The following is a 72,089-nucleotide window of genomic DNA, read 5'->3' as shown; positions in this document are numbered from 1 at the left end:
CTAGGATAGAGTTTCTCACGTACAATGAGAGTCTTTTTAAGGTCAACTACTTATTTCTGAAATCATTGATGGAGTAAGATAGTCAATTAAGAAAAAGTGTCCAAGATGGAAGATCTCATAATATGACCCCAAAAAGAATGTTATTAGATAAAGTCAAATGGATCTCTGATCCCTGATCTTTGATCTTGGATCCAATCTTGATCCATCCTAAGGATATTTCATATCTAGGAGACTCATAGTTATAAATAATCCAAAGGAATAATGATGAGGCTAAGCAGATGGGTAAGACCTGAGAATTGGGCCTAAGAGGATGTTATGTTATCATTTGATAAAGTCTCCTGTGTAACTGATGAAATGGATGATGTTAAATCTGTTTACAAATGATTACTTTCTAAATATTGAAAGATTTATTTGATGGAACTTCCTAGGAAGCATTACGAGCCGTGGGCTCCATGTTTATGTGATGTATCATGGGGCTCTTATATATGAAAAATGAGATTCAATGCACTAATATGGTAATGCTGCCACTATCAAGCCACCATATGGTGTCATGCGAGTGGTGTGCCCACATGGGGACATCTTCCAAGGTAGTGACCCTCCTTGGGAAGGGCATATAAGGGTGTGCTCTTGATACATGACAAGGTGAGGAGTAGCCTTTGTGTGAACACTATGCTCCCAATACACCACCAGATGAGGAGTAGCCTTTGGGTGAACACTATGCTCCCTATTTAATGGTATGAAAAAGAAGGCAGCCCAAAGGTGGATAGTCTCATGTGTAATCTAGTCTCACGACCAGATGAGGAGTAGGCTTTGGGTGAACACTATGCTCCCTATTTAATGGTATGAAAAAGAAGGCAGCCCAAAGGTGGATAGTCTCATGTGTAATCTAGTGATTACAAGTGCATGCTTAGAGGGAGAGATATAATGATTCCTCATTTCCTGTTATAAATATGAAACTAGACAGGGTTTCATCAAGAGGCCTAAAGTATCTCGCGCCATGATTTTGAGGTCTAAAGTAACCGATAATGATGAGGGGACCTAAAGAACTTGGTATAGAGCATGTTGCATATTGTCTTTTGCATATGAAAGTGGTGAATAGGATAATGATGATGATGGATAACAATAATGAGTTTAACTTTAATAATCATTTATAAAGAGAGGTGTATATATATTTGTATTCAAGAGGTGGGTGTGAGTGAAAGCAAAAAGGCATTTCAATATGGCTGAGTAAGTACTTGACTAGATCCATCATTTGAGTGGTTAGGGGTGGGGACGGGTACAATGATTGGATGGGGCTATGCCAACCAATGGATTTGGGAATAATTAGGAAAATAAAAACATGGGAAAAATGTATTTTGATTAGAAATTGTTAGGCTCTCAATGGAGAAATTGCCTGCATTTCTCAGCAAAGGGACTTTTCTGATCCTTGCTCTAGGATAGCCATTTGGTGAGATAATGCAGGGGAGGCCCCGAGTGAGTCGCTCTACCCAACTATAGAATATATACTATCCAAATTTTGAATAGAATAATGGGATAGGTAGTAATGTAAGGGAGTCCCTAAGTAAGTCACTCTACCTGACTATAGAATAGATTTTCTTATGGTCCAAATTTAGAATAGAATGATGGTTTAGGGATCTTATAGCTAGTATTAGAGCACGTGTGGTTTAGAATTTATTCTCGAGCTCTTTTTCAAATTGCTAGAGCTCATGTATTTGGAGGTCTAGGGTTATCCCTTTAGGACCATATGATTTCTTTTACCTTTTAAAGCATTTTTAGCTTAGGAGAGAAAAGTTATTATAGAGGGCTTTGGTGGGGATCTCCTCTTTCTGACATAGGAAGTGTAGAAACATGTGGTGGTATGGAGAGAGGATCCATATACACCCATCTGAGCATATAAGGAAAACATAGTGCTTTGGTGGGGATCTCCTCTTTCTAACATATGAAGAGTAGAACATGTGGTGGTATGGAGAGCGGATCCATATACACCCATCTGAGCATATAAGGAAAAATATCATTCTTACTATGGTCTAGAGGAGACTAGGGGTCATAGACACAGTGATCCTCTATAGGCCTTAGATAATACCATTTGGCTACCTACACACCAAATTGTTTATAGGATCATCTCTTATTTTGTGCCCCGTTAGAGTATTATAGTATCCCATTAGAGCATTATTTTATGCCCTATTAGACCATTATAGTACCCACATGAGTATATATGAGCCTAATTCTTCTCATGGTATCAAAGTACTAGTTTACATAATGAGCTCAAAAGGCAAGCAAATAAAATGGTACACTTGTAGTAAGGGTAACTCCATCCCTTTCCCTTTGATTTAAAAGCAAACCTCTGTCGTTAGAACATTATAGTACCTCGAGTATATCTGAGCTTGATTCTTCTCATGGTATCAAAGCACTAGTTTACATGACAATATCAAAAGGTAAGCAAAGAAAGTGACACATTGGTAAGGGTAACTCCATCTCTTTGCCTTTGATTCAAAAGAAAATCTTTGCAGGTAGCTTATAGTCAAGGATAATGGCAATTAGTATGCAAAACAAGAGAGGATAATGGAAATTAGTATGCAAAACAAGAGAGGGGCCCTATCATATCTTGGGGAGTCCTTTTTGGGGAAGTAAAAGTGTAGTGCTACCTTGTTTATCATTATTTTTACCATCTTTATTTTGAACCCGTTTTGGTCCTGGATTCTACCAAGCATAGATACTTTATAGAAATGTCAATAGTAGTTTTTTTATCATACATATTCTACACTGACTATTATGCATAGTGGATTGATTTCATAGAGATTTTAGTATCTATACATGTATGGAAGATGTATGTTAATATGATCGCTTCATATAAAGTGGCTGCATAATAGGTTACAATACTACTAGTAATTATGTATGTATCTGCCATATAGATTATAGGAGATTGCAGAATTGTTATGAGAGAAAAAGTTACTGAAAGTTTTGTTTGGCCTAAAAAATATCATATTTGGTGTAGGTGAAAGTTATTGCAAGTAATTACGTATGTATCTGCCAGATAGATGATAGGAGATTACAGGATTATTACGAGTGCAAAAGTTACTACAAGTTCTGTTTGGCCTACAAAATACCATATTTGGTGTAGGTGAAAGTTATTGCATGTAACAATGTCTGATAGTCTATCCCAAATAGTGAGCGAGAAGTTAGATAAAAACAACTTCCAAGCATAGAAGTTCAGGATGATAAACTTCCTCATGGAAAAAGGATACTGGGGAGTTCATTACAACAAGTGATAAGAAGCCACTAGGGTACACACATTTAAAGCATGGCATGAGAGAGCTGGCAAGGTAATGTATTAGTTATCTTGTATTAGTACTAATCTAAAAATTAATTAGGTTAATCCATGGTGGTCCACATCGAGTATTATCATCATGTACCCTTTTAGCAAACTCCACCACAATTGGAGGGTAGTGCTATACATACAAGGGATACATCAACACCTAAAGATGCGTAGGATACTTTGATTAAGCTACATAGCATAAGCCAAGGCTAGGAAGATGTTAAAGCAAGCATAATGTACAAAATAATAAGTTGTATGTTAATTACTCATTGAAGGTGAAAGGGGTAGATACTCTTACCTCTATTGGAGCAGATTCCCATGGTGACTGGTTTAGGTAATTAAGGGATTTGAAAATACCCGATTATATACAAACAAGTCGATATACAATGCACCCTATTACGCATGTTGGTACTCCTTTATCTATGGAGAATAGATAAATGAAGTACTTTGTTAATGTGCTTCATGTGCCAAATGTGACAAGTAACATGGCTTCTATTGGTCAACAGATGATTAAGCAAGGTCTTCATGTGAGGTTTAATCCTCACGGATGTTATGTGAAAGATTTCAACAACTTGTGCCACTCAATTGTAACAGGAAACAAAGTTGGTAGAATATTTACATTAGATGCAAGAATGCCCTAAAGAGTGAAGGTTGTAATGCTTACACGGTTAACAAACATTGATATTTGGTATAAACACATTAGGCATGTCAATATTAACTGAAGTATATACTGGCCCAAAGTATTATTACAACTTTGCCAAAATTCAAAGTGGATGGAATACACAAAATATATGTAAAGCTTGCCAATTAGATAAGTAGGATAAGCATGCATTTCTAAATGATAAGCATTTAGTCAAGGACCTTTGGATGTGATATATTCTGATGTTTGGGGACCAACAAAGTTGAAATCAATCATAGGATTTTCATAATTACGTATCTTTCGTTGGATGATTGACCACACTAGGAAAGGGTGGGTGTATTCTATATATAAGAGAAAAGTAAAGTGTTTATTCACTTTTGGAGCTTCAAAGCTATGGTAGAGAAATAAAAATGTATGCACATAAAATCTCTAAGGTAAGATGGTGGGGGATAATATTTCTCCAATGAACCCAATGAGACTATCTGAGTGAGCATGGCAAAAAGATGCAACTTGCAGTACACACTCCACAACAAAATGAGGTTACAGAAAGGAAAAAGCAAAAGTTACCCACACATTAATGAATGAGAAAGAGATGCCTCATTATTTTTGTGCTGAAGAAATAGAAACTACATATATCATAAACAAGATGCAGCAGTGCATGGCATGATACCTAAATAAAAGTTACTAAGATGAGAAAAATAACTTATTCATGCCTAGATTGTTTTGTCAAGTTTTGATATACAAGGATAATCAAAACTTCTAGAGAGAGAAATTTTTAGAAAGAGAATTCTAGAGAGAGAAAGAGAAGTTAGCCAATATACGTGGATAACGTTAAGATCAAGAATAACCCAATATGCATGGATAAGGTTAAAATCAAGAATAACCCAAAACCCTAGAATTGGCTCTAGATTTCTCAAGAAACATTTTTTTTAGAAGAATCCCAATTAATCCTTAAATCTAGGAGATTGCGAGTATCACAGGAGTGAGATTTTTTTAGAATATTTTATCATGGGAGTGAATCCAATTAATTATGTGTGATGCATGGTTCATGTGTGAAGCATGGTAGTGAATGATTTCCATTTGTTCGAATTATTTTTGTGAGTGATTCCAAAGTAATTGTGATCTAACATTGTGGATTATGTTGAGTATAGATCTTGAGTTCAAGACAATCAAGGTGGACACTGGACGAGATTATCTAGACAAGCACATGTGCACTAAATATTTGATTTTGTATAGTTTGGCCCATTATACATATGTTAATTATACATATGTTGGGCAAGGTTTATTTTTTATGAGATGCTTTAAAAGCATTGGACTAAGGTTAAATTTTGTAAAAGCCCAATTTTGGAAAAAGCTATGCTATTTATGACTCCAAGAGCTAAATTTATTAATATGATTTAAATACTGCATGTGGGAGTGGAGCCACACACGTCGCGGGGGGGGGGGGGGGAAATTGCACCCAATCTTATGTTCTTTGATTTTCATGCTCTTGATTTATGCTATGATGTTGTGGTTTATTTCCTTTATTATTTAATTTATGGAATAATCTAATCTCCACGTACCATGGTCCTATAAACAGCGAGTACCTTGATCAAGTGCAAAACTATATATTAGAAGAAAAGTCATAAGTACATTAAGTAGAGAAATTTAAATGATTCTTGGTGGGGATGAAAAGTCCAGAACAAGAAAAGTAAAGATTGGATGGGAGGCCAAGTCCTTAAGTTTTATGAAGGATTTGACATCCCAATTTAAATGAATAAAAACCGAAATTCGACATCCCAAGTTTTATGAAGGATTTAACATCCCAATTTAAACGATTCTTTGGGGGATGAATGAGAACCAGGATCCAAGTCCTTAAGTTTTATGAAGGATTCGACATCCCAATGATATCAAGGAAAATGAAGCCGAGAAATTTTAGTTAGGATATTATTTTTAAGGAACCTTCAAGGAAGGGAAAGTCCTTAATAATGACCAAAGCTAGTTTACACTACTTTGAATGTAAATATGGTGTATGTTGTTTGAAATTCTACTTATTTGTTTGGGATAATGTATTCATGTGATGCATATGTATTACTTATGGAAGCATGTGAAGGTACCATGCATGTTTATGGGTTTGTGGATTATTGTGTGGGTGTCATCCAATAGGGTGCATCACATGAAAGTGTTGCCATATATATAGGCAGTGATGTGTGTGAACACACTTAGGACCGTCGAGGCACTTTTTCCCTCTTTAGGAGGTTTTTTCCCCCGGCTTGTATATATGCCCATCATTCTAGGGTTAGCTTATCTTTTGTCCATTGACACAATCTAATACATTGTGTGTTGTGTGCATTCTTGCTTCTTCTTCTCCAAGCTTTGTGTGCTTTCTTGCAACCCTAATTCCAACAATTGGTATCAAAGCAAGCATCGACTCCCAGGGCTACGCTGCTAACACCCTCCGACTCACGTTCTTCGATTGAGGTGAGTTTTCACAACGCTTGCAGATCCCTATACTCTGCAAACATGCCCGTAGGGCTTTTGCGTTCTCAAAAATTGCATCTGAAGTCATTTCGGGCTCCGTTTTTGCATTGCAAGTTTTGCACAGGTGTTTTCGTCATTTTGTGCAAAAATTTTGACAGTGCAGTTTTCTGCAAAACAGGCATACATATTCTATTGTGGACCGTGCTACATAACACGAGTTGTTTTTTGTTCAGTCTTTGCTTCATTACAGGTAGCTTTTGCATCAGTTTCAGTCAGTGGCCACCATGGCTGATAACAACAATGATGTATTTCGCATGTTGTCCTGCTGATGATAAATTGGATGGAGACAGCAACTACCCACTTTGGGCATACATGATGCAGCATGTTTTGGTTGCAAAAGGAGTGTGGAACATTGTGCAGGGTATGGATGTACGTCCAGGTTCTGTGGATGTAGGATCTGTTGAGGATGTTCCACGTTCTAGCAGCTCTACTGTTGCTGCTGTTTTACCCACTGCTAAACAAGCTCGTTGGGATGGTAAAGATGCAAAGGCTCATGCCTTGATTGCACTTTCTGTCAAACGTAACATCACTCCACATATTCGTTCAGCTAAAATAGCAAAATAGGCTTGGGATATTCTAGCGGGTTTGTATGCAGGTCGTATAACGAGGCAAAAATCTCTTACCTGCGTAAAGAGCTAGAATCGAAGATTATGTAGGAAGATGATGACATGAATGTTTTTCTTGCTGAGATTAAAGATCTCAAGGAACAGTTGATTTTTGCAGGTGAGATTATTCTTGATCATTCTCTTGTGCAGACTGTTCTTGATGCTTTACCAGAGTCATATCAAACTTTTGCTTCCACGTGGAGACTTGTTACTAAGGACATACCTGATATTGTCAAGTATGATACTTTAGTCAACAAATTCTTGCAAGAAGCGCAGTCCAGGCAAAACAAGGCTAGGCAGCGTGCAGTTGATCAGGCATTTGTTGCTTCCCAGCAGAGAAGAAGTGGTAAGGTAGCCCCTTCCACTGTTTCTTCTCCTATTAGTAGGTCTACAACTTCTTCTCCTTCCACAGGTAGCAACAATAAGTCTGAGAAGGCTCTTGATAAAGGCAATAAAAAGATCAGGTGCAACTATTGTAAGGCAACTGATCATGTCATTAAGAATTGCCCTAAGCTAAAGGCTAAAGAGGCAAAGAAGGAAGAGTCAAATGTAGCCACAATAGCGGATGCTTCTACAAATGCAGATTCTACAAATGTTGTGCAGGATACAGAATGGGCATTTAGCGTGTATTGCCAGTATGACCCATCTGTACATGATGCATGTTTGGCAGTTTCTGTTGACTCTAATGTATGGTATTTTGAAAGTGGTGCTACAAAGCACATTACCTCGCATCGTGATATGTTCACTTGTCTTGAGCTTGTCTCTAATGGGAATACTGTCACACATGTGCCAATAATACTTCTTACCCAATGAAAAACATTGGTAAAATTATGCTTACGGTTACAAATGGCAGCGCTTTCACACTTTCAGATGCTTTGTATGTGCCAGGGATAAAGAAGAATCTATTGTCTGTCTTTGCACTTGCTAGACTTGGATTTGTAGTCAAATTTGTGGATGACAGATGTACTGTTCATGATTTGACTTCTGGTGATACGATTATTGCATCTGGCACCTTGTTTCGTGGGCTATATAGGCTCAATTCTTATGACAAGTGTGTGGAAGATTCAGCAAATGCAGTTTCTGATGAAAAGGCAGTTTCATATGCAAAACTATGGCATGCTCGTTTTGGTCATCTGAACTTTGCTAGTTTACTGCGTTTGCAGAAATTTGATATGGTTGCTTCATTGCCCCCTCTTGAGGCACCATTGAAACATGTTTGTGAAGGCTGTATTTTGGGCAAAATGCAGCGTTTTGCGTTTCCAAAGGATGGTTCTGTGCGGGCCACTCGCAAATTGCAACTCGTACATAGTGATGTATGTGGGTCTATGCAAACTCTAAACACTTGTACTTTGTGACTTTCATTGATGATTACTCAAGGCATGCATGGGTATATCCACTGAAGGCAAAGTCCGAAGTGTTTTTGTGCTTCAAACAGTTTTTGCTTATGGTTGAAAATGTATCCAATTGTACTGTGGGCACCCTCCGTTCTGATCGATAGGGAGAGTACTTGTCTAAAGAATTTGATGCATTTCTGGCTAGTCGTGGGATAAAACACCAATGTACAGTGCCGTATACCCCTCAGCAAAATGGTGCTACTGCTGAGAGGAAAAACAGGTCACTTATGGTGGAGATGGCACGATGTATGGTCAAGAGCCAAGCTTTGCCACATGCGTTTTGGCTTGAGGCTGTCATGTGTACTGCATATGTACTCAACAGGTGTCCCACTAAGGCCTTGCAGTCTATTACTCCATACAAAGCTTGGCATGGCAGGAAGCCTTCTATTGGTCCCTTGCGTGTCTTTGGGGTTGCTTGGCCTATGCTTTAGTGCCTCTGCAACAATGTAGAAAATTGGATGATAAGGCTGTCAAATGCATTTTTGTTGGTTACAATGCTGAGAGCAAGGGTTATAGATTGTATCATCCGCAGTCAAAGCGTATCTTGATTAGTCGAGATGTTGTTTTTGTGGAAGATGCTGTGCAGCCTTTGTTACCAAAGAGACAGGTGTGAGCTCACGGGATGTATTTGATACGTTGTTGCCTCTGTTTACAGGTGGGAATTCAAATGTAAGTCATAATGAGGCAAATATTCAGCCTATGCAGATTTCAAACGACATCATAGATCAGCCTATTTCTGATGCAGATTTACAGGATGTAATTTATGAGGATAGGGCTGAAAATGAGCAAGCTAGAGGTATGCCTAAATGGCTGGTGCAAACCTTGCGTGATAGTAAAATTGATGCAGCTATTTCTAGTCGTACTCGTTCAGGTTTTCAGCATGCCTCTTATGCATCAGATTGTTATGCTTTGGCTGTGTCTAGTATGTGTGAAGAGGAAGAACCTCTTTCATTTGATGATGCACAAAAATCGAAAAATTGGTTGGCTGCAATGCAAAGTGAATATGATGTTATAATGAAGAATGGTACATGGTCTTTGTGTGATTTGCCTATTGGTAAGAAGGCCATTGGATGTAAGTGGGTTTTTAAGTTGAAACGAAAGCCAAATGGGAGTGTTGATCGCTATAAGGCTAGACTTGTTGCAAAGGGTTATGCTCAAGAAAAGGGCATAAGGAGAAAAAGAGAAAATGTATAGTAGGACTTAGACCTATCAAATAAGGGGCTAGATTATTTAGCAAGATTGACCTTAAGTCCGACTATGGCTCAGGAGGATGTGTATAAGACTACTGTATTCAAGACCTAGTCTCATCATTATGTGTTTTTGATAATTCCCTTTGGACTTACCAATGCTCCAACAACTTTTAGATATATGAACATTAAGATTTTGTGGTCGTATTCTTTGATGATATACTAGACTTCAATACAAACATTGAAGATTGTAAGAAACATTATAGCATTCTCTCTTTTGAAAGAAAACCAACTCTACCTCAATCCTAAGAAGAGTAGTTTTTCTTTCAAGGTAAAATTGAGTACTTGAGCCAAAGGTATTTAAATGATTCCAAAGAAGATTGAGACAACATTCACTTGGCCTAGATCCCATGATATAGATGATTTATGATCCTCATGTAGGTATTATAGGAAAGATGTCAAGAACTTCCATTGGTCTGATAGACATGATAGATCCTTTCCAGCTTTGAAACAATCATGCCCATGTGTTACAACTTCTTGACTTTCCATTGGACTGATAGTAGACATGATATGTCCTTTCAAGCTTTGAAAGAATCATGCCCATGTGTTACAACTTCTTGACTTTATTAGACTACTTGTAGATCGATGCCAATGGCTATGGGATTGGGGCTATTCTCATATAAAATGGTTATCTCTTAGCGTGTGAGAGCCGCAAGTTAAAACTAGCATAGTGCAGCTATAGTACATATGACAAGGAGAGTTGACTATTATAGTACATGCTCTTAGGATTTGGAAACATTATCTTATGGGTTTCGAATTGCTAAACAAGACTGGTGAATAGAGTATTAGACACTTTCTCTCTTAACCCTTTATTTTAGATAGACAGATCAAATAAGCATCTTTTATTCATAGTGTTTTATCCAATGATACAATATTGACATGGCAAGGGAAACATATTGGTGACCCTTTAGGTAGAACGCCAAGCATCAATCAATCTCAGTCGTAGATCTCAACCATAGATAGTTTAGGTAGAATACCAAGCATCAATCAATCTCAGTCATAGATAGTTTACCCTTACAAGCCATGAAGCATTCCTATGAGTAGAATCTAAAATTTTCAGGCTTTAGAACTCAATTAAAGATAGCAATTGGATTCCTAATGGTGAATACTCATATAATGAAGGATATGTTTTCTTCTCATAACTATTATGCATCACACGACCATTTAGACATATTGTTTTAGAGAAGATGCAACCTACATATGTGATTTATATAGGGGTATCCTCTACCTTACTGCATGCTCTAGAGAGTATATGAAAAATGATATAGCTAGATTTGTTGTTACCGAGTGCATGACTTGTCGAAAGATCAAGAGCTACAAAGGTAAGGCTCAAGATCTATTGATGCCATTATCCATTCTTAATGAAACATGGGAGCAGATACCAATGGACTTCATTACAAGCTTCCCTACTATTGTAAGTCATAATGAGATGATTTGGACTATAGTGGACCAGCTTAGCAAAGAAGGACTATTTTATCCCATGCAAAAAGACAATGACATCTCAACAAGTCACACACTTGTTTAGTAAAGAATGACTATTTTATTCTATGTGAAAAGACATTGACATCTCAACAAGCCACACACATATTTACTATCAAAAAAATATTTGTGCATTGTGGCTTATCATCGCAAGACACTATGTGATAGTGATTCTAAGTTTTACAATAATTTTTTGACTACACTCTTTGAGAACCTAGACACTAAGTTGGATTTCATGACCGCATTTCATCTAGAGTCTAATGAACAAAGCAAAGTTAATAGTACAATTTTGGATTTACTTAGAGACAATGTTTCATCCCAACCTAGCCTTTGGGGACAAATACATTCACCTTCTTTAGTTTTCTTACAACAATACACCTCTTTTATCTTTGGGTCATGCACCATTTGACATTATTTTTGGGACTTCTGATGAGTTTACTCAAGATTTTGAGGGTATATTTTAGTAAGAATGTCAAGATACATGCAAATCTCAAGAAGCATATGCTTAACAAGAAGATAAGGAACATAAAGCCATATATCTTTTCAAGAAGGTGATTATGTTCTCTTAATAATTGAAAAGAGGCATCTTAAGAGTGCTGAGAAGAAACATTGCACCAAGGTTCTATAGATAATTTAGGGCCACTAAAAAGATTAATAAACTTACATATCGATCAGGGATGCCATCACACTATATTCATAATTCTTTCCATACTAGTTTATTGAAACCATTTAGAGGACCACTTCCTTCACGTCCTACTTATGAAGAGCCAACTCTAATTGTTGTTCAAGAGGAAATACTTGATCTTGACATAAGCATTGATGAATAATCAACACACTACTAGTAGTAGACGCACAAGAAACACATATGGTAAGTATCTTTTGACCTTTAAGAATCATCCTAGGTGGGCGCCTAAGTGATATTTTTGTATCATGTTGGTAGTTGGTATCATGGGATGATTCTATATTAAATACTAACGGCTAGCAGTATTGGTGTATGCACACTTGTGTGCTTTATTGGTATTGTGGATGATTCTGTGTTACATATTGAGTTATTGTTTTTGGTGTTTATCTTTGTGCCTATTTTAGGGCTATTTTCTAGTTAAAAAAGTTGCTTTTAAATTACTACATCATGATTTCTGGCATGCTTATGCGAGCAAATTTGATGCACCGCATCATCAACTTCTCCACACAAACTGGATGTCGTACATCGAGTTTGTGGTAGACTTAATGCATAACATCTAGTTTGCACAGAGAAGTTGATGCAATACATCAATTTTTTGTAAGAAACTATGCTTTTTTAGGCCTAAAATAGTACTCGTCTCACACACAACCACCATGTATGCTTTTTTGGGCTCGCGATCATTATATGACTACCAATTACACTATTGGACAGGTGGAAAAAACCAATGAGGTTTTACTGAATCCAACTGTGCGATGTGGGAGTGCCTCTAGATATAGCTTGTCATGTTGGAATGATTGTGAGGAGTCCAATTGATTGTCTATAACTAACATGATTGGCATTTTTGAGTAATATTAGCCACATGTCGACATTTGTTATTATGTTTGTCACACCCATTTTATATAGTTGGGGCGTGCTATATTTTGTGCTTATAAGAGCAATTATTTGTGGTTGCAATCTTAGTTTCATGACTAATGTACATGCCCAATTTTGTAAGGAAAGCTAGTTATGGCTCCTAAGGCTAATTTTGAAGTAATATAAAAAATGCTTACATGAGAAAGTGGGCCACTTACATCGTGCGGAGGTGGCACGGGGGGGATTGCACCCAATGTTTTATCGTGTGTTCTTTTTCTTCATGATTTTATGGTCTTTCATATGATTTACCATGGTTTGATTTATTTGCATATGGTAGTTTAATTCTAGTTTGCCATGATTCTATCAACTTGTCAGCAATGATACCTCAACGACTCTTCCATGATTTTAAGTCCACTTTTAAGGTCATGTCAAATCAAGATGGGTAAATTCTTATATCTTTAACAATATGAGGTGCATGGGTGATTAATATATGATGTGAATATAAGATTACTAGGAAGTGTTGGTTGACCTTATGATTATTACATGTAAGGTGATAATCTACCACTACCAATCTAGTAAATTGTGAAGATATGTGCTATGAGGTGCATGGGTGATTAATATATGATGTGAATATAAGATTACTAGGACGTGTTGGTTGACCTTATGATTATTACATGTAAGGTGATAATCTACCACTACCAATCTAGTAAATTGTGAAGATATGTGCTATGATGTTGTTTTGCAAGTCCTTTAGAGGCAGATTTATACCAAATATGTACTACAGTGGCATTTTTTGTGAGTCCCCTAGAGCGAGAATTTCAGCCCCAATGAAAGCAGAATTTTAACCCTAGTGGCATTTTTTGTGAGTCCCCTAGAGTGAGAATTTGAACCCTAATGAAAGCAAAGTTTTAGTCATCTGACCTTTTGAACTTATTGAATAACGTTTCTAAATGATCACCAACATCTTACATTAGGATTTTACTCCCCTTGCCCAGCTCCTATCCTACCTTCTCTTAGGTAAACAACTAATGTCAATGACATAAACCCCAAATCCAAGAGAACCAAAGCTCGTTGAAATTTCCAAGCTAATGACCAAATTTATTGGAATAAGTGATCTTGTTCAATAACTTGAAATATTTGAGCAATCTACAAGACTGGGAAGCACATTAACACATGTGTCAATGCATTAAAGATAAATTTGTATCCAAAATTTTGCACAAAACCAAATCCAAACATGCATTGAAACATCCGCTTCAATGTTAAACAATAATGTCGTGAATTGAGTTTAGTGGTGTGTAATATGAGATTTTGTAATTTGCATGTGTTGTTTTGTTTATCAATTGATTTTAGAGCTTTGTAAAATACAAAATCCATTAAATGAGTAATAAAAGTGATTACAAAATTTCTTTTAATATATGTATATGTATGTATATAAAAAATATAACCACACTTTTATGTGAATGTAGAATTGGCAAACTTCCTCCTTAAAAATTACAGGATCCAAATAACATGCCTTCCTTGAAAGAACAGTTTTGTTTTTGTAAATGTAGTACCATATATTTGTGAGTTTGATTTATGTAATTGGAATCTTATAGTATGTTATATTTCAATGCAAAGGTTGATTTATGTACTTGTTTTGGAAATGGGGATGCAAGTGCAAACACACTTTCTTCTAAACATACAATTATATACCTATGGTATACATGTATGTGCAACACACTTTCTTCTAAACATACAACTATACCTATGGTATACATGTGTAGATATACTGATATACTATAGATTTGTGGGTTTTGTTTGTGTAATTGGGCTAGATTCTCATGTATTTCACTGCAAAGCTTGATTTTTATACTTGACTTGCTTACTTGACCCTCTCCAATGCGGCAGGCTTTTCCCCCCTACTTTAAAAACATAACGTGAGATTGTATAAGTAGCAACTAGTAAGATTACAGTTCTGTGACATATTTCAGATCTATGTGAAGATTGCAGTTCTATTGAAGACTTTATGGAGATCTCTCTGAAGTTAACAATTGCAAATTTTAGGCAAAGTTTACTGAGCAGAGTAAAGTTTCAAGAATGTTTGCAATTCTGCTGTGCTGCAGATTTAGACAAGGTTTACTGTGCAAGGTTTACTGTGCAAGGTTTCAAGAATGTTTGCAATTCTGCTCTGCAAAGTAAAATTTTAAGAACCTTGGTGCAAAATTTTAAATTTTACAAAGATTATTGTGTAGAATCAAATCTTGATGACAGTGAGTGATTCTTGATCCAATCGTTTATTAATCTTGGTTATATATTACGAGAATCTAGTTTCTTTGGGAGAAATTGTTATAAAGTTCAAGAAAACAATGTGCAAGATTATGTTAACAGCAATTGAGGACCATTAAGTGCAAGATTATGTTAATAGCAATTGATTAAGGACCATTAAGACAGTTTCTTGATCAAGAAAATGACTAATTATAATAAGAATTAGTACTAACCTTGTGGTTAGTGATTAATCTTAGTAGAACTTGACAAATCAGAGCAATTTGGATAGCTTATTGATCAAGAAAGTGACTTGCAACCATGGTTAGTGCTAATTAATGTGATTAGTACTACTGATACAATTTTGGTACATATTTGTGTAAATAATAATGCTGTGCAAAATGCATTTCAAAGACATTTTGATAACCCAGTTGGGAGTTGAACCCGACAATTTTGGTGTAAGCACAAGTGCACAACTGGTGCTCGGGGTTCCATACCTGCATACAAGAGTCAGCCAGTTTAGAGAGGAAAAAGGCAAAGTAGAAATGAAAGCAAACTTACAAACTAATGTACTTACCTTACAACATGTGCAGTTAGCCAATACAAAGAAACAAGGTTACAATACTAGCAAAAGCTAATGTGTTAAGTCAGTGCAGGACAATACTTGAAGTGCAGCATAGCAATAGCAATGTGTTATCAACAGCAAGGTGATACACAGCCATAGAGGTTCCAGACTCTTGGTTGATGCAAACAGAGTAATGATGCAAATGTAGTAATTTACAAGAGTAGTTTTACAAGCAGACTTGCTTACCTTCACAATATGAAGCCCTAACCAAGCCTCATCATTATAAAGCAGATCAGTACTGGGCATGCATACATGTTTTGTATCAGTTGAGAATCAGTTGAATTAAGGAGATTGAGTCATAATGCAACCATTTTTCTCTGGGTATTTTTATATGCTGCTAAAACTTCTGTGCTACGGCTTCATGATCTTTTGCCTCCGTTCTGTCGGTTTGCAAAGGGCAACAAGCCTGAGCCTGGCTATAGCGAAGGGCAGAAGGCAGCGAAGGTAGCACAATAAGCTTCAGGCAGCAGCACATTGCACGAGAGAGAGAGAGGGGAGAGTACTCTGAGTTGTGTCAACTTAAGGAAGCGCAGGTAGCATGAAAGAGAGAGAGAGAGAGAGAGAGAGAAAGAAAGAAAGATATATTAACATCTCCTAAAGGCCGAAATGACCCATGAAACCAAAACAAGGTACAACTGATGATGATGATGTCTCATCATAACAAATCTGAAAGAAAGAATGAAAATAGTAACATCCTAAGAGAGCTAAGAGCTGAAAGCTGAACCGTTGAATCGTGCGGTAAACTCCTCTGGTGGCAGGCAATGATGGCTCGAATCTGCCGATGGTGAGAGAATCGTGGACACGATCCTCGTGGTCGTGGGCGTCTTGTTCTACAGATGGCAATGGCTCTATCCAGGGTGACTCCTCTAGAGGGTGGTTTGCCAGGTAGGCCTGTAGATAGGGGAGTAGAGGCTGGTGGGGTTACAGTGCTGGCTCTGAAAAAATCTATGAGGGTTCTCTGTCTAGGTGGCTCTGGTCCCACTGCCCTCCTGTCCCTCAATAGGCTCTCTCTGTGGCGTCTAAGCTCAAGTATGAAGAGCCCTAAGCACCTTTGGTCCTCAAAGTCCATGATCCGACGCAAAGGTCCAAAGCCTTCACAGAACAGGCAGTGGTACCTCCCTCGGATCTCATAGTAGACAGTACAACGACATATATAGTGTTCCTCCGACTCCACCTCCTGATGGCAAAGCTGGCATATGCGGTCCTCTAGTGATATATCCTCATATTGACCTGTCTCTGTCCTCAACCGGTGTGAAGAGGTGTGAATCTGTCCAATAGCACTCCGAATACCATGTGAGAGGTGTGTGTCCATGTAAGCATGGCGTATAATAAACCCGTCCGAAGAGAGGTGTAGAAAATGACTAGTCTCACAATGAGAGAGAGAGAGAGAGAGGGGAAGCTTCATCGGCCCTTCCTCAAGGCTCAGCACAAAGAGAAGCAAAGATAAGACAGGGCTTGGCCCCTTTAACACTTACTTTGTCTTCCATTCACATCCATCTTTTTGGTTATTTCACACTATCCGACCATTGTGGGTAGACACTAGTGCACCATTGGGCTACATTGTGTGTACATAGGGATGTTCACATACATTATTCACATGTGATTGGTGGGGTTGTATGATTGAGAAAATTTTGTGGATGCGTTTACTCATTTTGGATGTTTTGTGGGGGATGTTGACCCCATGGTGGTGTGTGTGTTCACATGCATTGAGATTGTAGAGCATGTTCACACCTTGGGATTCTTTTACACGTGCGTCGTGGGGCTTGTGTTAAGCATTGGTTGGCGTTTTTCACACGCTTTTACTTGTTGGGTGGTGTTTACGCGCAACCATGATTTACTACTACTATCCTTCATTGGACCAATGTGTTGCACACCATCATCATCGTTGATGTCACTATGTTACCATCTCAAATCCTAGGTCGCTTATGCATTGACTTCATGGCTCGACGATCGATATTTTGAGTTGCCATTTTATGTCATGGTTTACATATCTTTCATTAGGTTCAACCCTAGATTCCATTCATTGCACTGGGAATGTGGTAGGTCAATGGGAGGTTCCCCTTAGGACCCAAAAAATTTCCACGAGACAAGGTGGACAAACACGGATCTCCCTATTGCCCCTTATGCAGAATTGAGAAGGAAACAAATTAGCACTTATTTTGGAGCTGCCCCATTGCCCAAGACTCTCTAAAGATGTAACTCTGTGGTTACGGAAAGCTGGCACCCAGGTCTCATACTTGCCCTAGCAGTACCAACCACCATATGAGAACGTTGCAGATGTATGAGAGAGTGGTAAACACTGATTTCCAAGTCTTAGATGTAACCCTAGATGCCATAATTTTGTGCAGCAAAAGGGTCATCTCAGCAACTCGGAGGATTCGTCTCATGAAAGTCACCAAGTTATTGCTTTCAGACATTGGTGAAGCTTAAGCTTTCAAGGACTAGTACTGATATATACTTTGCTTACCATGAAGTGTCTAAAGCAACCTAAGCTGTGCTACTGGACAGGTTTTGTGGTGTGGAGGAACACATTAGACTCATCATCACAAAATGCTCTTCTTATCTATACGGTTTAATGGGGTAATCCACAAGTCTCTTGTCTAGCTCAAGTATCATCATTTGAAACTTTACCATAGTCGAGCTTTGATCTATGTCCGTTGAGTGAACAAGGACCATATCTTGAAAACAAATAGATTAAAAAAGTAGAATAATTTTCATTCAGCAAAGTGCAATTTTACAGAGGCTAGCTCCTCTTTAAGCCCAATCATCGTATCTTCTCATCCAATCACAACCAAGATTACATGTGGCCATATTACACTTTGATCTCACCTCTTTGATCCCCGACTGTTTAACACGCAAAATTCTCCATAGAAGAAAACTTGATAGATTGAAGTTATCACATCATTCCCTTGAAGTAATCAAGGGGATTACACATGATGCCCTTGAAGTCAAAAGTTTACAAGCCCTACACACCTTCTCTTGCCCCTTCAATTGTGTATGTACATAATATTACACTACCATTATGGCAATCCATGATGCTTCTTTATGAAAGTATTGATTCCTTGATTAAAGGGCAAATATGCTAATTTCAGACACTCGTTACAGCTTCAAAGCTCTTTTGTATTTCATCTCTGACACTTGCAGTGTCTCCATACATGCGTCTGATTCTGTCCCGACATTTATCCAGAGAATCTTCCTTTACGAAGGGCATCAGCTCCACCATGTCTCCCATAACGAGCTTTTGATCAAGATCATCGACGACCTTGTGATTTATCATTAGTCTTGTCTCCTTCCAGGAGTTAAGACTATTATCATTTGCTAAATCCTTCGGCCTCACTCTCGTAAGTAGATCACGAGCTGTTGAGATAAAGGGCAACTCCTGTACAATCATCTGTCCAACATTGGCAAGAAGTTGTCAGGGCCACATAAAAAAGCAAAAAAAGATGTATCACATAAAGTAACACATCAACCTTGATGGTATATAGCTTACTTTCTCATCCTCCAAAAGAATAACATAGAGTGATTCTTCCTCGTGCTCAGGCAATCCGGTAGAATGAGCACAATCTTCTGCATGAAAGGGGAAAGGACAAGGGGGTCTTAAATCCAGCTCCAAGGGGGACACCCTCAACTTTGAGTCCACCACTTCACTATGCCAAGTAAGAACCCATCTTGCCCACTCCACTCTCTGTGAAACATATGAAGAGTATTTGGAGTCTCCTTCTTTATACCTCCAATGTGCTGCCATGCCAAACTCTGCATTGTGGTGCATTTCCATTGTCCTAATTTGCACCTCCAATGGAAAGCCATCCTCACCCATGACAGCTGTGTGTAATGATTGATACCTGACATAATGTTGTACAAACATGCATCCAGACATATCATACGATTCAATAAATAAACAAATCGACTACAGCTAGATCAAAGAACGCTGCCACTACACAAACTTTTGCACTACAAAAGTAGATACCCATTATGCTTGGCGTGATTAATATAGTCTTTCTGTTTTCCGGGTATGCAAGGCCATAGTTCATGGATGAGATCAAGCGCAGTAAAACAGCTGCTAACATCTCTGACAATAAGCCTGAGCCCACGTACATCACAGATTTCCTTCAATGATCTACCTTTCCTGAAAATGGTTCAAGAGAATCAATCTAAACCCCTAATCCATCTTTTCAAGAGATTAAGCAAGATTTAGGCCAAAAATAAGTTACCTTGACATCTTTGAATAGATGCTGTAGAGGTTTTTCGTACGGCCACAAAGATCGTGGAAGGGGACTTCTGCCTTGCGCAGAGCCATATCTAGCTTCTGCAGGGCAGACATCACATAGATCTCCCTGGAGCTTTTTGAAAGCTCATCAACAAGTTTCTGGTGCTCTTTAGGCTTCAAATACATAAAACAAAGGTCCTCCATTTCTGCCTTCCAACTCCATATACCCAGCCTACTTGCAAGTGGAGCAAATATCTCCAAAGTCTCACTTGCAATTCCCCGTTGTTTAGCTGCAGGTAACGCTCCCAACGTCCTCATGTTGTGAAGTCTATCAGCAAGCTTAATGAACACCACACGAACATCAACCATTGCAAGCAACATTGTTCGTAAGCGATCTGCTTCAAGTAAGTTAGTAGCAGTGTTGTTGTCTCGAGCAAGCTGACTAAGCTCACTCAACCTAGAAACCTGAAAAAAATGCCAATGCTTGAAAATCCTGTAAAATCTACAGCAAAACTGCCTAACACTTCCACAAGTTATCTGCTAAAAGAACTTCATGCATATAGATATCAATCAATGCATAAGGTTACTACACAAAACAAAGGCTCACTACATCCATTATTACACAAATTCTCAAGTCCTGAAAAAAAAAAAACATTTCTAGTTTCTATTTTTTTCCCCAGGTGGTTGATCCTTCTAGTTGTAAATTTTTCCCTCTGCCCATAGGTGCATCATGTGTGCCCGTTGGAAGGTGAGACCCTCCCGAAGGCAATTCTCCATGGGTGTTCATGCCATGACGTGGAATGCCACCCAGCCAGCTGGGCCGCAGCAAGGGGGGGGGGGGGGGGGGGGGGGTGCGGGGGGGGGACTTGAACCTAGGACCTCTCGGTCTTGAGTAAGTGCACCTAACCACTTGGCTACAACTCCCTTCGTCATTTCCAGTTTCTACTTCAATATTCACACATGAGAAATGTTGGGATTCCAAGCTTTGTGTGCGTCCACCTCGTGTGTGAACCCCACTTTGTGTGTCCATATGTGTGTGTGTGTGTGTGTGTGTGTGTGTGTGCACGTGTGTGTGTGTTTGAACAGCCCCTAAAAGGGCTATTGTGCTATTAGTGAGTGAACGCACTCTTTTGAGTGGATAAGGTAAGTGTGCCATGTGGCATACACTTATAAGTGTGTGATATTTGTATGGGTCAAAAAATACGGTGTCACATGCGGAAGCTGTGGGAATCTGCCATCATCAAAAGGTTATTGACTCATAGAGTCCTAATCTAATGATTCTACTCCCTAGAGGAGTGAATGAATGTCCAGGAGCCTAGCCAAGCCTATTCATAGGCCTTGTGGGCTGGCCAACTTGCGGTCAGCCAGGTCCCTTGGACAAAGCCCCAATTTGCTGCAGCCGACACAGATGTCTCTTCATGAAAACTGGCCGATAGCCTCCTAGGTATTCCCAGTCTTCTTGATCATGCCTAGCTGCTGTAGCTCCAGAATCTGGTTCCAAAACTGGTTCATTATCTGCTGCCCTTCAGGAAATAGCCCTGGGAATGAGCATGCACGTCTTGCACATGACATCCCCCTCTACTAAACTTGATGACGGGATTCCAACTTCTATTCTTGGACGACTGTCATCATCCCTTTGTCTCTTCCTAGACTCCCAAACCTGTCATCCTTCCCTTCTTGGAAACCTTTTCACTAACAACCCTGCTCGGTCTTCAAATCCAACTCCAAATCTGATGAAGATCTATGCATCTGTTCCATCTTGTCCCCTAGCCCTTTGTGCCCTACCCCTGAACACTTTCCGTGGTCTTTTGTTCCTAAGTATCGACAATGGCACTCTCACTCCACCCCTTGGAGGATCATCCTCCCTTGGAACCGTCGCCTGAAAGCCTTTCCTAGTATGCCCCAAGTGGTATCCAACTCACAGGACAGCCATTCCCCTTGGGTCTTGTGGAACACCACCAACCAACCTCCTGGGAACTTCTACCATGTCTTGTGTTACTCTCCTTGGACTGTGCACCTTCATCTGGGACACCATCAGTGTTTAGCCTTGTTGAGCTTGATGTTGACACAATGTTGCCTGGTCCCCGCACCACCAAAAGCTCAAGACACGGGCGATGGTTTCATCCATGCACAATGCAGTGAGGGTGGGTGGGACATGGGCAGCAACAATATCTCAGAACCAAGCTGAAGCTCGTGGGTGGGGCATGGGCAGCAACAATATCTCACGAGTCAGAATCAGCCTGAAGTCTAATACCAATGTCACATGCAGAAGCTCTAGGAATCTTCTTTCAGGCCTAAACACCTTTCCTAGAACAACCTGATGCAAAACGCAAGCAGGAGATGGAGAGAAGAGAGAGAGAGAGATAGCTGAGTTTCAGTATATTCATATAGGACATAAAGGGTGTACATGTCTTGGCAAGCCATAGGTTGCCGTCAACAAAAGGTTCTTGACTCAGAGTCCTAATCTAATGATTCTACTCCCTAGAGGAGTGAATGAATGTCAAGGAGCCTAGCCAAGCCTATTTATAGGCCTTGAAGACACTTGTGGGCTCGCCAACCTGCTGTCCGCCAAGTCCCCTGGACAAAGCTCTCAATTTGTTGCAACCGACACAGATGTCTCTTCATGAAAACCGGCCAACAACCTCCTGGGTATTCTCACAGTCTTCCTGCCCACGCCTAGCTGTTGTAGCCATAGTCACACAGGGAATGGGCATTTTTAGACTCAGAATGTTGGGGATGGCAACATCTTCCCGTTCCCATTCCCGTCCCACGTCACTCTATAGTCACAGGGAATGGCCATTCTCAATCTTTTCCGTCCCCATTTCGCGTCCCATGTGACTATGCTTGTAGCTCCAGAATCTAGTCCAAAACTCGTTTTTTATCTGCTGCCCTTCAGGAAATAGCCTTGGGAATGCGCATGCAATGTCTTGAACATGACATCCCCGTCTACTAAACTTGATGAAAGGATTCCAACTTCTATTGTTGGATAACTGCCATCATCCTTTGTCTCTTCCTAGACTCCCAAACGTGTCATCCTTCACTTCCTAGCAACCTTTTCACTAACAGCCCTGCTTGGTCTTTAAATCCAACTCCACATCTGATGACAATCTATGCATCTATTCCGTCTTGTCCCCTAGCCTGTTGTGCCCTACCCTTGAACACTCTTTTGATCCTTACTATTGAGTCTGGAACTCTCACTCCACCCCTTGAAGGATCATCCTCCCTTGGAACCGTTGCCTAAAAGCCTTTCATGGTATGCCCCAAGTGGCATCCGACTCACAGGACTGCCATTCCCCTTGGGTCTTGTGGAACACCACCGACCAACCTCCTGGAAACTTCTTCCATGTCTTGTGTTACTCTCCTTGGACTGTGCACCGTCATCTGGGACACCAGCAGTGTTTAGCCTTGCTGAGCTTGATGCTAAAACAATGTTGCCTGGTCCCCACACCACAAAAATCTCAAGGCACAGGGCAATGGTTTCATCCATGCGCGATGCAATAAGGGTGGGTGGGACATGGGCGACAACAATATCTCAGAACCAGCCTGAAGCTCTAATACCAATGTCACATGTGGAAGCTTTGGGAATCTTCTTTCAGCCCTAAGACCTTTCCTCGAACAACCTGATGCAAAATGCAAGCAAGAGATGAGGAGAAGAGAGAGAGATAGCTGAGTTTCAGTATATTCATACAGTACAAAAAGAGTGTACATGTCTTAGACAGATATAGGCTACCACCATCATCAAAAGGTTCTTGACTCATAGAGTCCTAATCTAATGATTCTACTCCCTAGAGGAGTGAATGAATGTCAAAGAGCCCTATTTATAGGCCTTGAAGACACTTGTGGGCTAGCCAACTTGCTGTCGACCAAGTCCCCTGGACAAAGCCCTTGCCCTATAGGAAATAGCCTTGGGAATGACCATGCGCATGTCTTGCACACGACACAAGGCTACAAACCTACAAAAGCATTGTACTTGGTGAGTGATCAACACTTCTTCCACATCAATATAATCTATCATTGAGTCGTGCAATAATCTCTCTTGAGCTTTGTCACACATCTCTCTCTCCCCTCCCCGACTCCCACGGCGGCAAATATCTGGTCTTCACATCTAGATCCACGACATCCTACAACAGCACCAAGAGGCCACCTATGTCCTCGAGACTACTTGGTGGACATAGATGGCCTCTTGGCATTCATTTCATTTTTGTACTACCTCGGATGTATCATGGCAACATTGTAACACTTTGGTCTTATAGGCCAATTTGGCCTTTTCTAGACATTTAATACAATTTTCTTTCTTACTTTCTTTCTCTCTCTACATACACACACCATGGATCTCTTTGATCCATCTTAGCTGCGGCTTAGCAAGCCTGTGTAAACCATATAAACCTAAAATTGGTATCAGAGCCTTGTTCTGCCATCTTGTGCAAACCCTTATGTCTAGATTCTTAGCGCCACCAGTTGAGTAAAAACCACGTGCGCACCACCTTTGCAACTACCACCAACCAGCACTGCTGCCACCCAGTTGCTGCCTGTGCGCTAACTCATCTACAACCACATCATTTGCCTAACCTACCACCCACCTGTAGTGTCTTGCACCCGACACTAAAAGAATATGAAGCAAAAACACAAATGTAGGCCCAGGTACAAGACCTGTAACTGCTGGAAACTGATGTTTATTGCTGAAATCTGAGCACGAGGGAAGCCCGTAGGTGCTGTACAATGGTGAGACGCAGTAGCAACTGCTAATGACATCAACTGAATGCTGAAAAATGAGATGAATTGAGGGAAAGGAAGCCAACCCTTGTATACTCCCTCAGGATGCTGGTCGGTCAGCTATAGCAGTACAATGGTGAGAAGCAATAGCAGCTGCTAATGACCTCAACTAAATGCTAAAAAATGAGATGAATTGAGGGAAAGGGAGCCAGCCCTTATATACTCCCTCAGGATGCTGGTCGGCTAGCTATAGCAGGCCAACAGCATGGCAGTAGCACAAAATGCTACATTAAATGCCTAAAAATACCAAAAAAAATGGTAGAAAAATGCTGAATAATCTCTGCCAAGATATGGCAATGCAGGGCCTCATAAATGGACAATACAAGCATGAAAAAGATAATGTAGACCCTTTGGAGATGATATAATCCAACACCTCCTCTTCAGCGCAAAAGGGGCGGTCCAATACCAGCACGCTGAAATAACACCTCCATAGTAGCTCTCGAAAGTGGTTTGGTGAAGAGATCAACCACATTATCCTTGGTATAACAGTAGGACAGTTGAAGAAGGCCCATTTCGATCCAGTCGCGTACAAAATGATAATGCACTTCAATATGCTTGGATTGTCCCCGTATCACAGGATTCTGTGCTAGAGCAATAGCACTCTGAGAATCCGAGAAAATAGTAACTTGGGAAGTGTCGGCACAGCACAAATGCTCCAAAATCTGGTGAATACAAAGTGCCTCAGTGGAGGAGAGAAGGTAGAATTTATACTCAGCCCTTGGTGGAAGAAGCAGAAACAGTCCTCTGCTTTTGAGACTTCCAAGAAACCAATCCAGAACCAAGCATGAAGCAATATCCAGATGTAGACCTCCGAGTATCAATACAGCCTACCCAATCTAAAAATCTGTGAAGCCAACCAAATCAGCACCACAAGAGTAGGTGATGCCATAATCTGAAGCACCTCGAAGATAACGAAGAACTCTCAAAGCTGCCCGCCAATGAGACCTTCGAGCGGCTGATGAGAACTGGCTGAGGACACTCATAGCATAGAAGATGTCTGGACGAGTGTTGGCAAGGTAAAGCAATGAGCCAACAATCTGCTGGTACTCTTTGGAATCCACCAAGGGTGTATCATCCTACTTGGCTAACTTGGCATTGGGATCCATGGGACAAGAGAGAGGTGTACAATCTGACAACCCATAAAGTGTGAGCAGCTTCCTCACATACTTCTGCTGAGAAATGAAGATACAGTCATCTTTCTGCTAAACCTCCAACCCAAGAAAATAATGTAGAAGGCTCAGTCATCTCAAATGTCTCTGAAAGCTTGGACTGAACCTAAGTGACCAACCCTATATTTGAGCCAGAAAGAATGAGGTCATCAACATACAAAACAATGACACAAATATCTCCATCAGAAAGAATCACATAGAGATTGCTGTCAGCATATGCCCTCTCAAAGCCAAGAGATAACAAGAAGGCATCAATCTTCTAATACCAGGCACGAGGTGCCTGTTTGAGACCATAAAGAGCCTTCTGCAGAAGATAAACATGGGTGTCCTGTCCCTGAATCACAAAACCAGGAGGCTGCTCAACATAAACTTCCTCCTCTAAATCTCCATTCGGAAAAGCGGATTTGACATCCATCTAGAACACGGGCAACCTGAAGTGTGCAGCCAGAGCCAAAACAATCCTGATGGTGGTATACCCGGCGGTAGGAACAAATGTCTCATCAAAGTCTTCACCGGCCTTCTGAGCATATCCTCGTGCAACAAGGCGGGCTTTGTATTTGTCCAAAGTACCATCTGCATGAAACTTGACTTTGAAAATCCATTTCACACCAATAACACGACGATGTAAAGGCCATGGTACCAAAGACCAAGTGTTATTCCTCTCAATAGAGGCCATCTCTGCTTCCATGGCTTGCCGCCACTGCGGCTGTGAAAGAGCCTCCTCTGGACTCTCAGGCTCATCAATCTCCTGGAGAGAACTCGTGAGAGCATAATTCACTATGCGATGAGATGTGGAAGCCCGAGATGAACGGCGAGGGCCAGGGGTGGTGGTAGAGATCTAGTTATGGAGCCGTGCATCGGTGAGACCAGAATCTCTAAAGAGTTGCTGAACCCACCGAGGTAGGCCAGCCTTCCTCTCAAAGCGTGAAGAAGAAGATCCAACCACAGTAGAGGACTCATCCGATGCATCAGTGAGACCAGAATCTCTAAAGAGTTGCTGAATCCACTGAGGTAGGCCAGCCTTCGTCTCAAAGCGTGAAGAAGAAGATCCAACCACAGTAGAGGACTCATTCGATGCTACTGGAAGTGGTGATGAGGTAAGCACTGGTGAGGGTAATCCCGGAGTCAAAGCAGGACTCATAGAGGGACTGGGAGCTGCAGAAGCTGATGCAACGGGAACGGGTGACTGTAAAGGAGCAGCTAGCACCGAGGTTGCAGCAAGGGGAGGAGGAGGAAAAACTGGACGTGGAAGAGGTAAAAGATCACTAGCATCTGTCAGGAATGGATCATCCAGAAAGTCGGAAAATGCATTAGGTGGAGAGGAATCAATGCCAAACAAGCTCTCATCAAATCGAGCATCACGGGAAATGATGATGTCATCAACCTCCGGATCCCAGAAGCGGTACGCTTTGGATCTCAGACTGTAGCCTGTGAAGGTCATTCTCTTTGACTTCGGGGCGAGAGTGGTCCTTTTCTTATATGGGACATGCACATAAGCAACACAGCCGAAAACACGAAGATGCGATACAAAAGGCTTGTGTCCTGTAAAGGCCTCCTCTAGAGTCATCCCCTCAACCACTTTTGTGAGAGAGCGGTTAAAGAGATAAACTGAGGTAGCCACAACTTCACCCTAGAAAGCAGGAGGGAGACCTGCATGATGCAACAAAGCACGAACCATCTCTTTGACGGTCCGGTTCTTTCATTCCACAACTCCATTCTGCTGAGGAGTGTAAGGAACTGTAGTCTATCGGTGAATGCCCTTCGAAGCAAGGAAGTCATCAAATGGTACAAAATCGCCACCATTATCAGTCCGAAGGAATGAAACTCTACCCCCAGACTGATTTTCCACCATCGCGATCCAAGTCCTAAAACTAGCAAAAGCATCTGACTTGCGAGCCAGAAAATATACCCAGACTTTGCGAGTGAAATCATCCACAAGAAGAAGAAAATATCGAGCCCCGCCAAGAGACTCAACCTCCATAGGTCCTGCAAGATCTGCATGTATAAGCTCCAGTCTTCGGGTTGCTTGATGAGTGGCCTCCTCTGGAAATGCATCTCGATGATGCTTGCCCATCATGCAGGATGAGCAGATGTGAGAGAGAGACCTGAGCTGAGGTAGTCCGCTGACAACCTGCTTAGAATGGAACTTCTGTAAGGCAGCAATGGGTACATAACCGAAGCGAGAATGCCACAAAGAAGTATCTACCTCAGAAACCAAAGCCAACACGGGTGAGAAAAGCTGATGAATATGGATATGGGTATCAGTGTGAGGGAACTGGGAAGAAAAATTGGTGGTCTTGTAACGACCCCCATCATGGACTCCATTGGCAACAACCGAGAGTCTTCCTGTCGATTACTTCAATGACCTCATCATCAAAGTACACACCAAGTCCCTTCTGAGAAGCTTTGTATATTGAAAACAAATTTTTGAAAATTCGTGGTACATGCAGAACATCATGTAAGGTTGGCAAAGCAACCCAAAGAAACATTACCAACACCGGTGACAGGAAGCGAAGAGTTGTCGCTGATACGAACTGAAGAAGAGATAGTCTAGTAGTCCTCCAAGATATGGGCCTGATTGGTCATGTGGGCAGAAGCACCACTATCACCAACCCATTCCACCACTTCAGGTGTGACACTAACCTCTTCAGGAGAAGTCATATCTGTGAACACAAGGAATGAATCCTTTGAAGAAGTGGATGAATCTGTGACTGCCATGTATGCAACTTTGGCATATCCCTCCTCTGAAACTTTGCCTTTATCTTTGGTGTTGTCCTTGTCAGATGCTTTAGAAGCATCCTGGGCTTTATACTTGGCTTTTGTTGCTCGAGAATCATCACAATGAGCAAAGCTGTGAGCCTCAGTATGACCTGTCCTGCCACAATAATCACATTCATTGCTTTTGTCTTTGGATTCCTTAGAATCCTGTTTACCCTTGCCTTTGCCTTTGTTTTTGTTGTTGTTGCTGTTATTGTTGGAGTTCCCTTTTCCGCCTTTGCCTTTGCCCTTGTCAGAGGCAACAAAAGCAAACTCCGACTTGCCTTTTCTGCGAAGCATGCACTTGTCGTGGAGATAACTCACAACTTCCTCCAAAGGGGTGAGAGGATCACGGAAATAAATATTACCCCTGAAAGAATCAAAGGAAGCAGGCAACTTACCGAGAAGTTTATGGATGGGATTGTTGATGGTGCTCCCGTACTCCTCAAGTTGCAGCTTGATATGGGAAAACTCTCCAATCTTCTCAATCAAGTTATCTGACTCAGTGATGGTAAGCTTCTGCAGATCTGACTCCAATTTGGCAATCTTCACTGTCGAAACTCTTCCATACCTCCTCTGGATCTCTGTCCACATCTGATGAGCATTACTCCGGGAGGAGACAAACTGTGCCTGTATAGATAGAGTCATGCAATGGATGATGACAAGACGAGCCTGAGCATCCAATATGCTTCTCAAAGCAGGGTCCACCAAGTGAGGTGTGGAGATAGCCATCCACACACCGGCTCCTTCCAGCAACATCATGGAGTCACTGACTTGGGGAGGATTGTAGGATGGTATGTGGGTAGGGGTGGGAGCAAGACCTGGATGAGAGAAACTCAGAGAGAAAAGACTGGGAATAGGAACCACTTGTGGAGCGGCGGGAGCAGGGAATCCAGGCTGTGATGGTGCTAGTGAATCAACAGGAGAAGGAGCAACAGTAGAGAAATCTCGTGAAGCCATGTCCTCTGACAAGAAGGAGCAACAGTAGAGAAATCTCGTGAAGCCATGTCCTCTGACAAGAAACCTTCTCTGAAGAAAAAGGGGCTGAAAAAAATCAACAAGTCCTCCTCTCAGGCTGTGCACAGCAAGAAGAAAGGGAGGGAGGGTGGGAAACTAAAAGGAGAGAAAGAAGATCTCTCCAAGATGTAGTTCCCTGTCCTCAACACCTAGAAGAGGGCTTCAGCAATCAAAAAAATCACCAATCTTTGTTGAAAATTCAGAAATACAACAGTCCCAAGTGTCAAATGAAGAAAACGCAGCACTCTTGAGGAAGCCTCTGCTTCCGGAAGAAAACGCAGCACCTTCTATGCTGAAATCTGCAGAAAACGCAGCAAACTGTCGAAGCCTCTGCTCCAAAACAGAAAAAGCAGCTTTCTTCTGCTCATCACACAGGTCAGCGTTTTTCTTTGATACCATGAAAGAAAGTGAAGCAAATATAAAACATAGATATAGGCCCAGGTACAAGACCTGTAAATGCTGGAAACTGATGTTTATTGCTGAAATCTGAGCACGAGGGAAGCCCGTAGGTGCTGTACAATGGTGAGAAGCAGTAATAGCTGCTAATGACCTCAATTAAACGCTGAAAAATGAGATGATTTGAGGGAAAGGGAGCCAGCCCTTATATACTCCCTCAGGATGCTGGTCGGCCAGTTGTAGCAGGCGGACAGCATGGCAGTAGCATAAAATGCTACATAAAATGCCTAAAAATACCAAAAAATGGTAGGAAAATGCTGAAAAAATCTCTACTAAGATATGCCAATGCAGGGCCTCATAAATGGCCAATACAAGCATGAAAAAGATGATGAAGACTCTCTGGAGATGATATAATCCAACAGACACCAATGCGCCCATCGCTTTCATTTCCAACGGCTCAACGCCCACCATGCGTTGTCAAAACTCACCTTTGTCGACAGCACCTCAACCCATACATTGCCACATCAATTGTACCTGCGAGCTGCCACATCAGCAACAAATTAGGGGTTTTTTCAAAAATCACGTGAAAAATGTCAAATAAAAGTTCTTGGATACAAAAAAAAATTGGGAGTTGTTGGAATATATATCATCTCTAGAGGGTCTACTTACACCTTTTCATGCTTGTACTGGTTATTTTATGAGACCTGCATTGGCATATTTAGCAGATATTATTTGGGATTTTTCTACCATTTTTTTAGCCATTTTATAGCATTTTATGCCTACTCGACAGCTGTTGGCCTACTACAGCTGGCCGACCAGCTCTTTGGAGGGATATATAAGGGTTCTCACCCTTCCCCTCACTTTTCATCTCATTCTTGCATATCTGATGGAAGTCATTGGCTGTAGCAACAATCTCTTATACTTGTAAGCACCTACGGGCTTCTCCCGTGCTCATTTTCAGGAATAACCAACTGTTTCCAGCCTTCTACAGTTTGTGCTTTGGGCCTACAACCTATGATGCTCTTTCTTTCAGCGGTTTTCAAAAATTGGAACAAAACTGGACAAATTTAAGCTTTTGCAATCAGCTCATGACGTCACAAATATTTGGGGTTTTCTCCAAAATTGGTCTCCTCCATCAAATTGGAGCCACGCCCAGAGCGCTGGCATGGAAGCATCACCGAAAGAGATCATTCTTCATCGACATACATCCAAAAAGTTTTTAAGCTTCCAAAAATTTATCTATTCATATTATGTGTGAGGCATGGGTTCCCCGAAATGTGTGTCAGTCTTTCTTTTAGAAATCGTGCATCTCAGAGTTATGAAGTTTTTCCTATTTTATGGGATTTTATCTATTTCTCCTATTTTAGCAAGTTGTGGACCAGTCGACCAGCTCCCTCACTGCACTATAAAAGGGGGTCTCTCATATTCACTTCAAATAATCCATTCCAAGCACTTCGTGCAACACCTCTTGCTGGCTATTGCCATTGTAAAGCTTCATGCTAATATAAAAGATGATCTTGTCCACAAGCTCTCTCTCCTTTGCGTCCTCTTCTCTCTCTTGTTTTGTCTACACTTCCGCCTGTGCATACTCCAACATGGTATCAGTCGCTTAAGTACCTGGCTGCCTTCTACATTGCGTTTTTTCGATCCTTCCCTCTACTATGTTTCTTGCAGTTCACAACAGTGGCTGCATTTTTCTGGAGATCAAACCAGTGGCTGTGTTTTTCTGGAGATCAAAACAATGGCTGTGTTTTCTCATCATAGCTGCGTTTTCTTTCTCTTGGAGGCTTCTCACATCTGCGTTTTCCTCTTCAGGCTGCCCTGCTCCTGTGCTTGGTTACCAAGCATCAATTGCAAGCTTCTGTTGGCTGCGTTTTTTGCTTCTGCATGCATTTACAATAGTTGTGTGAGATTTGAAGGCTGTTTTTACAGCATGGACTGCAGTGGAAGGTGTTTTCACGTGTGGTGCATCCCGACAAGCGGACCCGACATCTCTGCTTCTTCCCCAGCTTCCCCTCCCTCCAGTTGGGTGTTTCCGGTGAGTTTTGGTGGACTGTTTTGCTGCTGTCCAACCTCTTTCTCTCTCAGATTTGAGAGGAGGCTGATTGGTCTTGGTGCCTCGATTCGTTTTGGAAAAGGGCACGAGAGGAGTCTTGGAGTGATGATATTTGTGTACTTCGTTGCTATGGATATGGCTCCCCCCCTTACGAATAAGGATGACAAGTTGGATGGAACCAACTAAGCCCATTGGAAGCTGAATATCCAGATCTGGTTCATCCATAAGGGTTTATGGGAGACTGTTCAGGGCAGTGAGAAGAAGCCCGAGCGTCCTCAGAACTCGAGGAGACAGACCCACAATCAAGAGGATGAATTCCTTGCGGAATTACAAGACTAGGAGAATCGTGATTCGAAGGCGCATTTAGTGCTTGTGTGGACCACTACAAAGGAGGTCTCACCGACCGTGCAAACTCTTACCAATACTCATCAAGTATGGTCCAAGTAGGAGGATCTCTTTGCTCCAGATTTGTCAATGCAAGCAGTTACTTTGCAAGGACAACTCTACGGTCTGTTATTTCTTGCTGGCAGTTCTATGCAGTTGTTTCTCATGAAGGACAAAGTTATCCATGACCAGTTGCTAGCAATGGGTGTTGCTTTGTCCTCTGCTCAACTAGCTACACTTATCCTCACCAAGCTTCCCCTAGAGTATGATGTGGTTTCTCGAGCTTTGAGGTGCCAAGTCACAACCACTCAAGTAGATTTTGATGACCTTAAGTCCCTTCTTGTGGAAGAAGAGTCCGTCCTCAATTCTCAAGGTAAGATCAAGGTGTCTCTTAACAGTTCTCATCAAGCACTTACTTCAGTTCAAAAGAAACGTCAGAGTCGTTGCTTCTCATGTGGGAAGAGAGGACATCTGTCCAAGGATTGTTTGTCCAAGAAGAAGGACAAGACCAAGGGCAAGTCTTCATCTCAAAAGAAGGACAAAGACACGACACGGGGCAGTGACTCAGATACTTCCAATAACACATCTAGGGCTCCCAGGGCGCTTCCGGCTCAGGAGGACCATGATGGTGTACTTCTCTAGTATACATGCAGTTTCCCCCATTTGCTTCCAGCCAGAGGAGGCTTGTGGGCGGGAGGGGGAGCTGCTAGCAGCTCCATTTTCTCATGCATGGGAACGAGTTGGAGTTCCAAGCATTAAAAGTCTGGCACGACATGGTCATCTTTGGTGTAGCAGAGATTATGGAAAGGATTTGTTCCGAGTTCATTGTTTGAGGCTTTGGGTGCAACACCTCTTGCTGGTTATTGCCATTGTAAAGCTTCATGCTATTATAAAAGGTGATCTTGTCCACAAGCTCTCTCTCCTTTGCTCCCTCTTCTCTCTCTTGTTTTGTCTACACTTCCACCTGTGCATACTCCAACATGGTATCAGTCGCTTAAGTACCTGGCTGCCTTCTACATTGCGTTTTTTCGATCCTTCCCTCTATTATGTTTCTTGCAGTTCACAACAGTGGCTGCGTTTTTCTGGAGATCAAACCAGTGGCTGTGTTTTTCTGGAGATCAAAACAATGGCTGTGTTTTCTCATCATAGCTGCGTTTTCTTTCTCTTGGAGGCTTCTCACATCTGCGTTTTCCTCTTCAGGCTGCCCTGCTCCTGTGCTTGGTTACCAAGCATCAATTGCAAGCTTCTGTTGGCTGCGTTTTTTGCTTCTGCATGCATTTACAATAGTTGTGTGAGATTTGAAGGCTGTTTTTACAGCATGGACTGCAGTGGAAGGTGTTTTCACGTGTGGTGCATCCCGACAAGCGGACCCGACATCTCTGCTTCTTCCCCAGCTTCCCCTCCCTCCAGTTGGGTGTTTCCGGTGAGTTTTGGTGGACTGTTTTGCTGCTGTCCAACCTCTTTCTCTCTCAGATTTGAGAGGAGGCTGATTGGTCTTGGTGCCTCGATTCGTTTTGGAAAAGTGCACGAGAGGAGTCTTGGAGTGATGATATTTGTGTACTTCGTTGCTATGGATATGGCTCCCCCCCTTACGAATAAGGATGACAAGTTGGATGGAACCAACTAAGCCCATTGGAAGCTGAATATCCAGATCTGGTTCATCCATAAGGGTTTATGGGAGACTGTTCAGGGCAGTGAGAAGAAGCCCGAGCGTCCTCAGAACTCGAGGAGACAGACCCACAATCAAGAGGATGAATTCCTTGCGGAATTACAAGACTAGGAGAATCGTGATTCGAAGGCGCATTTAGTGCTTGTGTGGACCACTACAAAGGAGGTCTCACCGACCGTGCAAACTCTTACCAATACTCATCAAGTATGGTCCAAGTAGGAGGATCTCTTTGCTCCAGATTTGTCAATGCGAGCAGTTACTTTGCAAGGACAACTCTACGGTCTGTTATTTCTTGCTGGCAGTTCTATGCAGTTGTTTCTCATGAAGGACAAAGTTATCCATGACCAGTTACTAGCAATGGGTGTTGCTTTGTCCTCTGCTCAACTGGCTACACTTATCCTCACCAAGCTTCCCCTAGAGTATGATGTGGTTTCTCGAGCTTTGAGGTGCCAAGTCACAACCACTCAAGTAGATTTTGATGACCTTAAGTCCCTTCTTGTGGAAGAAGAGTCCGTCCTCAATTCTCAAGGTAAGATCAAGGTGTCTCTTAACAGTTCTCATCAAGCACTTACTTCAGTTCAAAAGAAACGTCAGAGTCGTTGCTTCTCATGTGGGAAGAGAGGACATCTGTCCAAGGATTGTTTGTCCAAGAAGAAGGACAAGACCAAGGGCAAGTCTTCATCTCAAAAGAAGGACAAAGACACGACACGGGGCAGTGACTCAGATACTTCCAATAACACATCTAGGGCTCCCAGGGCGCTTCCGGCTCGGGAGGACCATGATGGTGTACTTCTCTAGTATACATGCAGTTTCCCCCATTTGCTTCCAGCCAGAGGAGGCTTGTGGGCGGGAGGGGGAGCTGCTAGCAGCTCCATTTTCTCATGCATGGGAACGAGTTGGAGTTCCAAGCATTAAAAGTCTGGCACGACATGGTCATCTTTGGTGTAGCAGAGATTATGGAAAGGATTTGTTCCGAGTTCATTGTTTGAGGCTTTGGGTGCAACACCTCTTGCTGGTTATTGCCATTGTAAAGCTTCATGCTATTATAAAAGGTGATCTTGTCCACAAGCTCTCTCTCCTTTGCTCCCTCTTCTCTCTCTTGTTTTGTCTACACTTCCACCTGTGCATACTCCAACACTTTCATACGTGTTCCATCTTTGTAATAAGCCTTGAATCTTATAAAACGCCCATCATTCCCTGTTATAATTTGCTTAGAGCAAGGGGGAGTGTTTTGGTGAGTCGATGTAGGTTGTCATTTGTGGGTCAAGTTCCTATATCAAGCCCAACATGAGAGTATGGGTGTTGGTGCCATTCTCTCCTTGAAAGCAAACCTTAGCCTCTGATTTTTTCACAAAGACCACACTTTGGTGAGCCCTTGAGCCATGCTCATATATGAGCCTATGAGCCATGCTCATACTATGTGAAAATGGTATTTATCCAGCCCTAAAAAGGGGAATTTTTTGGATTTTATTAGGCTTTATTTCATGTTTTTTGGGTCTTGCAGCTGGCCGATAGCCCCTAGCCTAGCCAACCAACAGCCCCCTTGACTATATATAGCATGGCCTCTTCATTCTACAGTTAGTACCACTTCATTGATCACATCAAGTACCACTTGATCTGCTGCTGCTGCTGCTGCTACTACCAGTGCCTACAATGCATATGATCCATCATCCTCGCCTATCATCTCCAGCACATCAGCATTTCATATCAGTTCATGGGATAGCAGCCCTTCTGCTACACAGCACATCAGCGTTTTTATCTTCAGCTCATGGGACAGCAGCCCTCTCTGCTACACAGTACAGCACCTCAGCGTTTTTTCATCAGTACCTATCTTGGGACAGCAGCCCACTCTCTGCTACAGTACTTCATCGTTTTTCTTCTACAGATTACCTTGAGACAGCAGCCCACTCTTCTATAGTTCATCATCTTTTTTCTTCTACAATTTACCATGGGACAGCAGCCCACTCTCTGCTCACCATCTCACACCACTCGGGACGACAGCCCTCTCTACTCCTCTCCATCCCTCTGGTATTGCAACACCCTTGTCACCAGATCTTGCACCACCACCACTCGGGACAGCAGCCCTCTCTGCTCTTCATCACCATTCATGTACCGCAGCACCCTTGTCACCAGAGTCTGCATCATCATCAACATCATCACCACTTCACCTTCCGCTGTCCACTATCACCTCGGAGTGCCTCTGCATCCACTAACGCGAGCCTTTGACACCAACCACCTCACGGAGTGCCTTTGCTTCACATCAACGTGAGCCTTCGTCATCGACCGTGCTTCAGCTCCGACATCGTCATTGCTTCTGCACCAGCCTTCTACTCAGTCTCCTCACATCAAAGGACTCTTGTACATATTTTCACTCACCATCATATATACACTCACTCACCCATTTCATGCTGTGTTGTTTTGCTCTGTTCTCTCATATATCTGATCCTTTCGTCCTTTTGCCCTCGCATGGTATCAAAGCTATCATGAGCAAAGGGATTGAAGACCTCGAGAGCACACAGCATGGATCATCTACCCGTACTCCCAGAGGACCAATTTTTCTCACCAAAAGTTGATTCTCCAAATTCTGAATTGCACCACACAGGGAATGGGACTTCTTACTCAGAGGAGAGCCCCATTCAAGATCTTACTTTGAGAGATGATCAACCCATGTACATCTACTCATCTTCACCAGCTTTGCCTTCACAATCACCCTCTCTAATCTTATCAGACATTGCATCCAAAGGGGGATATATTCCTTCTACCAAGAGTGTCAATATGGGACCCTGCCATCCTTCATTTTTTCTCATCTTCTCTCATGGCCCCCTTTTTGGCCTAAGAGGGGGTGTGTGAAAATGGTATTTATTCAGCCCTAAAAAGGGGAGTTTTCTAGATTTTATTAGGCTTTATTTCATGTTTTCTGGATCTTGCTGCTGGCCAACAGCCCCTGACCTGGCCGACCAGCAGACCCCTTGTCTATGTATAGCATTGCCTCTTCATTCTCCAGTTCATACCACTTCATCGATCACATCAGGTACCACTTGATCTGCTGTAGCTACTGCTACCGGCACCTACACTGCATTGCATCTGATTCATCATCTTGCCTATCAGCTCCAGCACATCAGCGTTTCATATCAGTTCATGGGAAAACAGCCCTCTCTGCTACACACAGCACGTCAGTGTTTTTATCTTCAGCTCATGGAACAGCAGCCCTCTCTGCTACTTACAGCACCTCAGCATTTTTATCTTCAGTTATATGGGACAGCAGCCCTCTCTACTACATAGTACAGCACCTCAGCGTTTTATCATCAGTACATATCTTAGGACAGCAGCCCACTCTCTGCTACACTACTTCATCGTTTTTCTTCTACAGTTTACCTTGGGGGACAGCAGCCCACTCTCTGCTGCAGTTCATCATCGTTTTTCTTCTACAGTTCACCTTGGGATAGCAGCCCACTCTCCACTCACCATCTCACACCACTTGGGACGGCATCCCTCTCTACTCCTCTCCATCCCTCGGTTATTGCAGCACCCTTGTCACCAGAGCTTGCACCATCACCACTCAGGACGGCAGCTCTCTCTACTCTTCATCACCATTCAGGTACCGCAACACCTTTGTCACCATAGTCTACATCATCATCGACATCATCATCAATTCACCTTCCGCTACCCACTACAACCTCGAACTGCCCCTACATCCACCGAAGTGAGCCTTCGACACCAACCACCTCACAGAGTGCCTTTGCTTCAGCCTTCGTCATTGACCGTGCTTCAACTCCGACATCATCTTTGCTTCTGTACCGGCCTTCTACTCAAAGTCTCCTCACATCAAAGGGCTTGTACATATTTTCACTCACCATCATATATGCACTCACTCACCCATTTCTTGCTGTGTCGTTTTGCTCTGATCTCTCGTACATTTGGTCCTTTCATCCTTTTGCCCTCACACATACCTGAGCCTCTGAATTTTGAGGCAGAGAACATGCCCTCTTCTTGCTATAGTAGAGTACATGGTATAGTTTGATGGCCAACTCATTATGACTACTGAAGGTCTTCTCAAGCATCTCCACCTTCATTCTGAAGGGAGCTTTGTTGGAATTTGGAGACTCGTGTGTGTCCACCTCATGTGTGTGACCTCATGTTTGTATGTCCATATGAGTGTGAACAGCCCCTAAAAGCATTATTGTGGTTAGCACCCTCATCACGACCCACCCTATCCAAGAGGTCGTAGATTCGAGCCCTAACACCGTAGGGTTGTGTGTGAGTGGCGTAGCTTCTAGCTGACCTACATCCCCTCAAAAGTGGACTTTCAGGGAAAAAAAAAGGGGGGGGGGGGGGGGGGGGGGGGTATTGTGCTACTAGTGTGTGAAAACACTCGTATGAGTGAATAAGGTATGTGTGCCATGTGGCATGCACTTATAAGAGCGTGATATTTGTATGGGTCAAAAGATAAGGCTGCAAGCCTTATCTTTTGAAGGGGGAGCAACACTTCTTCCACATCAATAGAATCTATCATTGTGTCGTGCAACAATCTCTCTTCAGCTTTGTCACATCTCTCTCTCTCTCTCTCTCTCTCTCTCTCTACACACACACACCATGGATCTCTTTGATCCATCTTGGCTGCAGCTTAACAAACTGTATACGAAAAACCACAATTCTCTCTGATCTCCAGCCTTTGACAGTGTTTAAAAGAAGCATCAAAACAAAGTGACAGAACCTTCAAAGGCTTTAAGTTTTTGGCAATTCCATTATGCACATGTTGGAGAAAAAGCCTTATCCAAGTACAAAAGGAGAAAGGTGTGTGAACAACCACTAAAAGGACTACATGTCTACGTGTGTCTGAACCCACTCTTAGAGAGGTTCACTAAAATATCTAGATATTATACCTGTAATGACCTAAGCAATGTTGTCATACATCAGATACTCTAAGCCTAGAAAAGCATTGTACTTGATTGAAGTAATACAAGTCACATCATTGAGTCATGCAATTTAGCTCTCCTTAAGCATTGTCTTTCTCTCACTGTCTTTCTCTCCCTAAAGCAGTGTACTTGATTGAAGTAACACAAGTCACATCATTGAGTCGTGGCACGTGCATTTTATCTCTCTTGAAGCATTGTCTTTCTCTCACTCCCTTACTTCTCTCTATTCATCAGATGCCATAGCTATGTTTACCTTCAAGGCCTCCATAGCTCTCCATTGCACTCCTTTAATTGGTATCAGAGCATTGGCTATTGTGCATCAAGCGGATTCCTTCTTCTGCAACAAGAAAAGTGGAGCAGCTTGTTTTTTTTTCTTCTTGCAGCCAATACTTTCATGGATGCTCTGATCCTCTTTGGAGGCCTCCTTTGTAACTCACTGGGAGAGTGGGCCAGCTTCAGGAGGCTCCGCCCAAAGACTCAAGACAGACGCCTCACGAGGATCCAAGGCCACGATCACATTACCCTCGTCTTCAACTCAGCCATCCCCCCTCCAGGATCCTGCCCCCCGGAGTGGCTTGGCGCTTTCACTCGTCATGATTTCCCTCTAGCAGTCCTCGATTCTGATGGGTGTGTATATATGTGCACTGCATGTGCGTGTGCGTGTGCGTGTGCGTGTGCGTGTGCGTGTGCGTGTGCGCGCACACACACACACACGCATGTGTGTGTGAAGGCATGTTTTACATACTTCTAAGCATATAAGTATATTCGAACAATTTTACAATTTATACCAAAGTTTAATACTTCTCAATGCATAAGTATATACAGCCATTTTGCAGTTTATATCAAGGACGATACTCACCCCCTCAACAAGGCTTGCGACATCATCCCCAAATACATTCCTCAAGTTATTCTCATCCCATGAAGAATCATCAAGTGTGTCATGGAGCAAGCCAGCGGCAACAACATGTTTGCTGGCCCCTGCTCCAGCCAGAATCAAGGCAGTTTCCATGCAATGAACCAAGTAGGGCTCTCCTGATGCACGATACTGCAAAACTTCAAGATTGGTATATATAAGGGTGATGGACAAGTGATTGGAAACAATAAGTACACATTCAAGATCTTAAAAGATTGATCGATATGGGATGTGGAGCTTACTTGACCGGTGTGTGCCCTTTCTGCCTCTCTAAACGCCTTAACAACATCGGGATTGAGGAAAATCGAGTGCTTTGTTTGAGCAACAGAAAGAATTTCATTATTGGACAAAGACACTGTGCTCTCTAGAGTACAGGTAGACAGTAATCTGTCACTGTCCAGAGAATTTGGTCTGGCCCATTTCTCATCAAGATCTTGTCTGGGAGATTCAGAAAGCTCTCCTTCTGAATCAATTCGTTCATATTCAAAGGGAAATGTGTCCAAGAGCTCACTGGTTTCAGAAATCTCAGAAGCAAGAGCACTGGAGGTGAAGCTACTCCAGCTTTGCTCTCTTCTGATTTCGAAACCCTCGTGCCTAGAGAGGGGCCGTTTGTGCTCATAAGAGATGGATTTTCTCCTTCTGGGGTTTCCGGCATTACCTTCAGAGAAAGGAAGGCGGCTGCTGCTGCTGCTACAGATGTCCTTCGCCATAGTCGGAAATCTATACGGGCTGTTTCCGTACGAAGAAGGACCTTGGAATACAGAGACGGGGCTGCACTCTCTTAACTTTCCTCTTTCCCCTGCGTCTCGCACAGAGCAGAGGTCGCTGTGGGAGCGACTTCTTATAATACCTGGGGATGGCGATGGTGAGCAGCAGGAGGAAGAATCTAGGGTTTCTGAGACAGAAGAAACAGGGGGTTTTCCATGGCTACTTGATGGTGAGAAGAGGCAGGAGAGACCCCCCATGGCGAAGATTGATGAGGATCTCTGAGAGGCCGCTTCTGCTTCAAAGTGGGAAGACGGAGGGGGCTGACCAGGCCACGCTGCTGCGACCCCAGACGGGGAGCTGGAATAGAGGGCCATGGACATCGAGCTCGTTGCCGCCACTACAGTCTAGGGGAGCTTATTGGCACAAGTCAGCAGTAAAAGTATCTTTTAGCGGATAGGAAATGCTGACATATCCAGATCACATGTTAAGATGACGTGTCACAGGAATCTCCCAGAGCATTGGACGGACGCTCGTGGCGCTTCCCCTTCCCACGCAGACAATTCACACGGGCCTTTGTAGCCCGGACAAATCAAATTGATTTCCGCCCGGCGCCTTTACACACGAGTCGAGCACCCCTTACTTAGGGAGACTCGAACACCTTATAAGGCTTCCCCACCCTTAAAGGCTTAAACCCTAGATTTCACTTGCATGGTTGGATGGCATCCATGCTCAATGCTCTCCCAAAAACCCCCCTCTTCAAGGACATGCATCAAATATGCCACGGACAACAACTATTTGTGAGAGTCTTGTACCTATTTGGCTACAAACATTTTCTTCTCAATTCTCAAGGTGAGGGATTCATGAGGATGGTGTGTAAAGGGGTAGCCATTGGTACCATTTTCTCAGCTTCCTAGCCAATATCAGGGAGGCTAACGATGAGTAGAACATACATCTATAAACACATTAGGGTGGCTTCTTCAAAGTTCAAAAGAAAGAGCCCTCTCAAGGACCACAAATGCATCTTGTTGTGCGTTTCTTATCTATACTTATATATATATATAACATTACACTATAATATATTAGTATAGATTTAATATATATATAATTTAATATCATATATGTATATATTTGTATTATATTATATATATTTTTGTATCATATTATTTATTTAAATTTTCTTCTCTCAACGTACCCCTACACTCCCCCCTATACCTCCTCCCTCTCTCTCTCTTTCTCTCTCTCTCTCCCCTTCTTCCAACACCTAGCTTCTCTCCTTCCCCATCACACCCCCTTCTCTCTTTTCCCTACCCCACCACTTGGCCCTCTTCCAATTGCCATGTGCCCCCTTCCCTCCAAAAAAACTTACACATATTAGATAGATATATTATACATACATATGTATAAACGTGTGTGTAACATTAATATGTGTATTTATAAATGTAAATAAAAATACACACACATGCACCATCTCTCTCTCTCTCTCTCTCTCTCTCACACACACACACACATGCACAAAAATGTACACACCTGCACATGCACTAATGCAAACACACACTTTCTCTCTCTCACACACACACACACACTCCCTCTCTCTTCTCACACACACTCTCCCACACATGGAAACCCTCTCTCTCTCTCTCACACACACACACACACATACACACACACATGCAAATATATATTATATAGTATTATGTATAATATTATGTTTTATTCTACATATACTTGTGTATGCATTCATATGTGTATTTATAAATATAAATAATAAATCGTTCATTTTTTGTGTGCTTCGTTCGTGAGCGAGCTTTTGGTTCACTGTAGTACGTAAGTTTTGCTAGCAGCAGAGCAAGGCTCTCAAATTGTAAATGAAATTGGATAATGCAGACAAGTCTGTTGAAGCCATCTTCATGGTCCTTTTGCTGCGCACAAATAAGTTCTACCCGAGAGCTATGTGGACCATCTCAAGCAATGAGTGACACTTTCCGCCCACCATACTGTATTACAAAAAGCCAATGGTTTGCATTGCCTAGCATATTCTATTACAAAAATTCAAAATTGCAAAAGCTTCTCACGTAAGCATCCATTGATCGCCTGCTTGCTCCAAATATGCATTAGCAACCAAACATGTCATAAGCCCCCCCCCCCCCCCCCCCCCCCCCAAAAAAATAAAAAAATAAAAAATAAAAAAATTAAAAAAAATCCACAAAAGAGACTTTCATTAAGTATGAAAAAATATGTGACTTCAAACCAAACAAGGGGGATCTCAACAAATCAAGTGCCTTTGCTACAACAAGCTCCCATATGAGTGGCAATGAAAAAGATGCCATGATCCCACTTTCTTATAAAAAACTAGCCGCACTCGGAGATACTTGGATTTTGGCCCAAGTAGCCATGAGGGATAATATCACTCCAAAGTAGCAATGAGGAATGATATTACTCCAAATCCTACAAATACATTGTGTACCATAAACAAAAGTGCCCTCAATGGCCTCAGTGCATCTAGACTTCCAAATGTGCCAGGCTACAATGCTAGCAAAAATCTCACAGGCACTGTCCAACCCAACCTGATGCTAGGAAACTCCCTAACTATTCATACTAACTGGATCTTCGACGTTCCCCTTATACCTGAGTTGTGGGGCTAACTATGCTAACCAAAAGATAGCACCAAAAGAAATGTAAGCATCACTCCTCATCCTTTCAAGGAGATGTGCTATATGTGCTTTCCTACACTCCCATAAGCAATGGTAGACTGTCTTTGAGGCTCCTGCGTGTTGGGCTAACACCATACCAATCTCCATTGGTTGGTGGCAAGACTACCAAGTAAAGAAAGCCAAATAAAGGAGGATATAGGTATCGTATCCTCTTGTAAGAGTGCCATAACCTAAAAAGTCCTCTAAATATCAGGTGTGATACCATAAGCCTCCCAATGCGGTCTTGAGTAAGGACTCTCTGAATGTTTTCCAGGACAAGATGCCTAGCATTCTGCACAATATAACTAAAGAAATGCATACTTTCCATCGGGTCGATAGTATCCCTTCACAAGGGAAATGGTGAGAGCTTTCAAACTTCCCACTCGATGTGCCAGCGATGCCCCCTTACTCCCTTTATTATACCTCATAGAATTAGAGGTTATGAACACGTTCATTCGGGCTACCCCAGGTGTCTCGGGCCTCAGATTGCCTCTACGTACAACGGAAGAGTTATTGGACTTGGAGTTCAGCAAATGATACTGCGATGATATTGGACTCTAAGTTAGAAGGCAGATACCGCAATGTTTTCGAAGACCTCACATGCATGTCTCTATGCCTTTCTAACAGTCTTGGAGATGTTCTGTTTGGCAACAAGAGCCACCATTAATTGGCACAACTCAGTGGGATTTTGGACCAATGATTCTCTGGGGGTAAATTGGGGTTGGTTGAGAAAGATACCTCAACTCTGCCATGTTGTCCAGCACAACAATTTGTGCATGTACACATGAGCATTAAAAGAAAACTTCAACATTGGAGTAGCATGAAGGTTGATTTGGCATATAGAGCCTTGGTAACCAAGTGCTACTGGGGCCAGAGCTTGGTTTATTCACTTCTTATTGGGTTTTTCATAGGGGATGCATTGTTAAGTTACATCACCTCATTCGAAATTTTCTTTGGTCAGGAGATTAAATGGCGCAATACACACTAAGGCTACAGTTGCTTAGGAAACCATTATCCTACCCAAGCGAGAGGGGGTATTGAATAGCTAATGAGGTGACGGCCCAAGTTGTGAAGGTGTTTGCTTAGGACCAGAAGGCCCTGGGTTCAAAACCCTACAAGGTGCTTCATCGACATCATCACCTATGAGTGGATATAAAAGTACCTATGGATGCGTGCCTACAGGCTAGTGAAAAAATGATAACTACGGGAGAATCTTGGGCCTAAGGCTAGTCCACGAGTCGAGGAGGAAGAGGGGATAGACCTAGAGGTACAGTGTAAGGCATTGCTTTATAAGGCGATTATTAGAGAATTTCTTCTTGACACTGAGCCATGGAAGGAATTTCTCAAGCAACAGGTTAAGAGGTGACTCTAGTTAGCGGAGGTAACTCAATATACAACCCATGCTTTCTCTTCTCAGATGTACAGCATTGCCCCCCATCCTCCATGTGCTTAGGATTGCATGAGGAGGTTCTTGGTTAAAACTCTAGCAAGACACGCTCAGACGATTCATCAATAAAATCATGGGCTCACCATATTGCAGATAAGCCCACCACTTTGGCCTTCACTTGAGAAATAGCATCATCATTACCAGGAAGTGCAAAGGATGTGAGACCTTTCCATGCTTGTACACCATCTATTGTCTTTTGCTTGACCTCCACATTGGTGGCCTCCCTCTGGATACGCGCAGCAACAACTTCAATGCTAATATTTGATAAGGCCATCACAAACAAAATGAAGGAGGGTTTAGGGTGGTGTACTCTACTAACAAGGCTTGGTAGTAGCAATGGTGATTAACAAAGTGCTTTGGAGATTACTTACCTCTATATTTATAGTATTGGGAGAGGTGCACTCTACTTTTACAACAAACAAAAAAAGCTCTGTTTTAATGTTAATAATAAAGGCATCTTTCCTCGAATTTCTACACCCCACAATAATAAAGGCATCTTTTGAACTTTTTTCGGAAAGAGCAAGTATGTATTGGAGCACCTTCACCCTCTATTCTCTATCGTTCTCACCGTTCCCCTATCATTTCTGTAGGATTTCAAACCGATGAATGCTCGTAACATGAATACCATTCATTAATACATGACAACGTTCTACAATACCAAACCTGCTTGAAATGCACAACCCATAGCGAGAGGCAAAAGAGGGAGAAAGGAAGGGGGGGCGGGGGGGAGGAAGATATTGCACAATCGAACCCTCTAAAATGAGGTTGCTTCCACATAGGTTACATAGGTCCCAAAATACTATAGGTCAACTGATTATCCATGCATTCAATTGTCTAAATTAGGGTAAATTCTCCTACGAGACAAGGCATTGTAAAGCTCAAGGTCTAATAGGATAGGTTGGTGGATGAACATATTCTCGCTCTAGCTTAAGCCTAAGACACGCAAATAAATGAAGTACAACTGCTTGCATGCAAGATTCGGCTTCTTCTTGGATTCTCTACTTGCAAAATCTGGACATGTACAACATATTTTGTCTTTCAAATGCACATCAACCTTTGTTTTTTTGGCTGCTTCCTCTAATATCGATGTGCGTGACTCCTATGCCATTCCACATGCCTGAGCCACTAGCGTCTGTGTTAGCAATGGACCCATATGGTGGTTCTTTTGAAGTTGTAGTTGTAAAGAACCTTGAAGCCCCACTGCTACACGGTGAGATGGACATAACACCTTCTACATTCTTGTTCTTCACCTGGTATCCACCTTTCCATAATGAATATACCTCCTTGTCTATGAGGTTAGTTCCTATAGCAACTGGCCATATCTTGGGTGGTGGATTTGGGCTTTGGGTCTATGTTAGTGTCTACAATATAGTAATGAAGCATGTGGTCAGGGCAGAACCACATCCATTATCTAATGAGACAATTAGGGTGCTTGCGATAGCCTTCAAAAGATGGTGCAGGCACACCCTTCATATATCCGGCTATGTGTTTGCCCACACCTCTTACCCCCATGAGGTGTTCCGCTACATGTGACCTTGCTGCCAATGCATGTCCTTGGAATTACCCACGTTGCTTTATTCACCTTGCACTCAATGACACTGTGACTTCCGCTATTCTTTATATGGAGTACTGCTTGTATCATGCTCCTTAAAAATATCTTCCGTGGCCTCCTAGCATACTTACCGTCTGTGTTGTACTCTAGACGATATGTTGCCTCATCATCAATATCAATGACCACAATGGGCGGTCTCTTGTAACGTGCACTTTCTTTGTCACCGGTAAGACGGGTAGGCGCCTTATACATCGGTGTTTCTTCTTCAGTTGCCTGATTAACTGTTTGGACCACTTGGACTGGGCTTGTAGAGCACCGTTATTTTAGTTTCTCCAAGCTTGGTCCTCGCCCTATGTGCTTGCCTTAAGAGTAAGAGACTGCCTTTGTGCAAGTTTGCGAAATTGCATTTTCCATATCAGTAATAGTACATGCATCATAAAGAGAAATCTTGCGACTATATCCTTCCCCTATCAACTAACTTTCATGCTTACTTTTTGCTAGGTTTGTTCTTGGGGTATTTGGACCATCCTTACTCCTCTCTATTGTTGTCATGACTGAACCCCAATGTGCTATGTGCACCTCCCACCAGCTTAACCAAGAGTCCATTGGTGACATATTCCTATCCATCACATGACCGTTGCGCCAGCATTGGCATATCAATCGAGCCTCCATTGATGCAACTTCACGTAGGAGCCACGTGCCACTTCTTGCACATTGCTTTGTGCTCTCCTTGAGACGTAACGCACACATACTTTGTTGTGTGGATAACCATGCTCAATGAAATAGGCAAGACCTCTCCCAATATATCAGGACGTTATTTTTCCCACCATTGAAAACATGTCGAACTGCATTCCACTTAGCCTAAGCCTCATCTGCCATGAACCAAAGAAATCTACCCTTTCACAACCATGGTTTGCCATCACTTCATTAATGCATTCCCAGAACATACATTGGGCCTCCATATCCTCCTCTTTCATTTCACATGTTACAATCTTTAAAAGATCTTGCATGCTTCGTGAAAGCTCATCATTTATAAGGTAACACAATTGACCAGCTCTAACTACCTTAATTCTCTACATTGGTAATATGCTACCTTGGATCATACACATGACAACCCATGGTCACCCAATCTGATGTGTTTAGTGTGGTCGACCTATATCCATGCATGTCGCAGGTCACTAGAGCCAGTCCATTGCATTTGATTCACCAAATCCAACCCTAAAGTGGGTCCAACGTTGGACATCTTGAAAACATAGCACTTCTCACATGAGAACCCTTGACCTAGGAACCTGCTTCCCTGGTGGAAGAAGTTGTAAGTGCACTCTCGCTTCAACCTTCAGAAGTGCATCCAAGCCAAAGCTTTCCTTTGAAGGCCCTTGCCGGGCTCCGAAACCTAAAAATCAAATTGTTGAAATTTCACACTTATCTAGATTTTAATAACTCTTTTATAGAAATATAACCTAATTAGTCTACCAACTGTCTTCCACCAATGGTCCCATCTCCTCTGCAATGTTGATGAACTCTTGTTCCCCAATAAAATGTAAAGAACCACCTTCTTGCACTAGCATTGCCATTACAATTTCTTTAGCCACACACATTTGTACCTTCCTTTTCCCAGCATTGCGATCTACCCCTAGCACCCTGGACACCATTTTCCTTATCCTATCAGTTAGTGCCTTTGATGTGCCTGCCTATACATTATGTTGAAAACCAATGTGTATCATTAATCAACTCATCGTCTCGTCGGGAGAGCATCACATAATAGATGTAGCAATGCACATCGCCGACACTAAGCAGTAATGGCAAAGGAGCTTTCCAAACGCATTGCTACACTCCTCCCTAGTAGTCGGTGCCTTCAACATGCTTCTAGTAAAATGTGATGTATTTGACACCCTGTGGTTCTTTAGACACGGGTAAATTTCATTCATACACTCCAAACTACCTAGGCAATGGCTTCTCTAACATACTCCAGGGAAGGTAATGCTAGAGGTTTACGACTTTGACCACCAGTATAGGGATCATACTTATGCTCCATGGAGTCAATTCCTTAACGTGTTCCCATGGTTGATAGGAACTCAAATGCAATATTACCATTAAATTGCCTAAGAATCTCCACAACCTTGATAACCTCTTTGACATTCAACAAAAACTTTGTTAATGTGTTTCCCTTCTTCATGCTCCAAAGGTATTCCAAAATGCTCTTACCATCTCCTCTTGCAATAGTGGATGAGCCCAAAAGGTATTCCAAAAGGTATTACCATGCTCCAAAAGGTATTCCAAAATGCTCTTACCATCTCCTCTTGCAATAGTGGATGAGCCCAATGCATCGATTTTATTGTTATCTTGAAAAGGGCTGCATAAATCTATCACATTAATCTGAGTTGGAAGTCCTCTAGGAGGCGGCTATCTAAGATGGCTATTAGTTGCGGGTTCGAGTTCAACAAAGCATCAACTATTGCGGAGTAATTGGCTGAAAGAGAGTCCAGAAGTATATAGAACTCCTCCCCCTCTAGAGGTTTCCTCCAAGAGGGACATGCAACTCTCGGGACCCAATATTTACTATAGCTTGCAATCCATAGAATGAGTGGGAAGCTACTTGTTCTTGTAAAAAATTTACACTCACGAGAACTCGTTTAGAAGATGGGAATGTGATTGTGCATCTCATTGTAAAGAGGAACAAAAAAGTACACAAGAACAAGAGAGAATGACATAATAGGTACCAAGTACACAAGAAATGAATGGTGATTAACACCCTTAAGTAAGTCGTTTTTAATTTGATCGTTTAAAGCAATTATTATTTTAAAAAAAAAAATTTAAAAATATTAATTTAAAAAAATAAGTTCTATGATATATATATATATATATATATATAATCAACTCTCTCCTTAATAGTAAGAAAGAACTACCTCGCCTCCCACGAACCCTCTCTTTTTTAATATCTCCCACAGATCTTGGACTTTGTCCCCCTCTAACAAAGGACATCACGGCTAGAACGCTACAAATAATTATCAAAATTATTTGAAAAAATTACCTATTTGTGTGTATAATATAAGCAATATCAATACTGATTGTAAGATGTTATGGAATAACGTGGATAATATTAATACTGGTTGTAGCAAAATGCAAAAAACTTAACAAGATTTAAATACATTGGAGATACTTATCTAAATTACAGTTTAAAATCCCAAATCAATTGGTTTTACAAACCCTTTTTCATATTTTTTTTAAATCATAAATGAATCATGACCCTCCTCTCTCTCTCTCTCTCTCCTCTCCCTCCCCTCTTCTCTCTCCCTCCCTCCTCTTTCTCTCCTCTCTTCCCTCTTTCTCTCCTCTCTTCCCTCTTCTCTCTCCCTCCCTCTCTCCTCTCCCTCTCTCCTCTCTCTCTCTCCCCCTCTCTCCTCTCTCTCTCTCCTCTCTCCCTCTCTCTCTCTCCCATATCCTCTCTCCCTCTCTCTCTCCCATCTCCTCTCTCCCCTCTCTCCCCTCTCCTCTCTACCTCTCTCTCTCTCTCTCCCATCTCCTCTCTCCCTCTCTCTCCCTCCCATCTCCTCTCTCCCCTCTCTCCCATCTCCTCTCTACCTCTCTTTCTCTCTCTCTCCCATCTCCTCTCTCCCACTCTCTCCCTCCCATCTCCTTTCTCCCCTCTCCCCTCTCTCTCCCATCTCCTCTCTCCCCTCTCCCCTCTCCTTCCCTCCACTATCCCTCCCTCCTCTCTCTCTCTCTCTCTCCCTCCTCTCTCTCTCTCTCCTCTTTCTATCCTCTTCTCTCTCCCTCCCTCCTCTTTCTCTCCTCTCCCCTCTTCTCTCTCTCTCCCTCCCTCCCTCCCTCCTCTTTCTCTCCTCTCTCCTTCTCTTTCCTCTCCTCTCTCCACTACCTACATGGACAATAGTTCCACCACGCAGTAACTACCACATGTAATACCCGAGTTAAGGCATTACACCTCGTAGCCTACGTGGAAAGCACTTTCCACGTAGGCTGTCACGTAATGAGCTCGGGCATTACATGTGGCGCCAATGATTTGGCGTCATGTGTAATGCCCAGCCATAGCCATTAGATGTGGCAACGCCGCGTGGCATGCGCATACCACGCACGCGACGCTTGCCACACGACATGGCCTATGGATGTCCAATGGCTTTAAAGCCGTTGGTGGACAACCACAAGTGGGCTCACAAAACCCTTAGTTAGCCCTCCCTCAACGCGCTCCCCCTCCTTCGTCAACGCACCTCCTCTCCTCCCTCAGCGTGCCCTCGCACCCCCCTCCTCCCTCAACGTGCCATCGCGCCTCCCCTCATTCCTCACCGCACCCTCCCCCCCCCCTCATTCCTTCAATGCGTCCTCACACCACCCCCTCATTCCATCAATGCGTCGTCTCTTGAACTTCGCTCCTCCCTCAAGGCACCCCCCAGACTTCGTCAACACTTAGCGTGACATCTTTCAAGCCAAAATGCCTCCTTGGACTCGTTTGCAATTGAAGGGGCTCACCAAAAATCAAGATATCGCAGTATCGCAAGACGTGAGTATATCACTAGTTGCCACATAAAGCGAGATAATGAACACCTCTCAATTGCAGTTAGCTTTGGGGATTGCTTCTTCAACGCCCACCAACAATCTTGTGGCCAGCAGTAGTGCCATGATTATTAAATAAGCGGAGTCCGTAAAAGAGAGTTTTGGCCAAGTGGTTAATCGACACATCTCCACAAATTGGGTGGAGGACCACTTGGTCCAATAATCATAACCGCCTTTTCTAGAGTGTCACTTTGTTGCCTCCTTTTGCAAACTTGGAAATCCGTATGAACGAGGATTCCATCGAGGGGTTAATCAAAAGTATGGAAGAGAGCACATACCAATCAACAACGACGGCATTCATTGTCTCTAAGGGATTTCCTAGCAAGAGCCATTTCCATTTGATCGGTGAAGTGCGATCTGTCACTACTTATCGTTGTCTGCTGAGTTTGACACAATACTAGAGGAGACAAAAGGATGGCAACACATGGTTGGGAAGATGTTTGCTGTCTGGGATGGCAACCATAAACTCAAAGCAAGGCAAGAATGGGAAAAAACCAATCGAGTTGAAAGAGAGGAGGTTCCCAAGGTGATTTGCAGAGAAGTCCAAATTCTTGAGGAGGAGGCAGAGTTCTTATTGGTACTGCAGATGATAAACAAGTAAGTGGATTGTACATTATTTTTTTGTGTATCAAATTAACAAACATTTTATATGTCATCATTTAGCTTATTTTATATGCATTAAAAATCTTCAGGGTCACTATCATTCATGTGCCGAACACAACGACACATGATATATTTATGATGTAGCATGTGGGCCTTGCCGATCCACAATCCTTGTTGGAAAATTTCAATGGCGCTAATTGTGCATGGGCCGAGAAAGATATTACTCATCCAAGTCCACATGGATCAAAGTGGCTGAAGCTTCCCACAACACTCCTCTCACAATTAGTTTTCAAGGTATGTGTGCGCCTCGTTTCTCAAACCATAATAAAGTCATGTTTTAATTTTGAAATATGTTTCTTAAACATAAAAGCATTGCAGTCGGAGTTCAATGCCACATACCAAACCAAGATCAATGGCTTGCCTAAGCGAGGGAGTAAAAAATACCTTTTGAATGTAGAAATGTTCGACAAGAACTACAGAGATGCCCTAAAGGAGATGAAGGCACTATTTACTAACTGGCACAAATTGCCAACCCCGACTGTGGAAAAGAGTTTTGCAAAAAAGTGATCTCGTACCAAGGCTGGGGTGAAAAGGCTAGCAAATTCACTACTCCCACGCTAGCAAAGATTTGCTCAAGCACATATTCCAAATGGAGAGTAAGATATCTAACTCTCTTGATGCATTAATTATATATATATATATATAGGTAGAAACATAACACTCGTTCACAATGCAGAAAATGTAAGCTCCTTGATATATTTCCGGGTGGCGAGTTCTTCGTTGTTGAGAGACGTCCAAATTATGCCATCCGACACATCCTTCGTGTGAGGAACCATCTTCACGTGTATTGGTTCCAATTGACCAAGTACACGCTATAATTGTATTGGTTCCGATTGACCGAGTACATGCTACAATTGTACTTCAAGTTGGAGACACGCTAACCCGCTATATAGCCGGAATGCACTAGAGAGCCACAGTGGACTCTGGGGTAGGTATTACTATGGATTCCCTCAAAACTTAAGGAAGACTCACTTTGAGAAGGCGTTCGTAAGGTGGAAAGGGCAAATGCGCGCCACCTTGGATCTTGATCAGCCCACATTGTCGTGCACAGCATGACGCCTCTTGTATAGGTATGTAGTAACATGCCACAATACTATTATTTTTATTTTTTTGCCTTACATGGTGGAGAAGTTGTTATTCTTATTATATTGGTTTCTTAGAGAATTTTAATGTTTCTATATTAGGTGGTGAAGAAGTAGCATGTGTAATTGGGTATATATTCCCGAGCACCCTTCAGACGCATGGGTGTAGTGTGAGATAGAGGAGACATGATTGTACTCCAAAGAGTGGATCGACGAGATTCGGGGCAAGGCCACATGGATACTGTGTTCGTAGTGGATAGACAACCCAGAGGAAGAGTTTCCTCTAGAGGAGGCAGAGCACTTTCAGCGTACGTTTCATTGTGTACGGTAGATCATTTGTATGAACTATGAAGCTTGTTTTTGGGGAATTTAAAGTTCCTATATTGTTTGAATGTAGTAGGAGAAGAAGGGCAAGAAGCCTGACACCGAGCAACAATCAATCCCCGAGAAGAAACAGGGTAAGAAGTCAATAAACAAGGAGCCTCCATCATTCACAACTGTGACACCAACGCCCAACAAAAGGTCATGGCCAGAGTGGAAAGGGGATGACATTGATGAGGATTATGAGGATAACAAGACTAAGGATGATGAGCATGAGGCAATGAGCAACAATCCCACACACAGGGTGATGAGACAGGTGACCCCGCATGGTGAGAGCAAAGGCTAGGGGTGGGAGAGTGTAAAAGAAGACGAGGCAGCTCTCTTGGGATCTAGTAAGTGAGCTTAACATGTTTGAACATTCATTAGTTCAGTTATTGATCAGCATTAATAACATATATTTGGTGTTGTCTAAATAAAGACTATCATTCCAGTGTGGTGGACCCCTTGTAATTAGTTTTGAACTCCAACATTGATCACCCACGTCTCACGCTTTTGGGAAAGCAAAAACACAAGTACGATCTCTAACCTGAGCTAGTGAATCTCTCCATTCATCGTCATTATAGTGCTTGCACTCCACTTATATGCTTTGTTGTTCCAAGAATCGTGCAGTATTGCAACGATTCATGGGATCTCTGACGAGATGCGAAAGCATGGACACCTTCAATAGCCTTAGAGGCCTACGCTTGGTGTGGACCAATTTTTCAACAAATCTCTCTCTTTGCAAGGACGATTTTGTGGTTCCTCGATGGAATATTTTTTGGGAGGTACTTGTGGAGTCAACTTTTGTGCTTGCTGTAGAGTTCCTACAAGCCGACGGCATTATGGTGTACACTCTACGTGCGGAGCACATGGGGATTGCCGTGTGAGAGGTAGGAACTTGAAAATTTACATTGCAAAGGACTTTGTTCTTGTGCTTCCCGCAATACATGTACGTCATATCAAAAGATGGCCAAGAGGAGGTGAGTGCAAGAGTGACTAGTTTTCATTAAAGTGAAGCTCAATGATTTTCCTCCATAGCGTACTTTCTAGTGTGTGCACGTAGGTCATTGTTTTGGTCATTGCCATCTTCACGCATCCCAGAGAGTAAATCCAGTCGTCCAAAGTAGGATAGTGAGTATGCTCGACGGAAGCATCAACAGATAGACGTGGAGGCACCGTCTCCACATGTTCCTCAGCCATATCCTCCACTCGTCCCAATACCCATGAGCCCAACACAATCGAGTGTCTTGTCATGGCCACCTAGTGTTGCAAGGGCGACCCAATATCGACATGTCATGCCACATATATCCCCCATCATGGGCACTTTTACAATGCCCTCATCATGGGCACCACGGCCTGAACTTGTTGCGAGGTCGCTATTTCCACCCGCACCTGCACAATTTGGTAGAGCTTCCCATCATCCGTCCTTGATGATATCTTGCCCGTCACCTCTCTCCAAATACTATCAATTTTGTACCGAGAAAAGTATTGGTGCGTCGTTCTTCCCCATAGTATGGTGAGGCCTATAACGTGTATAACGAAACCATGTCCTTGAGAAGACTCCCACCAACGAGTGATGAAGGCCTTCCAAGAAGGCTCGTGTGATCCAATGGTTGGGTATGGTAGCATCAATCATCACAATTCTATGACTAGTGACCCTCAGTATACCACTCTCTAATCTTTTGTGAGGCTTTTAAGCCTCTTCCAAGATAGCATTGTGGGGAAGTGTCTCTCCCAACCAACCCACTGAATATGTATAGTTGCCCCAAAAGGTCTACCATATTCATCCAAGATCAAGTGATTCCACATAACAAGCTATGGGTGTATTTTTTTGGCGAGTGTTTTTAAGCCAACGCTTTTTGGTGTTCAAGAGAACAGTTTCTCTCTCTACACTTCTTGTCTACTCCTCTCTCTCTACTATCACACCTACGATATCTTGAGCACTACACACCATGGGCCACTATCATTGTTTTGCAACTCATTTATAAGGACACCGTATTATGATCTAAAACTTCCATGATCAACTCATTCCACATAATGAACTATGGGTGTATTTTTTTGGCGAGCATTTTTTAGCGAACGCTTTTTGGTATTCAGGTGAGTGGTTTCTCTCTACACTTCTTGTCTACTCCTCTCCCTCTACTGTCACACCTACGAGATGTTGAGGACTACACACCATGGGCCACTATCATTGTTACACCTCATTTACAAAGACACCGTATTATGATCTAAAACTTCTATTACATTCTAAAGCAAATTTTACAAGACCACAGCATTACATGACAAACACCTACGAGTACTTAAACACACTCAGCAATACATGAAAGTATATGTGTACACAATGTTCTTTACTTCCATGGGCCACTATCATTGCAACTCATTTACAAAGACGCTATATTATAATCTAAAACTTGTATTGTATTCCAAAGCAAATTTACAAATCACAACATTACATAGCAAACTCTGGCCACCCAAGATGTTGAAGACATGCAACAATACATGCAAGCAAGGATGTACACATTGTTGTTTACTTCCATGGACCACTATCATTGCTACTTCTTCACAAAGACACCATAGAGAAATGCAACTTCTGTTATATTTTAAATAAAAATAACAATACTGCATCCTGTTATGACAAAGTTGAACACATGCAATACTATATGAAAGCATTTTGTACCTCAACTATCATCTTGATCTTCTTCGTCTACCCTAAATTTGCAATGAAGGTGACAACTTCAGCTCGAAGAGAAGCATCGTTTGTCTCTTCAATGATGCCAAAAGCTCTCCATATCCCAATGGTTGTTGCTGCTTTCACCTCTAGCGTGTTCTTGCTTGCCAGGTCTATCGCTCTCTCTATTGTGAGCTTCTTGTAGAGCTCCTGCACTTTAAATGTTGTTGTCCATGCTTCCATAAGGGCATCCAATCTAGGTTCCTTTTCTTTGAAGTGAATGAAAGATTGAAGAGTAAGGCTTAAGATGCTTGCAAACGTAGTAGTATTAGAGGGATTGCTAGATAAAGCCGTGATAAAAAGAGTTTACAAAGAGCCTATTACAATATGAAGATATAAGGAGAGAGTGGGGTGGGATGTGTGCCTAGAAGAAGAGTATTGGAACATGGCAATCTCTACTATGTTTATAACTTCTCAAAAATAAAAAATTACTATTTTAATCATAAAAATTACTATTTTAAGCACAAATTTAATTATTTTAAGGTGTCACTCAAACTCTCTCACTCACAGACTCTCTCATGTCGTTGAGATCTCTTTGCAATTGTTCCATCTCTCTCAATTGTCAATTTAATTACCTAAACGATCACGGAAGAAGCTAAAAACAATACCATTGACATAATTTGAGTGTACAACAATAATGTCTAAAACAATATATTTCTTTCATTACAAGCGAGTGAAATACATCAGTATGCACGCCGCGGGTGCTCGTGAAAGAAGGAAGGTGCGTCCTATGAGAGTTGTTAGTAAAGCAAAGAAACACTTATATATTGATCATGGATGCTTGGAGTCTTTCATTGTACTCTTTGAAGCGTAACAAACCTACCCGTGATAGCTCTCTTTTTGTCTAAGGCTTCATCCAAAAGTATGAAAAACTACTAAAGAGGTTTGTGTGAGACCGCACATGCTTTCACATGCTCTATGCCACTTCAAATTTGAGGGATTTATCCATGGGGAAAGAGCAATTCTAAAGATGAAGGAATTGCTCATTTAAAAAGTAATGGATTGGATGACCGTACCCACAATCCATCTATGCTGCCAGTGCTTGTATACATTGCACCCTGTTGAGATATAGCTTTTTTTTTCTGTCTAATATGCCCTATTACAGTTTTGCTTTATGTATGCACATGAACGGATTTCATTAAGACTGTTAGTATGGGAACTAGGTGGCTTGTGCTCTATGGAAGAGCTACCAAGAGCACTTTATTTATTCATGAATAGATACAACACTTCTATTCTTCATAACTAGTTGCTAATTTATAGAAGAGCAACGGACTAAAGCCATTGTATATCTAAGTCACTTTAGACTTGGAGAGAACCATTGTGTTAAGATTGAACAGCTTGAGGTGATTAAATGCAATTATTTCCTTAAAGCACCTATTATAAACCCCAAATTCATCAACAAAAAAGTGAAAAAACCTAAATGCTTTGACCAAATCAGTAAATTGAATATATTACATCTGCCGTATTTGCAACTGCACTTCCAATATGCCAACTAATCAAGATGATTAACAGTGTATGCAATGAACAAAGCATGTTCGCCATGGTTGCTTGATGTGGAGAGAGACCACCTTGGCATTAGGGCCGTATCCGTGTTCTTGTCTGGATGCAAACAGATCATTCAACTATATGTCTTCCATTGGCTGTAAAGAACCCCACTTGGGTCCACATTTTAGCTTTACACGAAGAGGAACTGCCCATACATCGCACCAGGTCACTGTTTGAGTCTCTCTCTCCATCTCTCTCTCTCTCTCTCTCTCTCTCACACACACACACACACACACCCACACCCACACCCACATAGCAGACTAGTGACGAAAGATCTAGTCATGCATCTCTCTCTCTCTCTCTCTCTCTCCCTCTAGTCACCATGCATTATTCTGTGTCTCGTGGGCCAATTTGATCCAGGAATGCTCAAAAAGAGGGCACCGCCTACATGGTATGCAAACACTACACTAACGCAGACCCAATATAGCAGAAAAATGTTTCAGGCAGGTAGATATCAAACAAACGGCCAATATATATAGAGATGCCTTGCAGAGAAAAAGACCCAACAAGACAAAATTTGAATAGGGGTGTGTCGTTATTCTTTCCATTTGACTATGAAACTGTATTGGACCACTTTGGTCTGCAACAGGTCATTTCATGGCAATTCTTAGGGGCTATGACATGTTTTTGCCGATTCACCAAAAAACAAAAAGAACATTGCCTCAAGTTCAAGTTAAAATTGGCAATCAGCCTACAGACCCTTGCCACACTCGCAGAGGAATCCTCCCTTCTTAGTTATGCAGTCCATAGCGCAGCCCAACAGAGATACCCATACACTACACTGTTTATTCCACCAGGAAAACCCACGAAGGCACTGCTCCCAAAATGCATGGTATTTTTCAGAATTTAAGGTCTGGAATGACGAAATCTGCTGTCATCATCCCCAGGGATAGAATATGAACGCCTTGCTAGACGCAAAAAAGAAAAATGTAAGTTTCTTTTGACAAATTAGCAAGAGCTGCTTCGTATTCTTTATAGCAATAACTCCAAACACTTCTCGCTTGACTTTCTATAAAGAAAATCAACCTCACTCTCACTGACTGTCATCAGGCAGTGACATGGCTCCTTAAAGACATCACAAGGCAGTGATAAGATATATTTTTCTTTGATTCAATAGGAGGATTTTTATGATATTCTATTCCTAACACTTATACAGTACCGTGTGGCCAGAAGGAAGCGGATAAAGCGTCCCACACCAAGGGATGCCTGACCCTCTCCTCGTCACAAGAGGGAGGGCATTGGAAGAAGGCTGGACAAAGGATGTCCCAGGCTCTGCAGAGCTGGCTGCAAATTTGTCCTTGAAAGAGGTGACAAATTTGTGCAACCTCTAAGAAGATCCAGTAAGTGCCACGGGACCAAGAGTCACCTTATGGGGGCTATGGGCTGAAACACAAGTGGATAGTCTTTCCACGGCTCTCACCTGGCTGGAGACTACAGACAATAATGTAGCCATTTATATGGTAGTGATGTGTGGACGGAGGCTAATAAAGGGCCGGGCCACTTTTTCCCTCTTTAAGAGATTTTCCACCCCAAGCGTATGTACACTCTTATGAGCGCATGTAAGTGCCCTTATCATGTCACTTCACTCGTACTTCACTCGTTCTCATCAATTTACTTTGTGTGTTGTGCGTCCATCTCTCTCTCCTCGCTTGCTGCATCTGTTGTTACCTTGATCTCCACTCCAACAATTGGTGTATTTTGGCTCTCACCCCCTTGTCATCTTCTCTCCTTGCTTGCTTCATCTATGTGTGTGTTGTTACCTTGATCTCCACTCCAACAATTGGCGTCCCTTGGCTCTCACCCCCTTGTCATCTTGTCCTTGAGCTATTCTTTTGATTATCTCAAATTGAGCTATCCTCTTAGGTGGAGAAGCTGTAGTATTTCGTTAACTACGTTAACCGATTTTTTCACATTTCGGACGCATTTTAGGGCTCGTTCACATGATGTTAGATTTCCATAGACATTCAGTTCGAACTATCTTAGTTCGATTTTAGGTTTTCTGCACTACAGCAACATTTGGTATATAGACAGGGCCACCATTATCGACATCACATCTTCAGGCTCCACATCAACAACTTTGACAATATCGTCATCATTGACATCGATTTCTGCTTTCCTACTAGTAACATTTCTACACTCTGCACTCTGCCAATTTCATTCACTTTGCTGGTTTTCTTTTTTCATCAATGATCTAGTGGCAAACATCTCGGTTGCGTTCAGTAGGCATTGACAATCTTCCAAGTAATTGAGATATTTGCATTCTGTGTCAGAGATTAATTATTTGCAAGCTCAAAATGGGAAGCAGTGATGTATTTGGGATGCTTTCCACTCACGATAAGCTTGACAGGACTACCTACCTATTGTGGTTCTATATGATTGGTCACCAAAGGGCTTTGAAATGTTGTTATTCGCATTGAGGCACACCATGTCTCACCATCGTAGCAACATAGTCCAAGTACTTTGGGTGGTGATACGAGTCATGGCCGCCTCCGCATCTCCTACAACGGAACAAGCCAAGTGGGATGACACGGATCCACAAACACATGCATTGGTGGCAATTTTAGTGAAAAGGAGCATTACTCCTCGTATTCGTTGATGCAAAACTATGAAGCATTCTTGGGATGGGCTTACTGCGCTTTACCAGGTGCGTAACGAGGAGGCCAATGCAGCCAATAGAAACTATGCGGATTAGGAAGCGAGAGAGAGAGAGAGAGAGACAAGGACAACCTACTTGCGCAAATAGTTAGATAAGTTCCTCACAAGGATTACAGATCTCAGAGAGCAACTTGCATGTATTGATGAGGCCTAATCCGAACAGTTCTTTGGTGTCTATTGTTCTCTAGCTCTACCAGATTCATAGTAGGGTTGTGCATCTACACTTCGAATCATGATAAAGGGTAATCCCAATGCCCTTACTTTTAATGAGTTGGTTGCAGTGCTCTTGCAAGAAGCAATCTTAGCAAAACTGAACTTGTATGCATGTGGAAGATCAAGCATTTGCTACCTGTCAAAAATATAAAGGCAAAGCCTTTTCTTAGGGAAACTATAAGCCAAAGGCACAATCAGTCCAGTCTTCTAGAAAGATGCCAAGAAGGGGGGGGATAAGCCTAAGAAGGTAAATGCAACAGCTGTGGAAACCCATGCCATTACACCAATGAATGCAGAAAAAAGGCGAGCGAAGAAGAAAAAGAAAGGGTCGGGCATGGTTGTGGCTGATGCATAAGCACCAATTGCTGGAAAGAGGAAGTTAGCAAACTATGTATAGGATGATTGGGCATTCATTGTAAACTGCAATTACAATCCTTCTATTCATGATGTATCCATGTCAGTGACAGATCAGCATGTCTAGTGTAAGCCCAACAGGACGTCTTGTGATAGATTCAACCATGTATCTAAGGGATAAAAATATAGAGAGAGATGGTAGAGAGAGAGAGAGAGAGAGAGAGAGAGAGAGAAAGAAAGAAAAATGGCGAATCTTGGTTTCCTGTACATGTTTTAGGGTTTCGTCTGCAACAGAGCTGCTGATTTAGGGTTTCGTCTGCAAAACAGAACTGCTGTTTTAGGGTTTCGGCTAAAACAGAGCTACTGTTTTAGGGTTTCGTTTGCAACATAGCTGCTCTTTTAGGTTTTTGTCTGCAACAAAGATGCTATTTTAGGGTTTCAATCAGAAATTTTGCTACTGTTTTAGGGTTTACACGTGCTGTTTTAGGGTTTCTCCTGCAGCAAAACAGCTTTTTTAGGGTTTCGAACAGAGGTTTTGTTGCTATCTGGGGTTTACAGCTGCTGGTTTAGGGTTTCGCCTACAGCAAAGCTACTGTTTTAGGGTTTTCCTTGCAGCACAGAGAGAGAGAGAGAGAGAGAGACTGGGTTTTCTTTGCTTTTGTACATGGATTTGGATGACCGGGCTACTGCTGTTGGTGGCATGGCTGCCAATAGCCTTAACATGGATCTTATTGAGGAGATGATCGAGAAGGATGTGGGTTATGCTTCAGATGCCTCGGAGCAACAAAAACGTCAAAGGCTTGATGTTGATGCAAGCTACACTCCGGTGAATGTTGGAGAGAATGCAGAGGAAAGTTCTCAGGTACCTTCTCCGGAGTTTGCACGTTTGCTGCAGATCACTGGTGAGCTTCTGCAAGAATATGTGAAGGCAAATAGCGTGCAAATGGCTGCAGTAGATAATGGTGGTGTGGCTGATGTATGCATGGAGACTCCTTTGTTGCTACAACAGCTAGCAAATTTTCATGATCGTGCTGCTATCTTCTTCTTTACTGGGCGTATTCCGTTGTTGCCTCGTCTTAGAGCAATGTTGGGCCGCTTGGTGTCACCTGAGGCACTTGAGGAGATTTATGATGGTCCGAGAGGCTTTTATGACATACTTTCTCGCACTTCGGAAGCCCGTAGGGCAGTCTTGGAGCAGGTGCCACTCTTTTTGGATGGGCAGTTGGTTCATGTGGTTCCGTGGAAGCCTATGGCAGAGTACCAAGATATGTTGCGCAAGGCTTGCCCAGTTTGGGTTGAAGTGAAACAATTCCCACCAATGTTTTGGCGTGTTTTACTAGGTCTCATGCGAGGTATCGGTGATGTCTTGGTGGTGCCTCGAATGACATCTAGAAAAACCGAAATCGTCTATGCATGTTGTGGGATACTGGGAGACCTAGGCCGACACATTTGCGTGTAAATATGGCTGGGCTGCAACCTTTAATGTATGAATTGAGGTGGGATACATTTGATGGCCACTGTTTCAAATGTGGTGAGATGGGCCACTTTGTCTCCGAATGTCCTAAGAAAGAACAAGTTGTTGCTACCAAGGATATCGTTGATGGGCAGTTGCCCGTGGAAGATGAGCATGATGCTCCTTTACATGATGCCCAGCACATGGATGTACATGTGGATGTTCAGAATGAGGTTGAGCGGCCACAGGTGGAAGTACGTGGTAAAAAGACCTGATTTGTTGCCCCGCGGGGGGATTTCTCAGATGCTGTTTGGCGGGGGCCTTTGCGTACTCATCAGGGGCCCTTACATACATATGCTCGTCGCCCTTTGGGTTCAGGTGCCCAGCAAAAACAGACCAGGATTGAGAGGCCGGGAGGCCAACTTTCTTAGGGTACAAGGGCTCTTGGGGTGGATAGAGTAGAACGCTATCCTATTAGAAGTCGCCTAACAAAAGAAGCACAACAACAATTGCCTCTTGTGTTTGGTTCGAAGGGTGACGTCATCTCGGCATGGGATGGTCATTACCCTTTGGCACGTGCTCGGGAACTCCAAGGGCAGTCTGAGATCACAAATACCATGTCTAAAAATGCAATGCTTCAAAAGGTTTGTGATTTGGCAGATTGTCCTGGGCCTAGTACACGGCCTTGTTGATTCCTTTTCTGGGAAGGCTTATGAAAATTGTATAATGGAATGTAAAGGGTATTTCTTCGCGCCAAAGCAGTTCAGGCTTTGGCGTACAACTTTTTGTCATGGTTGGGATGTTTTGTGTGCAGTTGAACATAAGTAGCATAAGTTGGCTGGCAAAGCCTATGTATATAAGGGGTTTCATGTTTTCTACAGCGGACATCGTGCTTTGCAGTCAGGTGTTATGTTTGCTGTTCGTTCGCAGTTTCAACCTTCTCTTGTGATTCAAGATGTTTATGGAAGATTTCTAGTGATACAGATTGTTTGGGATGATACGCCTTTATGGTTGTTAGGGGTGTATGCTCCAAATAATGCTCGTGCACGCCGTTTGCTGTGGAATGACTTGTGTGCTCTTTCAATCTCTCATCCTGGCTTTGTGATGGGAGACTTTAATATGTGTGTCTCCAAGGAGCAAGCCACGTCGCCTCATTCTGTCATGGATGGCCCGCAGAGAATGGCGTGGGAAGCTTTTGTCGCAAGGTCGCTAAAACAAGACATGTGGTCTTGGTTACATCCAGATGAAAAGGGTTACACTTATGCCTCACAACAGTTTCGGGGCACTTATGCTAGATTGGATAGGATGTATATTTTACATCAAGATCTCTTTTTGCCAGAGGTTCTTACTATGATGGTTGATCAGCAACATGTTTTCTCGGATCATTGGCCGCTTGTGTTTGAAATGGTCTATCATCCTGTGGATGCATATAAAGGCTTGTTGGGATGCTTGCCTTTGCGCTTAAATCACACCTTTTTGGAGCATGAAGTTTTTGATGTTTATATACGACATTTCTCCACAAGAGTGTCCATGCCTGATTATCATGCTTGGCCAGTGTTCCTTACCAACACTCGGAAATTAGCACGGCATTATGGTCTTGCTAATGCCTCTATACAAAAACAGCATGTGGCTCTTCTTGAGTCGCTTTTAAAGGACTTGCAGGCGTTCATGTTTACTGACTCTATGGATGCTGAAGTTGTGGATGCCATAGAATGGCTGAAAAAGGAGCTATCTAGGGTGTAGGAAGCACAATATGTTCGCTTTAAACTAGTTGCACGTCTTGATGCTTTGCGGGATGCTAATTGTCAATCTCATCGCTTCTATGATAAGTTGCATCAAAAACATATGCGTGAGAATATTGTTAGGCTGATGGATGCCCAAGGCAACCTTGTTACTCAACCTTCTGAGGTTATTCAGCATTGCATCAGGTTTTATGAAGATTTGCTTGCCCCTCGAGAGGATGTCTCGCCGGTTGTCCTGGCTGCAAGGGAGTCATTGTTTGTTGAAGTACGATATCAAGTTGACCCTGATGTGGCGGTTCAGCATGATGCTCCTGTTACTCAAGGGAAAGTGGAAGCTGTTCTCTCCAAACTTCCCATGGGAAAGAGCCCTGGTTCGGATGGTTTGACAAATGAGTTTTTTCGAAAATATGCTGATCAGCTTGCAGAGCCTTTGACGCTTATTTGTCAAAGGGTTTGGGATGGGGGATATATGCCTACCGATTGTCCAAAGTCCCTTCGCCTACTTCTTTGGCTCAATGGCGCCCGATCTCACTTATGGGTATTATGTATAAAATCTTTACAAAGATTTTTGCCAATCGCTTACAGAAGGTGCTTCCTACTCTTATTCATCCATATCAATATGGATTTGTGCATGGGAGAAATATTTTGCATAATATGCTTAATGTTCAAATTGGAGTGGATTATGCCAAGGCAAAGAAGCAAGAGATTGTGATGGTGCAGCTGGATCTTGAAAAAGCTTTTGATCATGTCAGCTGGTCTTTCCTTTCTCAGTTAATGACAGCCATGGGCTTTGGTCCCAAAATGGTAAATTTGGTGCATTTACTTGGCTCTGGCTCTATCACGCGGATTATGCTCAATGGAGGACTTTCGGATGGTATTTCTCTCACCCGTTCTCTCCGGCAAGGCTGTCCTCTTAGCCCTCTTTTCTTTGCCATTGCCACTCATCCTATGTTATCTCGCCTAGATGCTATGGCATCGCATGGTGAAGTGGTTGGTTTGCATCTCCCTCATGGCAAGCAATCGGTTGCTCAAGCCCTTGCGGATGACACTTTTATGTTTCTCAGGGCCGAAAAAGCCAATATAGATCGAGCAATGAAAGCTTGGAATAATTTTGCATTGGCTTCTGGGCTGAAAATAAATTCAACAAAATCAGCCCTCATTGTATGCACGGAATTTGATCTTGAGGCATTAGGGTGGCAAGGCCGTGTGGTGCATACAGGAGACATTGTTCGTCATCTTGGGTATCCGGTGGGTGTGGATGTGGACCCCCAAGCGCTTCTTACTTGGATTTCTGCTCGGCTCTCGGATAAATTTGTGTATTGAAAAGCTCAAGGGTGGCCTATGCACGTGAGGGTTAGGTAGCTCAAGTTATTATGCTTAGCATGATTTCCTATTTTTTGCCTTTGCTACCTTGGACGCACAAATCTCTTCTCCGTTTGGTTGCTCCCATTCGGCTTATGCTGTGGAAGAGGCAAGGAAATATTATGGGTCAAACATGGATAGCTTGGAATCACATTACGACACCCAAAAGAATGGGTGGGGATGCTTTACTGGATGTCCGCTTGCGCTTTTTCAGGATATGTGTTTGCAGGAGCAGCCTTGGGTATTCATGGCTCGTGACTTGATTGAGTTGGAGGGATTGTCACATGGACGGACACGTGTGCAGACTTCATGGTGGGACATTGTGAATGCGGCTCATCCTGTCCGTATTCGCTCATCTCACATTTTATCGCATATTCTCCTTTCTTGGCATGAAGTTCTACTATTGGCTCGGTGGGATCCTGGTCATGAAAGACTACTTTTGAACTCTTTGCAGTTCGAAACATTTGTGGAGTCGCGTGTCATTGTTTGGCCAGACAGAGATGCTTCACGCATACGACTCAACCGCATGGTCAGGTTAGGCTTGGTTAGAATCCGAGATGCTGTGATACCTGGTCCTGACAGGCCATATTCGTTTCGTCGTATTCGGCAGCACTTTAGGGTTTCTCAGACATTTCAGCCACTATGGGTTGACATCATGCATGCAGTTGAGCCTTTTACTCCATTGCCTCGGCCATCTGCAGATCAGCCTTGGCTTGATTGGGCACTATGTAAATCTAGTGACTTGATATCACTTTCAGCTAACCAGGTCTATCATAAACTCGTATCAGAGAAAGATTGAGTTTCAGCCAAGGCCAATAAGGTGTGGGGATTGCACAAATCTAAATCATGGTGGCAGAAAACTCTTATGCGTGGTTGGCAGTCTAAACTCCCTTACCAAGGTAAGGTTTTCATTTGGAGGATGTTGGTGGGAGGGTTACCTACACGGGATCAGCTCAGTCGTCGTAACATTACATTGGCCTCTTGCTTCTTCTGCACGACATGCACTGAAACAGTTATGCATCTGTTCATGAGTTGTCCAGTGGCCCGTCAGATTTGGTCTTTTGTCTCTCGCGTTTGGGAGGCTATAGTAGAGAGGTCTATTGTTTCGGCTCATCAATGGATATTTGGGATTTGTCCTCAAGTCATTACTTCGGACAGTCACCTTGTGATATTCCATTTCCTTAGATGGACAGGACTTTGGCATATTTGGACTACACGGAATGGGTTCATCTTTGATTCCTTGTCTGGAATACATGGGCACATTCTACGTATCCGCGGTTTGCTGCTTTGGCAATTTTCTTCTCTTCTCTCAGCTCAGCTACTGGATGCAGATGTTATTTCGTTATGGTCTACAGCGGCTCGGCTGGCTCATCTTTGATGCTTTTATCTGGGATGCTTATTTGGATAGGAGGCTTTCTTATTAGTGTACAAGTTTGCATGATCATGATCCTTTAGAGGATCTTTTGTGGGGGGTTTTTTTGGGGCCATAGGTTCTGTGTGAGCCATGTGGCTGATGTACATATAATATAAAACACCATTTTCACGAGAAAAAAACAGAGAGAGAGAGAGAGAGAGAGAGAGAGAGAGAGAGAGAGAAATGAAATGAAATGAAATGAAATGTTATATTAACGTCTTCAAAAGGCCAAAGTGACCTATGAGACCAAAGTTACAACCATGTGACATCTGATACAGTATCTGGAAAAGAAAAGAAAGGACTGAAGGTAAGAGAGAGAGAGAGAGGCAAAAGGATTTAGGGAACTTTGCACAATACACACACACTAAGCAGGGAACAAGCCCCGCCCCCTTTTAGGAACAATCCATAGGCTCGTAAGCCAAGATCAATACAACCAACAAATGAAAAAGCAAACAAATATACCGATGTAGAAACCCAAGTCGGAGTTGATATCGAGGCACGAGATCTCTGGTGCCAAGCACACCACGGGAATGACCCACAAGAATCTCTCACCAAGCTAGTACCAGATCCAAATCCAATGAATTCAAGTCCAATGAGTCCAAGTCCAAAGAAACTCCAGGTACATGAGGTACACACGAGATGTGCGTGGATGACAAAGTGTTTGATGTTCAGTAGTAAGTTCACTGCCCAATTCGGGGAAGAAGCAGTCCACTAAGACCAAACAAAGGACTACAAACCGGATCAAATACACATGGCCACACAGTATGCTCCGGTCAGCGACAGTAGCTACGGCACAGAAAGGCTTGTACGATTGTCTTTAATGTGTGTGGATCAGGCGGTGGCCGGCTGGTGGCAGTAGCTAGCAAGTGTCGACAATTAGCACTTGTTCAACATGCGGCAACCAGGCGGAAGGCACACAGCAGGTTGACTATGGCGCACATGACAGGCATGCGGCTGAAGTGTAGGCGTTCAACAAAACGGCAACAGCGCTGGCGTATAGGCAGCTGGACGGCTGCGTAGCCAGGTCGTAGTGGTGGTGCTGGTTGCACGCGACAAACAACAGCTGACAGGTGGCGGCAGCAGCAGCAGCCAAGAATAGTCACAGGCGGCGCTCAGGTGTCAACCAGGTAGCAGCTGTGGCGATTGGGTGGTGATCAAGGTGGCACAGCCTGTTAACAGGTGGCTCGTGTGACAGTAGGCTATGGCTGCAAGCAGCACTCGCTGCTGCAGGCATATAACAAGATAGTAGCGCACATCAGTATAGGAGGGGGCCAGCTGGCAGGTGATGCTGAGGAGGTAGCACACAAGTGGTGATAGCCAAGGTAGGAGCAGCGCTAGCAAATGGTGGCCAGTAAAGTGGCGATGTTATCTCACCCTCAATGTAGATGAAGATGATGAGTATCTCCTTTTGACAATGATGTTCAAGAACTTTGCGCTTTCTCCGATGGTAAGCTCCACACCTTGTCAATCTTGTTGATGTGGTAAAGGTAAATCTCCAAGCTTTGATGATGTAGAGATTACTCTTCAACTTGATACTCAAGAGGGACTCATGCTAGTTTTATACTACGCGGAAGCGCTGCTTTTTGCTAGAAAGCTTATCCATGCTTTTGCTTTTGCTTTTGCTTTTGCCTTTTTCTCTTTGCTTTTCTCTTTTTCACTTTATAGAATAAAATATTACTCAAATTTGACCAGCTTTTCCAAAGTTCTTGTGCTTTGCTTTTTCTGGCTTAAGGGCCTTGCTTTTCGGCCCTAGCGCTGCTTTTTGAAAAAGCGACTTTTTGCTTTTTGATCCGGGTCAGTCTCCTCTTGCCAGTGGTGCACTTGGCTCGCAGTCAACTCATTTTTTACTTTTTGCTTTTCTCTACTTTTTGACCAAGAATGGTGCTTTTTCTTGAGCAAACCTTATGGTCTCTGTCCCCATCATAGTTACCGCGGAACGGGAACGTTCCGGGAACGTCGGATGCTAGAACAGGCGCGGGAACGGGAACGTCGGGGAACGCCATGTCATATGACATGTCAGCATATGACATAAAATGACAAAACTATATTATGCTCTAAAGACTAGAGAACCTTAAGGCTTAGAGTATGCTAGTTTAGGCTTAATTCATGAAAGAAATTAGAAATTGGAATGAACTAAGAGCTTTCTAATATGATGCTTAAAGCTTTGAGCTTTAGAGTCTAAAGTTTAATTTTAAGGATTTCAAACATACAAAATATCCAAGATTAAAGTTTTAAACATTAAATATTTAAAGAGTCCAGACTTCAAATTGAAACTGAAAAGAAAGTACATCACATGAGGAGGGGCCAAGAGGAGGTAGGGAGAGTGTGGGGCAACCAAGCCTCAAAGAGCGTGGGGCAGCCAAGAGGAACGGTGGAGTAGTAGGTGGAACCGAGAGCGTGGGGCAGCCAAGGGAGCAACCAAGAGGAAGGGTGGAGTGGTAGGGGAGAGCAAGTTGCAACTCAGCAAAGGGGAGAGCACTCGGGCTTCAGCAAATGGCAAAAAAACAGCTGCAACAGCAACAAAACACGTCGCCGCCGCCGCCGCCGCGCAGAGACAGTCAAGCTGGAACGCCCGGAACGCGCGTTCCGCCCTACGTTCCGGCGTTCCGAGAAACGTTCCGCCACGTTTCGAGTTTCCTGGGCGTTCCGCGCTCCGATTGCGCGTTCCGGGCACGCGGCATCTTCCAAACCGGCGTTCCGACGTTCCAGGAAGGCGAAACGCCATTCCGCGGTAACTATGGTCCCCATGCCTTCTTCCACCTGTCTGGTGTCCGGCAAGGGTTCCATCATGTGAAATAGAGCTAGAAGGGCCAAATAGTTACATTCCCTCCCTCTTACATTGCAGTTGTTCTCAACTCCGGAATAGAAATGTTCCAAGCATATCCATATGTTCCAACTATATGCATATGTTCCAAGTTTATGCATATATTCCAAGTACTAGCCCTATCTGGTGAGCTTGTGCATCTGGTCTTTCCCCATATCAGTGGAGTTTTACGAACATCCAAGTCGAGCTCTTCCTCATCGAGTTGGGGGTTATCATTCCTACCACAACGACCTCGATCCATGATCCTATCAATACGAAAATTCTTGTTAAGTCCTTTTAAAATCCGACTTTAGATCCAACTGATTCTAGAGTTCTTTAGATTGGTCAGCTCTCCACAAAATCATGGGATAAAGATCCCTTATATAGAACTCATTATCAAATAACAATTCCTTCAGAACATATCATTCATATTCTTAACACAATACATCTGCTCATCTGGCAACATCTGTATGCCTTAGCTTTGACCAATGGGTTTGTTCTTGATGATACTTCTTCAAGGTCTGTCACACGTGTTAGTTAAAATAGATGCATACTTACCTCCTACAAAAACTCGACAGAAACTAGTCAACAAACAGGTATGCATCATTCACGTCTATTGGGTATGCCAGGTACTAGCCAGGTAGTTTGGCGCCCAGTGGACTATCACATGCCATAAATCCAAGCATTGTCCACATCAAAAACAGCACACAAAGTCAAAGAAATTCAAACATACATCAATATGTAGTGCACAAGTAATGATCCTCTTGTTCATGGATTGTCATGTCTGTTTCATTGAAAGCCGGTGCTAAGCTATTTGGCTCCCAACGAAAACCGCTCAGACAATCCTCAAGGCCATCTCGTCACTTGACCGCCCGAGAGTTCATGAATAATCATCTAGGCCATCTAGTCGCCCGACTATGAAATCCAATACTCATCTGGGCTATCTGATCACAATGATCGCCCGACAGTGAAATTCAATATAGTCATTTAGGCTATCTGGTCACAATGAATGCCTGACTGTTCATCAATAGTCATCTCTACTATCTGGTCGCAATGACCGCCACCTATGAAGTCCAAGATATCTAGCACAAAGGCCTGTCCAATGGGTCATCTCGCATCGTTGCCACCCAAATTAAAATTTTGTTCGTTTGGTTTTTTGGCATCGTTGCCACCCAAATATAAATCTTGCTCCTTGGGCTATCTAGCATCGTTGCCACCCAAACTAGAGCATGTCCAAGTAACCATTATATAAGCAATATATATATATATATATATATATATATATATGGTGGATGATTAATCTACAGATTCGTCTGCGGACCCGGATTCGGCGACTACTGGCCCGGACCCCGAAGGAGAGGGTTAAACAAGACCCCTCCTTTCGATCATTATCGCCGCATTGACCACCAGGTCATGAGGTTTCCCTTGGAGATGTCTCCCATTCATATCTCTGTTCATCGAAAAAAGCTGCCAAAAGGTTAGACTAGACTGGTGTAGGTAGCTCGATCACTTCACTCGTCATTGAAACATAAGCTAGAGATGTTTCTGTTTATACTATATATATATATACACACACACACACACACACACACACACAATGAAGAGGGCTAGAGGTACAATCCCTCCCTCTTGAATCTATCTTGTTTGCAAGACGTCTATGTCAATACTTCAAATACATTTGATTTAATCAACACAGATCCTTTGCTAGCATAATATCTTAATGCTTCAAAATTTTTTTTTTCAGCTTTGTTCCACAAACATTCTCATGGCTTTCTTTTTCAAAACTTGCAATGGAATAGCATCCATTGCAATCCCCTTGATGAACTTCCTGGCATGATGTCAATATGTTGCTCTTCCGATCTCTCTAGCTTCTTGCACTGGCTTGTCAGGACAATTTGCAGCCGTATGTCCCTTATTTCCATATTGGAAACACTTCCCTTCTTTGGCGTATTCCTCACATTGCTTGAGAGACAATCTTCTTCGGAAGAGTGGAGGTTCCATTCCCATCCTTCTTCTCTCAAGACTCGGCTCTTGATGGGGATCGGTCTTTAAACTTCTTCCTTTGAGGTGGATCCCAATTGTTGTTCTTTGTCTTGCCATTTATCCGAGGCATGTACAAGGCCTCAGCTTGCAAAGCTTTGTCTTGGGCTTCCTCCAAAGTTTTCGGACTAGCCATATAAACTCCTTGCATAAGGTTTGGTTGTAGCACATTCACAAACTTACTCATTTCCATAATTGGTGGGATAGGAGAAGTAAACTTCAAAGAAACTGCTGAAAAGTTGTTAAGGTAAGATGCCACATTCTCACGAACTTTCTGCTTTACCTCATCCCACTATTTCTACACATCTGCTTCAAAATTTGCGGGTAGAAACTTCTTGTTGAACATAGTCTTGAAATCAGTCCATGTTTTTGGCTCGGTCCCTTCTTGCACCACTTGTAGCCACCAATTCAAGGCGGCATCCTTTAAGTGCATGTGAACCATGCGAAGCTTGGACTTTTCCGAAAAATCCTCCCCACCAAAAGCGGCTTCAAACTGCTTAACAAAAGATGATGCTTTTTGTGTCTCGCTTTCCATGAAAAGCATCAAACTTGACACTCTTCTCCCCGGCTTGAAGTCCATCTTGCCGGTTATTGAAGGCTTCTTTGCCTTCCTTTCCTTTACTTGTCATGAAGACACTACATTGGAGAGAGCAGGCCTAGGAGTAGCCTCCCTGTCTCCTCCACGAGAAACAGACCTGGTGGCTCTAGATCCTTCTGCAATGGTGACTCCTTTGGTTCAAAGATAGGCTTCGGCTTCGATGGCTCCATCCTTGAGCGTTTGAGCCCTCCTTTGCTCATGTTCCCTCTTGGTTTTCTAAGCAGGGAACTCTTCATCTCTAAGAAGTCGTCTG

The 72,089-nt window shown here is 42.6% G+C and overlaps 2 protein-coding genes across 3 annotated transcripts in view; both read right to left on the bottom strand.

Annotated features, from left to right (window-relative positions):
* Nucleotides 1–18,462: 18,462 nt before the first annotated feature.
* On the bottom strand, nucleotides 18,463–40,942 carry LOC147629355 (putative GTP diphosphokinase RSH2, chloroplastic). Its single transcript, XM_086812592.1, has 6 exons — nucleotides 40,101–40,942; nucleotides 39,805–39,990; nucleotides 19,813–20,273; nucleotides 19,569–19,727; nucleotides 19,092–19,443; nucleotides 18,463–18,992 (listed from the first exon to the last, which is right to left on the bottom strand). Exons 1-6 carry the CDS (start codon nucleotides 40,938–40,940, stop codon nucleotides 18,690–18,692), a joined length of 2,301 nt encoding a protein of 766 aa, XP_086668718.1. The 5' UTR covers nucleotides 40,941–40,942; the 3' UTR covers nucleotides 18,463–18,689.
* Nucleotides 40,943–57,017: 16,075 nt separating this feature from the next.
* LOC147629354 (MUS308 and mammalian DNA polymerase-like protein) overlaps nucleotides 57,018–72,089 on the bottom strand; it is a 127,217-nt gene continuing 112,145 nt past the window's right edge. For both annotated transcript variants that reach the window (XM_086812590.1, XM_086812591.1), the window contains one exon: nucleotides 57,018–57,347. In XM_086812590.1, coding sequence (XP_086668716.1) covers nucleotides 57,280–57,347 — 68 coding nt within the window. In that variant the 3' untranslated portion in view covers nucleotides 57,018–57,279. The remainder of the gene's footprint in view (nucleotides 57,348–72,089) is intronic.

The sequence above is a fragment of the Cibotium barometz genome, chromosome 18 (assembly GCF_041138505.1).
Source record: "Cibotium barometz isolate CiBa-2024 chromosome 18, ASM4113850v1, whole genome shotgun sequence".
Taxonomy (NCBI): domain Eukaryota; kingdom Viridiplantae; phylum Streptophyta; class Polypodiopsida; order Cyatheales; family Cibotiaceae; genus Cibotium; species Cibotium barometz.
This window is presented reverse-complemented; position numbering and strand designations above follow the sequence as displayed.

Excerpts from the sequence above, each read along its gene's own strand:
- LOC147629355 (XM_086812592.1), bottom strand. The coding sequence starts at position 40,940 with ATGGCCCTCTATTCCAGCTCCCCGTCTGGGGTCGCAGCAGCGTGGCCT. Across the intron at positions 39,991-40,100 it reads AAAGGGCACACACCGGTCAA|TATCGTGCATCAGGAGAGCC; the intron begins GTAAGCTCCACA and ends GAAGTTTTGCAG. Across the intron at positions 19,728-19,812 it reads ATCTATTCAAAGATGTCAAG|GAAAGGTAGATCATTGAAGG; the intron begins GTAACTTATTTT and ends AACCATTTTCAG.